The following is a 72,089-nucleotide window of genomic DNA, read 5'->3' on the forward strand; positions in this document are numbered from 1 at the left end:
TTCTACACATGCCCTCCATGATGCTCGGAGCAGAGGAAAGAGGACAGAGACATTTCTCTTTCTCAGATGGACCTTCAATCGTTTGTCCAAAGGACAGTACTTGGGAAGTAATTAGGGCTGGGGAGTGTTAGAGAGGTTCAAAGGACTTGTCTCCTGCTGATAGGAAAAAACTAACAGCTACAGGAGGTCCATAAGGTTGTTGTGTGCAAATCAGCACTGAGGGCAAACGTGCTATGCTGGATTACAACTACTGGGCAATTTTACTTGACATTTTTGGGAAATACTGAAATATGACTTGCCAAGAGAGCTATGAAGGGGAGGGGACTGCAAGGGAAGGAAGCACCAACAAAAATGGAAGAACAGAAAAGAAATACCAACAAAAGACTTTTGTAAGACAGGCTGGCAAAGTGATTGAAAATGATTAATTAAAATTAAAAGCCTGGAGATGTCAGAGTTTCTGGGAGCTGCCTACCAGATCTGAGTCTCCTTTATCTGATAGATTATTTTCCTTTACTATCAATGCTATCTATTGGCAAAACAATATTATTTTTTCAGGGATTTGTTCACAGTGACAAACCATGACCTGCGACGAGATGAAGACACAGGGAGCAGATGCAGTTCCTTTGAAATTAAGTTACTGACCTGGTCCAAGCTTTACTCTCAGCAACTGACATGTAACTGAGATTTCCTTTTACACCTTTAATTCAGGCTGTTGCATAAACTAAGGAATACAAACTGCAGGGTAGTTAAAACATAAAAAGTTGGGTTTTCATTGTCAATGGTCAGATTCTGGTGCACATTTACAAAAACAATCAGCTGTGTGTTGATAAATCAAACAACCAGCTTTCAAGTGATTTGGCTTGGTGGTTTGGGGGTTTGTTGTCGTCAGGGCAGAATAGCTAAATCCTTTAAAAAATTTCATTATATGTTCCTGTGTCAGCCTTCCCCTCTAAGCTGCCAGCAGCAGGAAACCCTTTATGAGCAGAAACACCTGTGGATGTTTCTCATTTTTATGTGCTTACTTCAACCTTTCAAAGGGAATTCCTCGGCTTGCAGCTCTTCATGCAAAGTCAGAGCTAACCCTTTTGTTCCCTGAGACCATGGGTTAAATATTTCGGCCTCTGGGCCCTGTCTGTGGGAATTCTCGCACACAGCAGCATTTAAACAGTTACCAAAAAAATGACTCTTGATGAAATACTTCAGAGAATGGTTCTGGCCAGCTTACGGAAAATTTTTAACACTGAACAGCATGGCCAGGCGTGTTCGGGGATTCTGGTGAGCAGCAGGGTCACGCTGTGGCTGCCCGCGGCAGCAGAGGCAGAGCCGGTGCTGGCACAGCGCGGCGGGCACCGGCAGCCGCACAGGGGGAGCTCCGGTTTTGCCGTCGTTCCAGCCACCAGCACGGCTGGCATCCCGCCTTCACCAGAGCGCACCCCGTCCCACACGCCGGTTCTGCTCTGGCGTTTACAAACAAATCAAGATTTTAATCCCACTTCACAAATTTTAATCGCAGCTGAAACCCCTTCGACTACAGCATCCGACCGGGGCAGCGGGAGGAGGGCGGGCGAAGCCTTTCACGCCCCTTCGGGGCTCTCCCCCCATCCCCGCGGGCCCGGGCCCGTCCGAGCGGGGTCCAGGCGGACAAAGGCGGCGGGAGGCGGGGAAGCTTGAGGGGCCGCACCGCGACGGGGCGGCCCCGCCGTCGCCACCCACGGCGCCACCGGGACAGCCCGGGGGCGGCCCCGGCGCGGCGAGGGGCAGCGGGCCCGGCCCGGCCCCGACGGCGCCGCCCGCCACCGCCATCCTCCCCACCTCGGCCCGCCTCCGCGCCGCGACGGGGCGGTCGGCGGCTCCGCGCCCGCCGCCGGCATGGAGGCAGCGGGGCGGCGCGGCTGGGCCGAGGGGCGTCCCGCCGTGAGGGTCCTGCGTCCCCCATTCCTCCTCCTCCTCCTCCTGGCAGGTCAGCGGGGCCGGGCGGGTGCGTGTTGGGGGGCGGCAGCCGCGAAGCCGCGGGGCTGGGAGTGCGGTGAGGGCCGGGGCCCGGCGGTGGCCCCCGCGCTGTCCCCTGCCGGCAGCCGCCGTGGACAGCGGGGCCGCGGCGGTTTGAGGCAGTCGCGGGGTCTTTGCCTGTTGTCGGTGACTGAGCTGGCAGCCGGACCTGAAAGAAGGGGCCGGGTAGTCCCAGCAGACGCCCCCTCGGGCAGGACGTGCTGTGTGCGGGTCCCTCTCGGGCTGCAGGGCGGTCACATCCGAGCCCTTCGGCAGAGGTGCCGTGAGGCGTCCCCACCCCCGGGCAGGACGAGGGCACCCCGGGTACCACCGGGTTTCGTGGGAAAGCAGGACTGAGAGCCAAGGGCGACTGTGGCTTCTGGTCGGGTAGCCGTGCCCGCCAGGCACGTTAGGGGCACAGCCAGAGACACATGTGCTGGTGCCAAAGAATGGGTAACGGCGCAAAACCCTGAAGCTGCTGAGTTGGGGAGTCCTGCACGGGTAACAGTGCTAAAGCTTCAGCATCAGGAGTCCTGTGTGCAGTCACCCTCCGTTGCTGCTCCTTCACAGCGGGGCCCACGCCTGGTGCTGGCCTCTCCTCTCCTTCTGGAGATTGCCCGCCTTCCACCAGCCCTGATTCATATGCTGGGGTCTTCAGACCGATGGGTCAGTTGTTCAACTTTTTTGTGCCTGTGAGTTTCTTTAATACAGAGGTGATTACACAGACCTGTCCTCACTCTCAGTTGGTGCTTGTTTTCAAGTCAAGATCAAGAATGAGCAGGTTCAGAGAGCTGACCCGCTAAAATCTAACTAGCAAGATTAAGGTTTTGGGATGGATCAGCAGCGAAAGCCATTCACTACGCAGTCAATGTGCAAAGGAGCCTGGGTGCAAGGTGGGAATTTGCAGCCAAAGGTGGGGAGGTAATGGAACTGTGGCAGCAGCTGTGATTAGGTGGGGTTGCCCAAATCCTGACACACCAAAAGTTGGGCCCACACAGATTTGAGGCAGTCATGGGAATGGGGGAGTGGGAACCCCTTAGCATGACCTGCTGCCTGAGGAACAGGAGCCACAGCATATTGGGAATGCAGAAGCATAGTTCATCATCTTTACTTTGAGGTCTTTACTGTGGCAGCGTGCATTTGTGTGACCAAAGAGGTGACCAAGGGTGATGGTGTGTGGGACAGGGAGTCCATTTAGGTCCATCCAGGCTGCACCTGAGGTCCTGGCAGTGGGGAAGGAAAGACTGGGATGAAATCTGGGAAGTGTGGAACTCATGAGGACACTCTTACAGCACATTGGCAGTACCTAGAGACAAGAGGTTTTACAGTAGCTTCTCACAGCAATAAAAGAGTGGGTGTTCTTCCATGTTTCTTACTTGTAAAGAGCTCTGTCACTGTTGTTTCACAATTTACATTGTTCCTCGGTCTGGCAGAACATCGCCACTGGAAACGTTTGGGTCCCCAGGTGGGCAGGACAGTCTATGGCCTGGTGATGGGGCAGAAAGGGCACGTCTGGCTCCCATGCCACACTGGCCATGGCCCTGGAGCTGGAGCAGGGCAAGGGGATGAGGGAGCTCCAGGCAGCTCCAATTTCCAGTGGGTCCTGGGGCTGGGTGGGGACTGGGGGTCGAAGCCAGTTCTCTGGCAGCTTCCTTCTCCTCTCCTGCAGCTCTGCAAGACAGGCAGCCCGGCCTCAGGTTTCTCTCTGGACTCCTTGCTGAAATGGAAGAACGGTGATCTGTGGCATCTTGATGTTTCAAAATGTCCTTTTTTTTTCATTTTAAGTGATTAAATATGAAAGGGAACTGATCCTGCCAGCTACAAAATACCCATACAAAGAGCACCTAACTCTGAACTTCCTCCTGAAATGCAGAATGAGTGGGAATGGGCTGCCATTTGGATTACAGGATCAGGTCGCGCCTCGAGTGAAGTCCTGTGATTGTATAAAACTGTTAGATTGCATTTTCTTTAAAGCTGTGCTGTACAGCATTTTGTTGTTGCTGCCATTTGACCGCATGTGTGTTATTTTTATTCAGCAGAAGATTGTCTGGCTCAGTGTGATAATGACTGCAAAGCTTACTGCTGTGATGGGACTGCTCCCTACTGCTGCTCATATTATGCCTACATTGGGAATGTCCTTTCGTAAGTATATTTGAGCTTCAGAAAAAAAATGACTTGCTGTGTTCATGGACTTGATGTAAAATCAGGTTTCAGGAAGCTGTGTTTTGGCAACAAACAGTGGCAGAGTTTATGGTTTTTCGGTTTTGTTTTGGTTTGTTTTTTCCTTGCTGTTAACAAACATCGGTATTCCTCTGAAGTCTCGTGTTGCATGTATTTTTGAAGCATACTAGAGAGCTTTCTAAAATTGAAGGTTATGTCCTTAGTTTGTGTACAATAATATAATTTGTGGGCATAAGCTTTAGAGGTGGTGAGAACTTTGTTTCAGGCTCTTCAGATGAAAAGGACTGTGAGTTTTGTGGGTTTGGTTGAAATGCTTTGTTAAAATACCTGAATCAAACCACTATTCAAATGACTTGGATTTGAGATTCTTTTTGCCTTGAGTAATCTTATTTTCCTTTTATTTTTATTGACTGGCTTGTTTTTGTCAAATGGTGTTTTTTGGCTTTTAGTGGATTGAATAGGTTCTAGGTGAGGGTAACCTGACCTTTTAATGTTGCAGTATGAATAGCATGTTTCACAGTGCTTAAAAAAACACAGCAGGTGAAATGGAGTAGATGTGAATGTTTCCCGTCCAGAGAAAAATGTAAGAGTAAACTGTTGATTAAAAACACAGGCTTCACTGCAGCTGTTACCTCCACCTTGGTGACAAAGAAGGGAAGCCCGTGTGCTAGTGGACCTGACTCTAGGCTCTGGGTTTAATTTAAGTGACAACCTGTAAGTATTACATTCATGTGCAAGGACAAACCTAAACAAAACGTGAAATGTTGTTCTTCAAGATAGGTCATCTTACCATCTGTTTCATCAACCCCACCAGTAATTTCCATAACGTTTAGCGTGCAATCTGTCATGTATTTTTGGTTTGTATTCTTGACTAAAACCAGAAAAGGAAAAAGAGGTGCATCATATGGACTGTGCGATGTTTGGGGATGAGCGAGTGGGAAGGCAGTAGTTGCTTTTTCTAAAAAGACTCTTCTCTTGCAGGTTTTATTTGAGCCATGGTACCTGCGGAGCACGGCAGTGTTCCCTTTAGCACATTTTATAGCACTTTGAAGGAGTAGGCAGAGTAATGGTATTTTAATACAGAACTGATCAGACACTTCCTGGGCTAAAGTAAATAAAACTATGATAGAGCACCAGAATCCTTCATTCCTCTGGAAATAAAAAAAGCATGTACTTAAGATTGATTACTGTTGCATAAGGACAAGTGATTTTTTTTTGGTCTTTTCTCATTGCAAAATTGTTTACCCATTTACATGTGTGGAAGGTGGTGCTGGTTTTGAATTCTTATTTCATTTCGCATGTGCTTAGGAATGATGGACTCAATAGCACGTGGTATCACATTATAAGAAGGAAGCTTCTCATAGAGCAACAAAGCAAGTGGATTTCATATCCCACTTTCATGTGAATATCACTGGCATTTATCTAGACTAATGCCAGAGCTCTACTTGGGAAAGATTTGGCCAGGGGATTCTTGAGAGTGACTGCTGAAATGTTCAAACTGTGCCTTCACGGCCAAGTTGATACCTAGTCTTTTTTGTATATTTATTTAACAAATGTAAACAGCTATTGAATTAGAGCTGAGTGTGAATGGCTCTGACACATGGGAAAGGTTTATCTGTGTCTGGATGGTTTTGAATACTGGAGAGGATCTTACAAGTGCTGTTTGCCTCAACATGTCTCGAAGGAGACATTTGATTCTTCTAATTTTTTATGGTTAAGTACTTCAATTCATAGACTCCAAGACCAGTCAGGAGTCATTATACTCCTCTGACCTGACGTTTAGCATGATTGAACCATACATTTATTTATTTATTTATTTATGCTTAAACGTTGTTTGAGGTGTGTCTTCTTTAAATGTATAATCTAATTTTAAAACTTCAGACATTAATGAGTTGACCATCTGTCCTGGTAAACTGCTCTATAGTTCATTTACTAACACTGCTGGGAAATTTTGCTGGGAAATCAAGGTTGAAATTCCTACAGCTAGCACTTAACTTATCTGTGAGTTTGCAGTGTGGCCCTAAATAGTCATCATGACAGCTCTCAACCTTATCGCTGAGCTGGGTGAACTCTGTCAGCCTCACATGTAAGATTTGCTTTGTTTTGCTTTGCCCTGCCCAGGGGTCAATTCTTTGGCCATCTTTTGAGCTCCCTCTAGTATTTTCCCTTAGTTCTTGAAGTGTGGCTAGCAGGGCTGAGCACAGGGTTTTGACAGAAGCCTTGCTAGGAGAATTTTTTCCTGTACTTTTCTTTGAGAACCCGTTTTGAAGCAGCTATCTGTGATCATCACAGAAGACAGAAATGAACGTAGCAATTTGTTCCAGCTCTGAGTCCTTAAGTCACGGTCTTCAAAGCATGTCTACTGCTTTAAGCCTGAAAACTGTTCTTTGCTAGGGTTACTACCTTGTATTTAGTTGCATTGCAAAAGATGTTATTGTGACTTTGACTATGCTCCATAAGAATAACCTTCCCTTTTCATTATTTTATACTATACTAGCCTTTTTTAATTTTTTTTTTTTATGTGCAAGGTTTTCCTGCAGAAGTTTCATGTTGCCTCACCCCCAAACGTCAAACGGGTGAAATTGTATTAGAAGACAAGATGCCTGAAATTTGGAAATGGCTGCTAGCAACCTATCTGCTTATGTCTTTCTGTTAACAACTGTGCATTGAAATCTTTTAAAGAACTATGTTTAATCCAACAAACAGTGTCCTGATAATTCCGTGTAGTGCTGTTATTTAAACATCCTTCTTTTCTCGTGTCATCGTTTTCGACCTTACTGTCTGCACCAAACAATGGCCTTGATCTGTGTGGGTGCTTTCAGAGTGTCTTCTTACTGTCTCCAACACCCTTAGTAGTCCTCAGGGTTGTATTGGCTCTTCTGCTTCTTTAGAGGTTGCTTCTTCATTTGTTTACACTAATTTCTCGGCTCTCTCCATTCTTTGTAAATCTGCATGTCTTTCTGAAGTGTCTGCTCTTTATCTTCTCTGGGATTTTTTTTTTTAACAAGCATAACTCTTGCAGTTTTGGAAGAGTCTTTGGCATGCACTAGGTTCTTTTTAAACAATTATCTGGGTTTTCTTATGCCTCTTCTCTTTCTAGCCCCATATGCCACCAATAGTGCAAACAGACTATACACACCAGGCAATAATGGATATACTGATTGTAAAACAAAGTCAGGGTGATTAGGTCATGATCATTGATACTTGAGTTGCTTGTAGCTTTTAGGTGATTAATGAAGTCTCTTCACTCATTAAAATGAGGTTCTACATTGAGATATTCCATGTAGGGTTTTAGAATTTTCTATTTTAAGAAATTGTCATCGTTTTAGGAGACCAGGGAATTTTTTTTTCTTTAGTCAGATGATGTTTTCAGCAAACATCCTCCAGGCTGTGTGCATCTGTGATTAGCCTGTTTTTCTTTCCACACATGAAGAACAGATGCAGAGTTATTGGCTCATGCTAGTGTTAGGATTTCAGGGCCTGCAAGAGATGTTCCAGAGACTTCATCTTTAGTTGGACTACAGGTATAATCTGTAAGCATTTGAGGTCTGTGGCTGAGTCGTCTGTAATCCCATAAGCATCTCTAATGTAAAGTAACACATCCTTCCTCCTCCTCCCCCCCTTCATGATGCCCTTTCAGAGCAAGTTGTTACAGCATTAATGTTCCAGCTATATTTCCCTTCCCACTAGTTTTCAATAGCTACAGCCTGTCATTATTTCCTCTGATGCATATGCATTTCCTCCTGTTTATTTGCTCAGCATCTAGTGCTTAATAGCACTTCTAAAAATGTTTTCTTTTTCTCGGACAAATTACAGATTTATGTTTGGACTTGTGCAACATAACAGAGCTGTGTCTGTGGGATGAAGGAAAAGGTGCAGGGATGCTTGAGTGCTCAGGCTTTTTCTCCTGCCCACCTTCTCACTCCTCACCAGAAGCGAGCTTGGAGGCACACTTCCCAGCCTTCAGCATCATCCCAGCCCTTTGCATCGAGAAGCTCAGAATCTAGTTTCTAAGCTGTTGAATCATTTGCGACTGACCTTTTATCAGTTTCCCTGTGCTGCATCTGCTTCTGCAGCTTGCTGCCAGGCTAGGGACTGAGGACTGTGAGAGATGCTCCAGGTTTGCCCACAACAACAGCATCTCCCCAACTAACCAACCCACAGCGTTTTGCCGTCTGTCGCTCCAAGGAGCTGGAGACATCAGGTTATTGCCTTCAGCTCCAGCCTCCAGAGCTCCTCAGAGGTGGGAGTTGGTGCAAAAGGGGTTTCTTCTGCAGAACCCAAGTTTTTATGTGTGTTTCTGACAGTGCTCTTTGTATTTGCTTCTGAGAGGCCCCAAATTGTCTGGACCTCAGGCTTATCCTGGTGGCTGTTGGATTTTCTGAGGGCTGATTTGCAGTTTAGTCTTCTTTAGCACGTTCTACATTGTGATTATAATTACCCACAGGTGATTTTTGAGCTGTGGGGAGTTCCCTGGGCAGAGATGTCAGTCATCAGGGCTGGTTCTGGATGCTGCCTTTGCTCTTTCACAGCACTTCACGACAAGCAGTTGTGAGTTGTTGTGAAATAATGCAAGAATCCAGGTAAATAATGAAACAAAGAGGACAAATAGTCCAGCTATTCTTTCAGATGAATACTGCTGGGCCAGTTTACTATTCAGTCAAAATTAAGGGACTTACACAGATTTGGCCCACAATATTTAAGAAAATTCATTGATAAAAAATTCAGCCTTGTGATTTGTCTGTATATTCCTGGGTAAGTCTCTAAGGGTAGTAAACTGCAATATTGGCTTAAGCAGAAGAAGAAAGCTAAAATACAGTGATGCTACATTATGTTGCAAAGTTTCTTGGTAAATGTGTTCAGAAAGAGGTACTCTAAGGCAACTTTTATTTAGAAAAACAAACCAAATCATGTGATTTCAAGGACTTCAAATGTGACTGGAGGAAAAAGCAAATAAAAACTCAAGAGAAATGTGATCTCATTATAGGTAGTGGATGGTGATGTGCAAGAGAGTAGGTGGAAAAAAAATCTTATCAGGGATAATGAGGAAGCAACAGCCTGTTCAGTGACTGCTGAAATATCAGGTGTTATTTACATGAACATGTATATTGGAAGGGGTGAGGTTTTTGGGTGTTTGTTTTGTTTCGTTCTAAGTCTAGAGGTTGTACAATGTGTCCAGGAAGGAAGGAAGGCAGGCAGAATGGGAGGAAAGAGGCAGAGAATACATTTCGCATAAAAATTGTGTGCATGCCTTGGCCTGCAAAACTGTAGAAAAAGCTGTGTGTAGTGTATCTAAGTGTGGCATTTGATGTGAAGTACTTTATATCCAGTAACACTTTTGAGAAAAGCAGCTGACCTCAGAGAATGCTGGTTTTGTTCATGAAATCAAGAATGTCCCTTAAGCTGATTTACTTGATATGAGAATATGGGATGGACAGAATGAACATTCTAAGAGTTAGGAATATAGAGGTGTAGCCTCTGGAGTTTATAGTGAATGCAGAAAAAAAAAACAAACAAAAAAAAACCACCACAGGAAGCCTGGCATTTGCTGAAGATTCCAAATAATTAAAATTAGACACTTTCAGGCATCCCACAGTAAATATGTGAAGCAGCATATGGGTTGGGGATGGTTCTGTGTCTGCACTACAGTTGTATGGTACTCTGCTTAAAATAAAATTGTGTTCCTCTTCGTCAATGTAATGTTAAAAATTCCCAAAGATTGAAGAGCTTTGGGACAAAATGTAAAATGGCAATTTACCTGGCAGTTGCCATTTCTTGTCTCTGGCTCTGTGACTTCTGATAGGATGCCAGAGGTACGCCGAAGGCCTGGTTCCATAAGTATTTTTTCCATTTGGTTTGAGTAGTGGCTTCTGATCAGGAGAGTCTTCCTGAATGAGCACGTGGAGCAGAGCCTGAGGATGCTTGTGCTGGGGGCTGGCTATAAACATGTCATCAGTAAGGGCAAGACTCTGATAATTAGACCAAAACCTTTCATTCTAAGAGGTGAATAGCAGTTCAGCCTTTTAATCCTTGGTCTTCAACATCTGGAGTACCTAAGGAAGCATGCTATTCGTGCCTGGGAACACCTCCGCAAGGGAGGCACCCTGCTCTCTCTGTGCAGGGGATTGATTAACCACAGCTTAGAGGAGCATCCAGGACCACCTTTTCATTGTCAGAGAGAGCTGATATTCAAAATGTGACCTTTGCAAAGTGTTTGAACTTCCAGGGTTTTTTTTGTTGCATGCCTATCGTCCCAGTTCATATCCTTCAGCAGAGAATGTGTGATCAGATTTACAACCAGAGCAGTATCTGCTCCTGATGATGGCTGCAGAGGAAACCCTTGTCAGTGCCAGAATTAAAACACAGGGAGCCTCTTCTTTAGTCCTTTCCTTTTCATTTCTGACTTGCATTGTGACAAGCAGCTCAAAATGGGCAAAAACTGTTTTGCTTTCCAAACACAGGCTTTCAAAAGGTAGTTCCCACTTCAAGTCTCCCACTTTTTTTTTTTTTTTTGGGGGGGGGGGTCTGACTGACTGTTTTGAAATTTTTGGGACTTAAGGGACAAGATTCTTTTGTTTGATTGATTGTTTTTGAAAGTTTCGGGTTCTTTAATTTAGAAGTTAGCCATAAGAACCAGAATACTTTTTTTTTTCAGAGAAAACTGGAAGTATTTGTAAACATGCAGGTTCAGTTGTTCATAAATAGAAAGGATAGCACAATTTTGTGCTAAACCTTGAGTTGTTGACATCCCTGTGGATCATCTGGTTTTCATCATTTGGAAGATTGTTAGAATTTGGCCTGAAAATGGAAGCATTAAAGTATAAATCACTAAAATACTCTCTCTGGCTCACAGAAAACTCACTAAGGGGAAAAAAAAAAAAAACACATTCATAAGGATTTCAGTGAAATTGGGTTCCTTATACTGCACCATTTATTTTGAAAAGAGTTTTCAGTGAAAAGGAGAGAGAATTTTGTGTTTATCACTTGCAGTGGTCTGTTTTGGAAGCCTGTAGGATTTTCATGTAAGGTTTGGTCATGTAAAAGGTAAATGTTTTCTTAACACTTAGTAAGAGTGATGTAAAGACTGGGCCTGGGGATTATGTTGATCACAAGAGGACTGTCCTTTCTTCATAAGAATTTTACCTTCTGTCTGTTATTTTATACCACCTCATCTTTTGCTTTTTCAAGTGGAGGAAATGTCTACCTATTGATCTAATTCTGTTCAGTCATCTGCACTTCCACTGCTTTTGAGAGAATTCAGATAGGCTGCTAGGCATCAGTGCAGCAAAGGAGTTAAAGGCATTTGTAACGTCAAGGTGGTAAGTAGGTGCAATGGATAGAGTCCTCCTTCTGTCGAAATCAATAAGCTAATTACTTCAGTGGGGATTTCATGCACTGGTTGTAACGGGACAAGTTGTAAGCTCAAGTACCTTGTTGAACCCAAGTGTCAGGAAAAAACCTCTTTTTTTTTTAATCACCATAGTACCTTCCACATTTACTGCCACTTCATGCTCCCTTGCTCCCAGTTCAAGCACTGCTTAATGAGATGTGTCGCTCCTGGAGAATCAGGAGATCCACAGGATGGTCCCACCTCAGCGGACTCATCCTCTCCTTCCACATCAATGCATACAGGGCTCCTCGACCCCCAGCTGAAGAACTTCTGTTTAATTGGCTAATTCTGAGATTTCATTGGGCTTGCGGGATTCTGAAAGGGTTAGTCTGTTGCATTTTGTACTGGTTGATCTGTAGCAGGTAATATCGCACCAACTCAGAGCAGGATTATTAATGAAGATACTTCTGGGTCAAAAGCTGAGCCAGAGGTCCATTTGATGGACAGCGTAATTGCAGCCAATCCAAATAAAACCTGTAGCACTAATTCAATATTGGCACAATATTGTCCTAGAAAGAGGAACTCTCATTCTAATCTTAATGTGCCTCTTTAAGGGCCAGAAACAAAGTCTGGTGTATACAAATGAGTTCTTAAAAAATAAAGGAAATGAACTATTAATTCACAGGGCAGACACATGTTCCTTCAAGATTTATAACCACAATTAGATAGAAATTCCACAGTTAATATAATCTTTAGAAAATCAGTAAAATTTTCTGAATTCTTTTTCCAAAAAAGGAAAAAGTCGTGACGTTTACTTTCAGAGTCACTTCTTCTGAAGAAAAAACCTTTTTTCCTTACTGTAATGAATTATTTTTGTTAAATACAAGGTTTCTCCTGGGGCTTATTCCGTATGTAAGTATCTAGTATGGGATGGAGAGGCACTAATACCACAAATGGCGCAGGCTTTTTTCATCATTGTCTCTCCCTCTGTTGGCTCATCTGCACAGATAAGAGATTTTTACTGCTATCATTAAATGGAGTCATTCCTTTTGCTCACAAGGGAGGCTTGGCTTAATGCTGAATGTTCCAGCTTCTCTCTCTTTATTGAGGCCTGTGGCACAGTTTGTCACAAGCACAAGAGGTACCAAGGATATGCAGCTGTTGTTGAAATGTCTGTTCATCAGCCAAGACACAGTGAGCCTTATTTTTAGATGCCTTGTGGACTTGCTACACTGCTATTGAAGCATAAAGGGGCTTTACAGGCTTTCTCTACTCCAGTCCTTCATGCAGTCCATGGTCAAGATGGTCTAATGAAGGCATAATGAGGGTACTGCAGCCCTGTAACTATTTCCAGCTACTGAGCAGCCCATAGGGCACCAGTGTTCATAAACTAAGAATGACATAAAATGCAGGCCCAAATGTGTGTCCTTATGCTATCACATTATTTTGGTCTCTGATACTATATATCGCTATACTATATACTTCTTATTGGTGTTGTGCCCATGCATTTGACTTTTCCATTAGCGGGGTAGGAGAAGGCCCAGGGTGCAAGCAGTGCCCCTTCCTTCCTTCCTTTCCCTCCCTTCACCACTGGTGCTTCCTCTTCCCTCTCAGTAAAAGGAACAGAATAGAAATAATCATTTGGTACAGGAGGGAAACAGCCTTGGGGAGCAGCATGTCCCACCATGGAGGGGAAGGCAGCAGCTTCACCAGTAGGTGCCTTGCACTGCGGAGGACAGAGCCCCCAGGAGTAGTTTGCAGCCCACTGGGTACAGCAGCATAAACTGGGGAGAACAGGAAGGTTGTCAAGGAGAGGACAGGGGATTGCAGCTGCTGCCTGTTATCTTTTCTACACCATGTGTGTTCGTATATACATGAGGAGGAAATTTTTTACACTGAGGGAGGTGAAACACTGGCACAGGTTTCCCAGAGAGATGGTAGATGCCCCATCCCATTCCAGGCCAGGCTGGACGGGGCTCTGAGCAACCTGATCTAGTTGAACATGTCCCTGCTCATTGCAGGGGGGTTGGACTAGATGGGCTTTGAAGGTCCCTTCCAACCCAAACTATTCTATGATTCTATGTGTATATATGTATCTGTATACACACAATTATTAACTTATAAACAATTTTCTTCTGAAATTCTACTTTCTTGTTTTCTTACAACACTAAAATAATCTAGAGAATCATCCTGTTCTGCTGTCTGTATTGTGCTGTCTGAGTGCCTGTTGGCAGCACTTGGCATTTGGACTTCAAGGTGCCGTGTGGAGCCCACGAGACCCCTATGCCAGGAGCATTCCGGGCCGGCCTCTGTGGCTTTGGCTGGGGTGGTGACGGGGGGAAGGAAGGGCGGTGCAGAGCTCTTGTTCCCGTATCATGATGCCTCTGCAATAGACCCCTAAGCATGGAGAAAGAGAAGTATTCCAACAGCAGAAATAGCAGACACGTATTGGAGAGGCCCAAAATTAATTACCTATAAGTAGCACTTATAATATGATGGTGTTTAAATGGTACATGACAGCAGCTCTTAATTCTTTTGTTTGGGTCAAATCCTTCAAGTCCCTGAGCTTTAGGGCCTCTCCTTGTCTGCTGCTTTGGAAATATAAACCAAGAGAAGAGAAAATAAGCAGCCAGCATAAATTTAACACTGACATTTTCATTGTTGGGACTAAACCCACTCTTAGTAGTTTTTTGTACAAGACCTTGTTGAAATACATCTCTTGGAATCTTTGAGATTTTCCTGGAAGAGTAACAAGAATTTTGTTAGTGAAGGATTTTGTATAAAGAATACTGCTGCTTTTTCTTTGTAATCATCTTTGCTTTCCACTTGTGTAGCATATTATCTTTGGAGGGTTTCAAAACACTTAACGCTTGTCAGTCATTTCAGTCTTATGCTAACAAAATCCTGTCAGGCAAGGCAGCAGTGTCTGGGCATTGCCTGTCTGCCATCCACATGGAGTTTGCTCCTGCTGTTGATGGGCTCCTCGGTTCTAAAATCAGTATTAACTGCCACAAATGAAGATTAATTATTTGGGTTATGGGCAGAATTTCAGTTACTTGGAGCCAAAGTTTGATCTCTCAATATAGACATTAAATATACCATGGATAAGCATATTCAGATGAAAACCTCTTGGGATGGAGAATGGCATTGCATGTGAGGAGTCCCTCTGTGCCACATACAGCACAAAAGCTGTCTCAGTTGTCAGTGAGATGCCTCGGTGTTAATCTGATCTAAGTAATTAGTAACCTTCCAACAAAACTCTCCTGTCAGAATGTCTCATACGCAAACGTTGCATTCTTTTAAGACAACAGTTATTTTTGTCTGCCTTTGTGTTTGCTGACACCTCTACTCTGGGGCACGGCTTCTCCTGCACTGCAGTGCGTACCGACCACTTGCTATGCCGCGTGGTCCTGGTCCCCAAAGACCTCAGTGAGGCTGAGTCTGATGATAGCTAATATATTTGCATGGCTGAAAGCTAATATTATTTCTTCAGTCCATGGAGGTAACCCTGTGTTTGGCTTGGAAATAGATGGCCTGTTTACATAAACCGAAATTATGAAAATGGATGACAGGATTGCCAACCTGCTTACCTCGCATTGCTTTTCTCCAGTGGCTCCTTGCAGGGATAATTAGATATTAAATTCCAGTGGAGAGTGAAAGAATAGAGCTTCAAGGGGATGAGGGATGGATGAAAAGTTATGGCCCTCGTTCTCCATTTCAATAACATTTAAAATTTTCTGAAATAAAGCACAATACGTCTTTGTTCCTGAGCCTTCAAGACTGTTGAACGAAACTTAATGATTGAATTAGCATGTTTCCAGAAATGTAATAAAATGTCAGCTTGACAATAATGTTTTCAAAATTGCTATATGACAGGGGTGCTGTAAACAAAGTGGCATGTCAGCTGTATGTTTCAAATATACTACATTAAGATAATGTGCTGAGATTAGGAGAGGAGCGATGGTATTTAACATCTGCATTTGGTAAACTTACATTGTTAGTGTCTTCTAACATAATTTATTTTGCATTAAAATTCCATATTCTCCTTCAGGAGCAGAAATTTTTCCTGCTTGCTCCTCATACCCCTCCTTAGTCATTCCCTTCTGCTGAAGTAGGTGTGTGATGAAGTGCGATCAGCTCATGGCCTCTGTGACACAGCTACCTGTGCTAGCAGGGGGTGGATTTGATGACCAAGTTAGGTCCTTTCACATTAGCCACAGAAGTAAGAATTTGTTCTATTTGGGTCTGGGTCATTCAAACATTTTGAAGCTTTTGGCAAGCTGCTCTGTACGGGATCTCTCTCCCATATTCCTCTGCAGTCACAGACTGACAGCAGGTACTTATAAGCCCACCTCCAGGTTGGCATTTGCACAGCAGACAGTGGTCAGTGTTGTTTACCCAGTGGAGGCAGTCAACTCTGCATGTGAACTGGCCCCCACACTGCTGGGGAGACAGCCCTGGTTTACAGCACTCCAGTTTAGCAAGTTACAAAGCAACTTGGGTTGGGTTTTTGAGCCGTGCATCCTTGTTTAAAGGAGGGAGGGTTTTTCACCTCCTGTAAGACAGGTTTTGTTCTGCATGTCTGTGAGTAGTTACCCAAAAGGATGCCCTGGTAAGCACCTGAGGAGCCCTGTGATCCCCTCTGAAGGGCTGGGAAGACGTGTCAGGGCATCCCACTTGGGCAACTGGGCAGTGGGAGGCTGCAGGGAGGCCACTGTGGTTGCCAGCCCTGGGCTTCTCCCTGGGCTCTGTGCCGAGTGTCTGATAGATCATCAGGTATTTTTAAGAGTTCAGAAAACTGACTCCTGCAGTTATTCTCCATGTCACTTGAAATCTCTCAGGTACAGGTACAGTCAGGTGCCGTTGAGACAGCGTCAGTTAAGTTTCTGCATACTTATGGTTTATTTGCCTTGCAGGGATTTGTTGTCATCACAGAGCTTCTTGCAATCCTAAATTACCGCAGGAACTTGCAATGACTAGGTTATTCTCTCATTAAAGGTTGACTCATCTCTTCCATGAAGACGCTGGAAGTTCTTATTGCTTAAAAGGTGGGGAGGTTACTCCCTGGGGAGGCTTGCTGGCTCATCCAGAAAATTACTGGGAGTCCTGAGGAGCTTCCAGCTGCCTGGACTGCGTGGGGGTGAGCAGGGCTGTGTCAAAGATGGAAAACTGCTGCTTGGTACTCTCTTGCTATGCCTTGTCATATACTGGGGTTTAAAGAAGAATTGTTCGTGATATTTGTGCTCCATAATTGAAGGAAAAGGGCAGGCTGCCCTCAGTAGTTGAGGGAAAATGCAGTTCCTCTTTTACCTAATATGAAAGCAATTACTACTCCATGAGACCGGTACCTGGAAAGCAAGTTACCACTTAGCAGATGTTGTTTAAACCTGAAGGAGCTACCCCTCAAATAAGGGTTTTCACTTTGGCTTTGTTATGTGTCAATAATTTAATGTATGTTGCAGTTGTTGCTAGGGCTTTGTAATAAGATGCTGTTGTTTTTCCAGGCTGAATGCTTGCTGTGCTTGCTCACAGAAACACTGGACGTGTGGACAGGTGAAACAAGTCCACTGATTTATTATTGTTATCTGTCACTTGCATTGAATTGTTTTAATAACTGCCAGATCTAACAGCTCCTTCATAACCACTAGTAGCACTGCTATAGGTCTTGCTATATTTTTATCACTCTATGTTTTTTTCTAACTTGTGTCACGAGATACAAACTGTCAATTAATTGGGTAAAATCCTCAAGTCACTTGATTTATACTGACATGCACTGGCTGAAAATATGGTCCAGCAAGAGAAAAGCTATGGTATTTTCCTCCAAAACTGGCAAATGAAATATTTAGAGCTGTCTCTGGCCTGGCCAGAAGATCATTACAGCAGCTCTGCCACCGTAAGCATTCCCTCTGCTCCTGTGGCCATGTTCAAGTGTGAGAAGTGCCTCTTTTCTTGGTATTGTTAACAAAATCCTTATATTGGCTTTGCAGGCACAACACAGACCTTTCTGTCCAGGTGCCTGTGCCATAAAACAGGGACTGGAGGTTTCTCTCACTGTGAATTCAAACCTTCAGCTTTATCTTTTGTGCTCTGACCTACTTAAGAAGTTGCTTGAGGCTGAGCTTCAAACTGGCCCCTGTTTTTTAGCCAAGGGTTTCCAGTCCTGTTTTATTCTTTTGGTTTTTAGCTGCTTCTTCCTCAGAAAACAGCCAGCTGATTTTACTTGTTGTCTGTCCCCCACCTGCCTGTGGAGCCCTCACAGTGGCTGCAGCAACACAAAAGCCTCGGCCACGAGCACGTCGCTTGGCAGCGCTCCCCTCGCCGGGCGCTTGCTCTTCCACTGTTGCACCTCCAAACAGGCACAGCAGCCAAAATAAAAACAGTTTGGGGTAGAAAGTGCCCACGACAGGACTAGTTTGGACAAAAAAGCTCTCTTTTCTTGTCTTCGCAGAGGCTCAGTGTCATCACTGCTGTTCCCGGGGGGACGATGCTGTGCCTTTCGTGCTGTGGGGATGCATGTGGGCTCGGATCAGCCCTCCCAAGGGAGGTCAGGCTGCAGCCCCAGGCTGGGAGCTGTCGCTGCCCAGGGAGCTGAGCTGCAAGCAGGACATCTCTTCAGAATAAAGGTTTGGAGAAAAAACTTCTTAGCAAGGCCTGGTGCAATAGAGAAACGGATCATTGTTTTGAACTAAAGGAGGGGAGACTGAGGTTAGACACAAGGAAGACATTTTTTAAAATGAGAGAGGTGAAACACTTGCACAAGTTGCCTGGAGAGGTGGTAGATGCCCCATCCCTGGAGACATTCGAGGCCAGGCTGGACAGGGCTCTGAGCAACCTGATCTAGTTGCAGATGTACCTGCTCAGTGCAGGGGGTTGGACTAGATGAGCTTTGAAGGTCCCTTCCATCCCGAACTGTTCTGTGATTCTAAGATTATCTGAAATTATGCATTGCCGGGGTGTTACTCCGCAGCCCGAAAGGCCTGCTGCTGCTTCTCCCAGGCTGGGAGCCCCATCCCCCCAGAAGGTGTGTGTCCCAGAGTTGTCCGTCCCCATGGGTGGGATCCCAGCCCTGTGTCCGTACCATGTGCCACACAAGTGCTCTCGTGAGACATATTGGAGACCTTCCTTGGCTGTTGTGGAACTGCTCTTTCATTAAGAATTTAAAAGGATTAAGAAGTGGCTGATATGTCAAAAAGTGGAGGCAGCAAAAAATTATTGCGTAATGAGGGTTGTTTGCAGGGAGGTTCCTCGGGGATTAGTACTAGCACTGAAAATTTTCCAGTGCCAGTCAAGACCTAGGATGTAAATGCAAAATCCCTCGTCGTAGACATATGTGTGAGAAAGATACATTTGCAATGAATGCACTTTGGAAGTTCTCAGATGACAGATGTAAGGGTATTTCTGTGACCTTAATTTGTTCCTCTTTTGTGCGCTTTGTGGTGCAGCCTTCAATTACATGGTTTTCACAGAGCAGTGGGATTGTAATATTTGTATATGTCTTCCATGGCAATGTTTTCAATGCATATGGGCATGTACATCTCCATACTGATTTCAACTTGGCCCCTTAATTCCTATTGCATGTAGTAGTGCAAAAGCCCCTCTCTGGTCTTGAGATGGGAGATTTCAGACCTGTAGGTGGCTCAGGCCTTTGACGGCCAAAAACCTTTACCAGCTCATGTGAAATATGTTGCTGGCCTCATTCCAGCTGTTGCCGATTACAACCAAAATTCATCACAGCTGGTGCAAGGTGAAATTTTAGCTGGATAGCTCAAACCAGAAGCACAAGGGCCAGAGAACTGGGTGTCTCCTCTTGTTGGGTAGGCCGCACCTCCTGGCCAGGACAAACAACAGTAGCAAGGCAGTGCAGGGATGCTTTTTTTTCTTGTTTTCTGTGGCATAACTTATCTGAACACAAACAAGCTGTGTTCTACTGTGATGTTAGCACATTAAGAAAACACAATAAAAATTTCAGCATGCTAATTGTCATTTTTATTGTGGTGTTTCAGGAATTCAGTGACAATACAATGAGAAATGATCTATGCAACCTAATTAAAAACATAATAAAGTGTTTTCCAGCCCCATTTTCATGGGAATCCCATTTTCATGTATCCAGCAAGAGGCTTATTTCCAGAGGGAAGGTTCTGGGAGGCCGCAAAAGACTCAGACTTTCTACAGATGCTCTATTATGTCATCCCTGGCTTTTGGGACACTTTGGGATACATGACCAAAATTTTACCTCCTGTATTGGAAAACTGCTTGTATTTGTGTACACTGACTTCAGTGCACTTTTCCTGGGTTTTTGTTTGTTGTTTGGGATTTTTGTGTGTGTGTGTGTGTGTGTGTGTGTATTTTTGTGGGGTTTTTCTGTTTGTTTGGTTTTGTTTTTTCATTCTTGGCACTATGGCTCTTTCCTGTCCCTTTAAAAAAAAAAAAAAAAGAAAAAGAAAACACACGTACACCTCAAAAATCTCTTGCGTTCTCTGCTTGCTCAATTACTCCGATTCTTGATCCTTCACACTTTCCACTAACATCTTTACATTATTTCTGATAAACCATGAAATATAATAAATAGATTCTTAATCAGATGTGCCTGCATTCCAATTTTTGAAAGCTGTCCAAGATGGTGAATTAAATGGTGGAGGAAGGGGGGCTTTGGGTTCTGCTGTGATCTCTGATAGTTTAATATAGGTTGAAAACTCCTTTGAATTAGTGCCATCAGATGTAATACAAAATACCTAGAATTTCAGGGCATCTTCTCAAATAAAGGTCAAGAAAAGAGTGAAAATAAGCTCTATCCCATTTGAAATAGATTTCAGTAACAATTCTCTTAAGCTACTTAGCATATTTTTCATAACAGTGTTGTATTTAATCTATGAAACAGGATTTTTTTTAGTTGTATTTTTAGCAAGATATTTTCAAGACTGTCTTAAAAAAATTAAATCTACCTTTATATGTCTGTCTGAGGCTTAATTTCTGCAGTCTGAAAACAGATTTCCAATGCTTATGAAAATTCCAGTGTGATTTATCTTGAAGTCAATCAGAATCTTGACGAGGCTGTAGAAGTGAACTGGTAATAAGTGGCTCTGGTCCATATGCACAGCAATGGTCGATGTATCATTCATGTGTGCCACTTTAATCTCTGAGATAAAAGATGGAAGTAATATCTGGAGCCCAATCATCATGGCAATGCATTATCAGTGTAGAATCTTTGTGGCATTATTCTGTCACTCCATGAACCAGGATGTCATACTATCCAACTTCGTACAGTAAATGGGATCAAGAATTTTGTCCAGCAACTATCTGCTGAAGGGGCCCACCTTTTGTGTGATTTATTGCATGGATTTAGCAACTTTAAGAAGACATTCCTTTGATTTAAAGCCTCTCCCACCCAAAGTCAAGGTGAATTTACTGTTTTCACAGAATCACAGAATGTTAGGGATTGGAAGGGACCTCGAAAGCTCATCTAGTCCAATCCCCCTGCTGGAGCAGGAACACCCAGATGAGGTTACACAGGAAGGTGTCCAGGCGGGTTTTGAATGTCTCCAGAGTAGGAGACTCCACAACCCCCCTGGGCAGCCTGTTCCAGTGTCTGTCAACCTCACTGTGAAGAAGTTTCTTCTCATATTAAAGTGGAACCTCCTGTGTTCCAGTTTGAACCCATTTCCCCTTGTCCTGTCATTGGTTGTCACCGAGAAGAGCCTGGCTCCATCCTCATGACACTCACCCTTTACATATTTATAAACATTAATGAGGTCACCCCTCGGTCTCTTTCAGGCTAAAGAGCCCCAGCTCCCTCATTTTTTCCTCATAAGGGAGATGCTCCACTCCCTTAATCATCTTTGTTGCCCTGTGCTGGACTCTCTCCAGCAGTTCCTTGTCCTTCTTGAACTGAGGGGCCCAGAACTGGACACAATATTCCAGGTGTGGTCTCACCAGGGCAGAGTAGAGGTGAAGGAGAACCTCTCTCGACCTACTGACCACACCCCTTCTTTTTAAGTTCCAAAGTGATTATTCCCTGGCAAATCAGTTGTTGCTGACATCTTTCCATTTAATAGCTCAACATGTCAAGTGATAGGTATGGTTTACTTTACATAATTGTATTAGTTCGTGGTAAGCTGTCTGTCTGGAGGAGCTCACAAAGGTGGCAGGAGGGTTCAGCAGGCAAGTATGAGAAATGAGAGGTGATGGTGGAACATATCTGCCCCTTCCAGGGGTGGCGCTTCGTATTCGAGGAAAGGCAGGAAAGGGGTGGCAGAGGTTGTCATCCTCCAGATATAAGCGCCAGTTCCCAGGGATGTTTCTTCTGTCTTGCAGAGCAACCTGAGGAATGTGGGAGCTGAAAGGGGTTGTGAAGGAACATCATCCACCTAACAATCCCTCTCCTGGAAGCCTAGCCTGTTTTCAGGGCAGGAGAAACTGGCCGCAGCTGTTCCATGAATCTCCTCCTCCTTTTGGGGGGTTGCTGGTGCTCTGGCTGCATCAGCAGCACATGGAAAGGCCACTCGCTCCTCGCATGCCTGGCTCAACCATGCCCACCTATGGAGGTAACCACCCATCCCCAAGGTTTCCCTTCCCACCTCACCAGGGCAGCAAGGAGGAAGAGGAGGAGAAGTTGAAGGCATTTTACGCTGGTGGGGTCAGCAAGACAGGAGGACATGTGTTTTCAGATAGCCCACTGGGCGGATTCTCACAAGGAATGGGGCATAAGAAAGAAGCCTCTGCTGCCAAATATGTGATGATATCTTAACCTAAGTGACCTTTCCAACAGTGGTACAAGTTCCTGAAAGCATTGGTATTTAGTGGGAATCAGAACATCATCCCATTTTATGAGAGCCAAATTGTTGCTTAAAATACTGTTTATTTTGTAAGTACGAATCATTGTGCTGAGAGTGCGTGGATTGACTGTAACCCATGTAGATGGGTTTCTCTTTTTGTTTGTTTGTTTCATTTGTAATGAATCTCTTAAAATCTGCTTGCTTTGTAACCTGGGTCTCAGTTCAGCTCACAGGGAATCAGCAGAAAATTTCATGTTGTGTTTCATGGGCTGTGGTGGTGGAGACTGGAGGACAGTCGCCTTCCTAGCGGTAATACTGTCCTCTCCTCCTCCCTCAGAGCAGAAATGGCATTTGCTTTTCAGTCCTACTGCTGACTCAAGCAGTCAGCATCATGGCTGGTGTTGGTTATGGAGGCTTAATAGCCAGTGACGGTCATAGGGAGCTGGATCCCTTTCAGTTCAAATAGTGGGCCAAAGCTATCAAATCATTTCGCTGCTGATCTTACAGCAGTATTTCTGAACTGATCACATGGAAGTAAATTTTATTACAGCTCCTTTGCATGGCTCAAACTCTCAAGCAGCACATTTAAAAATCAGTGTAATCTCCATTTAGAACCTGAAGCAATGTTGTGTACTAAACACGAGATTGCAGAATTTGGTTTCAAGAGAGGTGCTTTGATGTAAAGCTGATACATTTTGAATCTATTCACTTAATGCCAGGAAGCAAGGCAGTGAATATGGCAGTGTATAATCCATGTCTGGCAGTTTCCAGTGAATTAGTTACATTGCCACAAAGAAGGTGGTGTGTAGCAGAGCCAATGCCTGCAAAAATAGCTAATGTGCTGTCAGCTTCAGGGCTCCATTTAAAAGGCAGGGTGATAATGGAAGCACATAATGTTGCTCAGACGTGAGTATCTACTGCTGTGGTCTGCAGGTCATGCTGTAACTCCTCTCTAAATTTAAAGAGGTACTTACTGTGTGCGCCTGCACCAGATGGCATAGGTTTAGTACAGCCTGTGCTGCACTGAGTGAAATGGAGCCTCTTGTTGATGGCACTAAGGGTACGTCCAGCAAGATAGAAACAGATTAAATACAGAGTTTTGTTCCCCACATAATACCTTTCACTGCACTGTCTGACAGTGATGGAGATGACAGTGTGAGCTTAACAGTTGGACTCGATGATCTTAAAGGTCTTTTCCAACCAAAACGATTCTATGATGCTCTGTAGGAATGAATGACCAAAGGGGAGTCATGACCTCAGATAGGAAAAAAATGATCAGCTTGAGCAAATGGTTGATTTCCTGGAAGATTCCTTGTAGTGAGATAAGTGGTTGAAGCCAGACCAGCTACCTTTTATAAAGTAAAAGCATAATCTTTTTAGCAACTCACTTTAGTACCCTTCTATTATCACTTTAGTAAGGGGATGCAAATGTCTTGTTTCAGAGGATTTGTATCTGCTAATTTAGCTGTGAAGCATCTGTCCTGATGTTTAAACTGTGCAGTTCCCAAACCAGGAATTTAGAATTCCACAGATGATGCAAGTTATAAATAATTTTTAGTCTTCTGTCACTTGACTTAAGCCTTTTTTTTGTGGTCTGTTTAAATCAGAATGCTTAGGAATTGCCCATTCTCTCTGAAAGCTGTGTTCCCCTTAGCCTGTGGAGGCTGTGCAGTGTTCTTGGTTGCTCAGCTCCACACACATCTCTTGGCTCCCTGGGCTGGAGTCACAGTAGTCCTGGCATTTATAAGGATCTCTTATGTACTACCTCTGTGGAAGTCTATTTATATTGCAGGCTTGAAAGAAATGCAAATTAAGGTACGCACCAGCAGGTGACAAAGATAGGACATGTTTTAGAGCTGAGTGGGAGGCAGGTCAGTTAAACTTTGTTTTGCCAAGTAGGATATATGAAAAATATATATGAAATCGTTCCATGTTTCATGAAAAATAAAAGTAATTAGTTATTCTGTAATCAAATTACTTCAGAAATGCTAGGTAGTAGCAACTGCTGTATTCCTGCTTGTGGAGTGGTATGCATTTGGAATTATTTTTCTGATGTTTCAAAGGAAGTAAAATTAGGTTTGTTCTCCTGAGAGTCAATTAGTTCTCTGGTGGTAAATATTTCTAAATCTGCAGGTAAAAAAAAAAAAGCAAAGCTTCATCAGTGCTACAAAGAACAGGTCAATTGTGTAACTGCTTCTGCAAAATTCGTTAGCAGAGTAACACGTCAAAGTGGAAGCTTAATTTATAGAGATTTGTGCTCTTCAGCCCCAAGTCCTCCAAGCTGTTAGACTGCTGCACTTGCTGAGGACCCCGCTGCCCACAGGGGACCAATTTATCTGAAGTTTTTTTTAAGGTTCCAACTAAAAGGTTCCAGGTTTCCAACTAAAAGAGGAGGTGTGTTTTGCAGGTGTAATCTGGTAGAGCAAGGGCATCTACCTGTCGGTGGCTTTTTCCACCAACTGCTTTGTATTATGGGAATACTGGTTTGGCCCTTAATTTGTCTGCCTTGCCACTCTCTGTCCCGTATGGCTTTCCAAGGACCAGTTTTGTGATTGTGTCAGTGTATACCATGTAGATCGTGTTTTAATTTCAGAATACAAACTGCTGCCGCGGGAAAGATAGTTATGATACAAATGCTGTTATTCTTTCTATTTTACAAAAAAAGTATATAGGTGTGCTGTTGACAGCTAAGTCAAGAAAAGCAAAATTAGCCCTGAGATATAAAAATACCTGCTTTGTCTAAGTTCAATTTTTAAAGATAAATCTGTTACAAGGTGAAATCTCGGCTCCTTTTATATGGTTGAGGAGTGGGGTCTGGGCTGTTAAACCCAAGATGTGAAACAAGTTTGAGATTATTACAAGTTGCGCTCATATATTTAATAAAAATTCATCACACTTTTTAAAGAAGGAGCTTGCCCCTGTTCTCCAGTTTATAAATATTTCATGCTGAAATAATGCATGAGGCAGCAGAGCTCACACCATGCTGCAGGGCTGGAATTGCTCTTTTCAGATTCTGATTGAAGTGGATCACTGGGGAACTGGGCGTATGCTGAAGCCAGCATACCCAAATCTGCCACTGCAGGGTTTGCTTCTCAGCAGAAGGGTATGAGGGGAACAATTTGGCTAGCAGGGACTGAGTGTTGTCTGTGTTGCTCACTCTCTAGGTTGGTACAGAAGTTGAGCTTTAAGAAAACAGGAAAAAAAATGTTATGTCTTATGTTATTCTGTAATGCAATTACAAATGCATTGCCCTTTTCACCAGGTAGCAAGTAAGTGAAATCAGTGCATGACGCATTAAGAAAAAAAGCTGCCTTTTTTCTCCCTTTCTTTTTTTTTTCTCCTTTTCTGGCCCAGAGGTTGGTTTTGGGCTGCTGGTGCTTAAGTAGGGTAATTAAAGAAGTAGTCTCAGGAGACAGTTATGGGAAAGAAGGAGAAAACCTCCTTTCCTTTTTGTGGCTTTGGGTTGGAAAGGTAGATTCCCTGAGCATCGAGTCGGGAGTGCTTCGCGGAAATGGAGTTTGGCTGCTGCAGCGTGTGGCCGTGGAAACCACAGGGGGGTGCGCTGCCCCCACCCCAATCATGGAGGTGGTAGCGAGCCTGGTGGCTTCCGCTGCCCTTGCAGGGCTGTCCCCAGACCCCTGGGAAGTGGCAGCTGGCGGCCTCTAAGCATAGAATCACAGAATCATAGAACAGTTTGGGTTGGAAGGAACCTTCGAAGGCCATCAAGTCCAACCCTCTGCACTGAGCAGAGACATCTTCAACTAGATCAGGTTGCTCAGAGCCCCATCCAGCCTGGCCTGAAATGTCTCCAGGGATGGGGCATCTACCACCTCTCTGGGCAACCTGGGCCAGTGTCAGCAGGATGTGGGGAGAGGCAAAATGAAGTTCTGGGGATGCCATGCCAGGAATGCCTGAACGCCCATTACAGCTCATCATTTTTCACGGAAATTAGGTGTACAGGGCAGACTATATAGTGTAATGTGGTACTATTTGTATTCCTCAAGTCAGCTCATTTTATGTACATAAAAAACTTAATTTCCTGTGCTCCGTCTCTCTTAATACTCAGTTTTGTCATGAGCCTCACAGAATATGGGGATTCCTGGAGGTCATCTGTTTCTAGTTATGAGAGGGAAGATGTAAAAGAACTGGAGCTGAAATAAACACTCCGTCAATTAAAATATTATATGCTTCCTTTTCGGAATCACTAGTAATTTGCATGATATAGTGAGAACTACTGGGAAAAGGCCCTTGGAGACGTATTACAAAATGCCCAGATGATTTGCATATTTAAACTATTTATTCAGCAATCTGTTAAATCTTACATGATCTGTTGAAACAGAAAATATAAATCACCTGATATTTTAGTACAAATGAGGTTTCTTCGTCAGAAGATAAACCCTAATTGTACGTTGTGCTGTTCTGTTAGCAGGATTTTTTATCCTGTTAAACCTTTATTAGGTCAGAAATTAATTGTTTTACCAAGCCAGTGGTTTGTTGGGGATTATCTGCATCATGCCTGTTTCTAATGCGTGGGAGAGAAACACATGTTCCAGCCGTACTATAGTTTTTGTGATTCATCAGAATTACTTCAGCTAATAATGGGATTTCCTCCTCCTTAGTTCATTTTGTAAAAGTATCAAGGAGAGAATTCAGGTTGCAGTGTTGGATTAGGACAAGTGAAAGTCACAGGTAAATTCTTGGCTCTGGCACTGACGTCCTGGGCAGCCTTGGGCAAGCTGTCATCAGCTCAGCCAGTTAATGCATTGAAGGAATTAAGTTGTGCCAAATCTGCGTGTGTGTGTGTGTACAGTCTTTTTTATTTGCTTTTTGTCCTGGCTGAGTAGGTTCATAGTTTTGGTTGAAACCCTGTGGTGCTGTTAGTCATAATAAAGAATATTCCCTGTTTGATGCATGCACTTTGACAGAATTTAAGAGTGACATTAAATCAGAATTACCTCCACATTTTATACTGCCCGCATTCCCAAAGCTGCTAGGAACCAGATACTGCCTTACAGCTCCGTTGGAAGTAGCAGAAAATCATTTCTTCCTCCCCCACCCTGTGTTTGCAGTGAGGCACCATGAGATGAAGTAAGTTGTCTAAAATATTTTAAATGGGTGAGAGATGGAATTATGTCACCACTCACAAGCCATTTCTCCTGATATCTGGTCTCTTGCTCCACTTACTGCATCTCTATGCGAGTCTTTACCAGATGCAGATCGGCAGGGTCTGGCTTAGCTAATGGAATCGGTCCCTGATCTTGCCCTGCAGACAGTTGGCCCTAACATTGGAATTTGGTTTCTTTCAAAGTAGTTTTCATTGTTTGAAAAAAAACCCAGGCAGTTCTGGCTGCTGACACAGGAGACTTAGAAACAGATTGGCAAATTTGAATGCAGAAAACAGACTCTGCTTAAAATCCAATTGCATATGTGATACTGGTTGTTTTTAACATTACTGTAATCAAGTAGTTTCTTGTGGATAATTAAGCACTTGGAACTCTTTTGTCTTGCATTAGCTGTTTCAAACATCAGGAACAGGGTGGTTGTTGTTTCTTTCTAAGATATTAAGTCGTAATTAGGTTAACAAGTAAAAATACTTACGGACTGGCAAGGAAGAATTGTGAGATGTGAAACTTTAGCCATGGAAAAGGATAGCACGGGTGCTGCTACCTCAGCAGCCTGAATTGTGCCAACATCTCCTGTGTTTCTGTGGTGGGTTGACCTTGGCCGGCTGCCAGACACCCACCCAGCCGCTCTCACTCCCTCTCTTCAGCAGGTGGACAGGCAGAAGAAAATAAGATGAAGAAGCTTGTGGATTGGCATGAGGACAGGGAGGTAGATCCCTTACTAATTGCTGCCATGGGCAAAACAGACTCAGCCTGTGGAATATTAATTTAATTTATTGCCAGTTAGAGTAGAGTTGGATGGTGATAAACAATGACAAAAACTAAAACACTTTACTCCCACCACCCCTTTTCCCAGGCTCAACTTCACTCCTTCATCCCCAGCTTCTGTGCCTCTCTCCTCTGAGCAGTGCAGGAGGCTTTTGGGGAACGGAAAGTTTCAGTCCATCCATAACAGCTCCTCTCTGCCACTCTTCTCTGCACACTTTTGCCCTGCTCCAGTGTGGCCTCTCCATGGGCTGCAGTCCTGCAGGACGAACCTGCTCCAGCATGGGTCTTTCACATGGGCTGCAGCTTCCTTCAGGATGTGTTTTGCTGCAGCATGGGCTCCTCCATGGCTGCAGTCTGGATACCTGCTCCAGCCTGGTCTCTGCAGGGGCTGCAGGGTATCCCTGCTCAGGTGTCCAGAGGACCTCCTCCTCTCCTCCTTCTCTCTCCCCTCAGGGCTCACAGGGCTGTTTCTCACATTTCCCCCTCACCTTCAGGCAGCATTTTTCCCTTCCTTACACAGACTGTCCCTGAGGAGCCGCCATGGTGGCTGTGGGGCTCAGCCGTGCCCTGCAGTGGGTGGGTTGGAGCTACTGGAATCAGGTGTGTCCAGCACAGGGCAGCCCCAGCCACTCCTCACAGAGGCCCCTGCAGCACCTGGGCATCTAAGTCCAGTAGAGTTTCAAACCCTGAATCTATTTGGGATCTGAATTAGTTTAGGTCCTCAAAATAAGCCCTGCAAAGATGATGCCATGTACCTCCTCCACTTGGGAAGGCTGGTGTTTTAAGGATTAGCAGTGTCTGGGTCTTGGTCTCTGAGGTAGCAGTAAGCTTGATGGTAGCATCCTTAATGAAGCACGAGCCTCCCTGGTGTGAAGATGTACCAGTGGGAAGCCGTCCTATGGATGCTGTGAGCTCAGCTGGCACTCTGCATGTTTGGTGCTCTGACCCAGGCAGGGATAGATGCAGAAGAGAAATCCACCAGGTGTCAGGAGATATCATCAGGTTCATCAGCCTGGAGATTGCCATGCTCTGCTGACAGCTGTCTCAGACTTTGGGTTGATCACCCACCAGGTCCTTTCCTTAACTTATATGGGTGAGCTGGAAGAGGGGACAGAGCTGGATCTGAAGGAGGAGGTGGTCTCTTGTCCCCTTCTCTGGGGCTGAGAGCCCCTGCTGTTTCCCTGCTGTGGTTCATGACAGGTTGTGATGGGCAAGCTAAGAAGGTGCTGAGAAAAAAGTTGAAGACCTCTGTGCCATCAGTGTTTCTTCTCCATCACCCGTCTGGCTGGAAACCATGCTCTTTGTCACCCCTGTCTCCATGGTAGGCAGCTGAGGCTTTTCCAGACAACCTGACTCAATGGCAGGACACCCTCACTATTCCAGTGTCTCTCACTGATGAAGATGTGACATGGTTCTAAATTTGGGGGGCAGGGTTGCCTGATCTTTAATCATAACATTAAAATTACATTAATTGGATTTACCACATAAAAATCCTCAAAAGCTTTTATAAGTGAGAAATTAGATTTACAAATCCTTCCATGCCTTTACAGGACAAATCCTGCCAATAAATCCTAAATACGCTTTCAAATATAAATCCTGTCTTTACCCTTGGGATGGAAATCACTGATTTATGAATCAGAACAGTAAAAATCCTGAGGTTGTATCAGGTTTACAAATCCGAGCACAATTTTTAAATGGAAAATTCTGGTCTTGAATTTCTGAGGTTTGTGCCACTTTATCCCTGGAAGAACAATGCATGGTTTGCATCTGCTTCTACTTCTGCATGCTCTGGCATAGGTTCTGGTGTTTTATTTCAGCCTGGGTCGTCAGTAAGAAGTGTCCTGCCGGACGTGGTAGGCAGGAGGGGTTTTTCCTTTCTCTGTAGACTGTAAACGGTTGCATGTGAGAGGCAATGGAGTGTGATTTATTGCTGACCCTTCTTGGCAGTGGTGTGGCTCCATTTGTCCGGTGCGTTTAGAGGTCGGCTTCTCCCAGGGCTGATGGCCCAGGCCACCCTCTTGCTTCTGATTCTGGGATGAGAGGCATGAGTGGTGGAGGTCCTGTGAGGATCAGAGGGGTGGGGAGCTCAGCAGCAGCCCTTGGCAGGAGATCAGCCTGGCTGCATGCAGAAACCAACAGGATGAAAATAATCCTGAAAGGCTGCTCAGAAGGAAAAGTCACTTTTTCCAAAACAGTAGGGGAGACACTCACGTATTTAAAGTGATACAAGATTAAATGTACTTCTGAATAGAATGAAAAATAACTTTTGCATGTAAGAGAAGCTCTTTTCTCCTTTGCTGGCAATCATGTTTCTGTCTTCCTGTGAACTGCCCTGGTCTCCATCTTCTCCACTGTTTTCCTTCGTCCTTGCTCCCCAAGGCAGGTTGTTTAGGTCCTGATGAAGAGAAAAGAAAACATAACTGTGCCAGAGAGCTACCACTGCATGTTCACTCTGCACTGATGCACGCTGTTGTTCGGGGTTGCATGGACAGCCTTCTCCACACATCTATTGCACTTGACTTTTCTTTTGGAAAGTTTGCTCCCCACAGCCAAGGGCACAGCCACAGCTTGGGTAACGTGACTGGGGGGCATTGGTTTTGCAGGAGCAGCGCTTGCTTTGTTGCTTTGCGCTTTTGAAAACTGAGTAACTTTCTGGAACAGCTCCAGGGGCTCTGCACGAAGCTGCTGCCTTTTCAGAGGCATCGCAGAGGTGGCAGGCACCTCAGTCAGCAGTGGCTTTTATTGCAGCCCATCCCTGTACGGGAACAGATGCATTCAGATGCTGACTCCCTTCCTGTCTTGTTTCACCCCATTGCCCCAGGACCCTCACAAAACTGAGCACAGGCGCTTCCAGGTCATGCAACGCTGCTGCAGCCTGCAAACTTACTTTATGTGGTGCTGCTCTGGTGCAGGCACAGCCCTCCACAGCTGCGGTGCACAGGCTTACTGTGAAATAGCTGTATCATCTTTCTGTCTTAGGCTTTAACTAAGCAAACACCTGTACACAGAGTTATAAACCAGGAGGAAGGAGGTGTAGTGAAAGAAATGAGAACTTAAACAAAGCAACAAGATAATCTTTGAGTCCTTGTCATTTGAGATTCTGAAGTGAAAGCAGACTGGAATTTGAGAATTACTCAGTTTAAAAAAAATCACAATGGTGAGATGAGAAAACCAAATACTTCCCTTCATCAGTGGACTTACGGTCACTAATGGAAAGCTACCAAAAAGACCTCTTTGCTCTATTTCCTTATTTTGAAACTGCCAAGAAATTGTCACCTGATATTTTGCATAATTTGCTAGTACAAATGTTGTCATTGTATTCCTTCCACATAATCCTTGAAAGAAGTAATTGACTCAGATATGATTAACGGTGGGGAGAGAACCTGATACACCTGAGTCAGAGGCTGGAATGTTTGTCCATGCCAACAGCCATTGCCAGCTTGACTTCTGCTCCACAATTTAATTCTACATATTTGTTATGCTCACCGCTGTATTTTCTAGTACAAAGCCAAGAGTGTAAATCATACTGACTTCCTCAGAAACACCTTATTGGAAACACCTTAAAAATAACTTTGATCAGGTGAATAGTCACACACACAAGTGGCCACTGGGACAGCTTGGAAGAACATGGTTACAAGCTGTCTTTAAGTATCCAAAACACCGACTTTCTTTTACATTTGACCAACTGCTAGCCTCTAGAAATTATTTGAATGATCTTAAACTAAAAGAGGGTAGATTCAGACTAGATATAAGAAAGAGTTTTTTACAATGAGGGAGGTGAAACACTGGCACAGGTTGGCCAGAGAGCTGGTAGTAGCCCCATTCCTGGAGACATTCCAGGCCAGGCCGGATGGGGCTCTGAGCAACCTGATCTAGTTGAAGATGTTCCTGCTAATTGCATGGGGGTTGGACTAGATGGGCTTTGAAGGTCCCTTCCAACACAAACCATTCTATGATTCTCTGATTCTGTGATCTATAAAAGCCATCTTTGGCCATTCTTCTGTCATGCTTATGGAGATGAGAGGTAGGGATGAGTGACCTCAGTGTAGACCTGATGCCGGGTCCCGGGACCTCCCATGACCAGGAGGATTTCCACTGCAAACACCCCATGGGTCAGACACTGATCATCTCTGCCCAGAGATAAGAACTGCACACAGCAAGGCCAAAATTTCCATGGTCTGCAAACCTCATGAGCAGACACTATTGCCATTGACACAGAGAGTTAGCCTGGCATGGTTTGAAGTTGTTTTTCCTGAGTATCTGTAGCCCTGTTGCATCCAGGATGCACTACCCTTACCACATCTGTGTTACACAGCACATATGCATATATTTCTTCCTGGGAACAAATGCTTGTTTTCAAGAGGGTTAATGAGAAGCTCAGGTTTGAAAAGATAACAAAGCAAAGCTCAAATATGAAACTATTGCCTTGTAAAAGTGCAAAGAATATTAGCAGAATGCAGACTTACGGCTTTCAGGGGAAAATTACAGGCTTACCTCAGAGTTGCTTCATTTTTTATTTTGTTACAGCTAGAATTACCCCAAGAATGACTGATACATACCTTCTTTATAACACATGCCGTTACTTGTACTGTGGTTGTGCTTGTTTTAAAGTATGCTCTCTCTTCATGTCATTTTGAAGGTCGTTTACGAACAATGCAAACAAATTCAAAACTTTATGAAAAGGAAGAATGGGAGTAATTCTTATACTGATGCCAAACTTTGAGTCAATACTCAGAAAAGGTAAATAAAAACATAGTTGAGACGTCTTTCTTTATGAGGGATGTAAGACTTTTTTTCTTTTTGCCAGGAATGAAGAGCTTCCATGACAAAGGAAATAGGGAGTAAAATAATGTCAGTAATCTTGTGTCCAACTCCAAGATATGTATTATGCATGAATAGTTTTGCCTGGCAGGCAATGAATTTCAAAAAAGGTTGGATTTACACTGCATTGATGACACTGAAAGAATTATGTTTGCCAATGCCATAGTGGCTTCCAAAGCATTTTATGTTCACGCAGACTCAATGCTGAGGCAAAATAGCTGTTTCCAGTCACCAAGTCCTGAGCCAAGAGCCTGCCTGGTTCTTGAAATGAAAGAAAATGCATTAATGGTTCCTGGTTTATTTGAAACACAGGAAATTGACACAAAGATTAAAAGAAGTGAAATGTTGAAGGGGCGGAAACACATTGGCGGGGATTTTGATCAGACTTGTTCTACAAAAGCTCACTTATATTTTATTACATACCTACTTGACTTTTCTGCCTGGTTCACAGGGGCATAGCAGCACCGTTGAGATTCTCCGAGGAGTGGGTACTGTCTTCTTGGACTACATTTGTGCCACCATTTCACTCCTGGTTTCTAACACCTGAGCATGTAATAATGATCTGAGAAATGCATGTTATTTGTCAGATAACTCACCCTCTGCTACAGCACCAGTCTTGTGAAAGAAGGAGCACCACGGAGACTGAGGGGAGCTCAGAGCCATGCATGGCCCATAGGGCATGACAGGGTCCCAGCACAGCCAGGCCTCAGTGTTGTGCTTAAAAGGCTTCTCTACAATCTGCCATGAGGATTTAATGGAAGCATTACAATGTCATTTCTCCTACTTCTTCTACCATCCATGCCCAAATTAGTTTCGCCCCCAACCCCCCTCCACTGTTTTGCATTTTGCATGTTTATAAGGGAGCAACGCAGGTGTAAACTCCTACCTTTCTAATTTGCAGGCTTTTCCCTCTAATTTCGCATGAATGTAAATGGCCACACTGAAGCACAGAACACTATGAAGAGTGGGATGCGCTACCAGATTTTTTTCCTGTTTCCTAACAGATAGGTGAGAAGACCTATGTCTTCTGCCAGGGACTGACTCCATTCCACCCAGTTTCTTGCCCCATGATTTAGTGCCAAGTAAAGGAAGTATTCTGTGTTTACCTGGACCTCAGGAAAGTTGGAGGCCTTTCCTTCCCTTCTGCACAACAAGCAAGCCTACAAAACTTTTTGTCTTGGATTCACTCATTCCATTCATCCTCCCGCCAAAGGGGCAGAAAAGTTCTAAAGAAGGGTTACTGTACAAAAAGGGGGAAAATGCCTGAAATTTCCTACTTCCATCAGTTGTGCTCAGCTTATCTGCAGCCTTCACTGCTTACCTATTGAGCACATCCAGGATTAGTGTTTCGGGTGAGCATCCTGTGTGCCACAGTGCCTGAGGCAGGAGAAGCACCCAATAAAGCCCAAGTCTGATTTTAACTCAAGATGCCTGGATGAGATCGAAACTATCTGTAGCAGTTTCTGATGCTGATTTTCTCCGTTTATTGCCAACCTTGCTTGTACATCAGTGCCCTGACCTGTAACTTCTTTGGCTTTGGTTCATATTTAGCCCAAATCCAAACTAACGCATCATGGAAATTTGCTGGTAGCCACAAACTGCTGTACATTTATTTATGACTGCCAGCCTCTTTGGGTGAGAAGTCTTTGCGAATAGAGAAGGAAATTCAAGCCTGGAGTCAGACTGAATCACTGGAGGGCTCTTCATCTCGGCAGCCATTTCTGGAGCATGTTCTTTATGTGTTAGACCCTTCGAATGCGTATGCTAAGGGAGAGGAAAGGACCCTACAGCCTGCATCGAACTCGGCATTTCTCCACAGATCTTTGTGCTCTGACTGTTGAGGAAGCCTCTAGCGCTGCTTTTCAGTATCTGCACATCAGTGCAGTAAAATACTTGGAAACGATAAAGCTTTATTTTGCAGCAGGGAGATGTATGCCAGTGGGAAGCAGCTAATATGTATGAGGACTGGAAATCCTGGGTTCTTTTTCAAGAACTCCTGCAGTTAAACCTTTTTGTGCCTCTTCTTCTTTCGTGAAGTGGTCGGGGTGGTTGTTTACTTGTCTTACAGGAGTGCTTTTATAAAGCTAATTTTCTGTCCTAAATAAGGTTTTAAAAACTCAGTTAGGTACACCAGCATCAACCTCCACAACTTAAAAAATGTGATTTCTAGTGTTTATCTTGACAAAGCAATCATGCTACACAGGAGTGAATGTATAAAGAACCCATTTGTCTTTTCAGATAGTGAAGAGAAGGCAGGCAGCAGAGGCAAAATCCAGCCTGTGACCTCTATTTCGTCCAGCCATGCTATGCCTTCCAGCATGACGACTCTATTTTATTTGATCACTTCAGTGAAACTTACTCAGATCCTGACCCCAGGAGTGGAGACTAGTAGCATGAGAAGGGACTAAATAACATCCAGTTCTCCCCATTAGCCCCAGGACAGCAGCAAATCTTCTTTCTGCCACCACTGTAACTTCTAGGCTATGATTTTCTTGGCTGAGTTTCCCAGCTTTGCCATTCTAGCACTGACTAATTTCTTCACAGCTCCACGTAATAGGATGCTGCATGGCTGCACACATCCTAAAAAAAGCACCTAAGATTTCTCTGTGGAAGGTTAGTAGAGTGGGCACAGGTATTTGTGAGAGGTGTGACATAGCTTTATCTTCATAAATTTAGATGATACACAGGTGTTTGATGAGTTTATCCTTAGGGAATGTGTTACCTTTTGTAGTACTGGGATTGTCTTTGTTTTTGTATTTCCGCATTAAATCATTGAGATTTTTGTTTTTCTGGAAATGGTGGTTAACCAGCTACTATCAAGTCTTTTAAAATGTTATTAGATTGCTAAATAGGGATTTTTTCCCGTCATTCTATTTTGCTTTATATTTCAACTGTCGTCACTTATCTCCAGTTTTTCAGTATGACATTTTAATGAATGGCCTGTTCCCTCAGCTTGGTTCACAAAAGCTGTTCTACCTCTGATTTTATGTCATGTCAGCTTGAGACCAGAATAGGCGAGCTTAACCTCTGAGCACCTGTGCGTTGCATTTTTAAATACAATGTATCCTTGCTGGTTTGTGCCAGTTCTGATATCTCTTTATATTAGCTCTCACCAAGCAGAAAATTTTGGAAAAGGCAGAACTTTTTACTGCCCTGATTCAGAGGTCACATTAACATTACCAAAACAACAACAACGAAAAGCCCAGACATTCAGTGAAAAACTATGCCCCTGCCCTAAAATGCCCATCAAGCTTTATGCAGCTAAGCTAAACTTGCTCTAGTTTTGTCTTTTCTTAATACATCAGACTGCAATTTGTGGTAGTTGAGTAAGTAATTAGCAGAAACCCGAATGGTACCTGCACTGTGGCTGGGAATCTCTGGGAGAATGTGGAGTGGGCAGCTAAGGACCAGTCCAGAGGGTTTCTAAGGTAGATCCTCCCTTCTAATTCAGCTAAAAATCTGACTCCTCCTGCTGTAGGCATGGGGCTCTTGAATACCATGGAACATTACTCTCTGAGAGCTGGATTCATTGAAGAAAATTAGATTTAGGGCTCTAGATCATTTGTCTGCTTGTGGTGGTTTGACCTTGGATGGCTTCCAGATGCCTACCCAGCTGCTTTCTCACTCTCTTCAATACGACAGGGGGGGAAATAAGATGAAAAACCTTGTGGGTTGAGATAAGGACAGGGAGATCACTTACTCATTACTATAATGGGCAAAACAGACTCAACCAAGGGAAAAATAATTTTTTTTTTGCCAAGTAAATATAGAGTTGGTTGGTGAGAAACAAAGACATAAACTAGAATACCTTCGTCTTACCTCGTGCCCCAGGCTTCATCCAGGTTCAGCTTCATCCCCAGTTCCTCTGCCTCCCTATCCTGAGTGGCACAGGTGGATGGGGAATGGGGTGTCTGATTTGCCCCTAAGAGCTCCTCTCTGCTGCTCCTTCCTCCTCACACCTTTCCTCTGCTCCAGCGTGCGCTCCTTGGTGGGCTGCAGTGTGGGTACCTGCTCGGTGCGGTGCTGTAGGGGTTGGAGAAACTATTTCTTCTGTCACTGACCATTGTTTTACATGGAGGAAGTAAAGTTAGGGTCATTTGAATGCTACTCAGGAGAAATTATTCTAAAACCCTCTGAGCTAAGTCCTTGGCTGGTGAATATCTGCATTAATATTTGTCAGCTTTCGTAGAGCTACGTCCTCTCAAGCCAGCTGGGGAGCTGAAACAACTTTTTTTGTCCTCTGCAAAGGAAGGAGAAGCTAGTTTCCATATTGTGAATATTGCCACACGTGCATGGTGTCGATTAATTAAAACTAGGTGAGAGATCTCTCTCCCCGCCTCCTGCTTCCCCTCTGCTTGAGTTGGCTGGTTCACCTGAGGCTGAAGGTGGGACGAGAAGCACAGTGCAAAATGCCAAAAGCAGTCAAAACCCCTGTCTTGGTGGTGCATCTCTGGAAATTCATCACTGCTGTAAGGCTAGGAAAAGCAGAGTATTTGATCATGGCTTCTGTATCGGATATGCGTTTAAACTCTCTCTTACTTCAAATCAGACCGAACTGCTTCCTGGTAGTCTAAACTGTCACTGATTGAGCATGATTTACATTTTGTTTCTGTAGAGTTTAATTCTGTAAGGAATAAGCTAAATTAAACAGATTTCTGTGCAATTAGTAAATGAGGAAAAGACAAAATTAAAATATGGCTGTTCCCTTTGACAATTAAATAGGAAGAAAGGAACATCATGGTTTTGATCATATGAGCTTTCAGCTAAGCCTTTCATTAGTGGTGAAAACCTTTCTCTCTGAAATCTCCCAAACCCTGTTTTGGAGGGGGGGAAAAAGCACTTTATCAAATTGCTGTTTTGAAATGGAAGAATTTCATTTATCTATTTCTCTGCTTCCCAAAAGTTAGTGTTTACAACAGGGTCCCCAAACGACTCATAATCTGGTGATGGGTCTCGCATAACCTTGGGTCACTAAACAGATTGTTTATCTGAGCATTATCAGATTCTCTTGTGGTGAGAGGGTCTGTTCATAATCCCCAAATCCATTAAAGAAATGAGGGAGTTGTAAAAACATTTTTAAATAGATGAAACACCTTTCAAGATAACTTGCTGATAAAGGAAAGCAAAAGCACAGTGGGACTGAAATGATTCCTTGGATACTTTGTGCTGCTTCTTTGGCAGCTGCAATATTTGTATCTTGCTCTGGTGACTGTACTACGAGGCATGTACTGAACAGTAGTTCCAAAATAAATATCTTAGATGTTATAAATACCAAGACTACTTTTTACTTTACTTTCTTACATTCACTTTAAAAAGAGCAAATTGCTTCTTAAAAATGATGGTGGTTTGTCATTGACACAGTCCTATTAGAAGCTTTGTTGTCTTTGGTGAGTGCAGGACATGAAGGCTGAAAATCAAGTGATATCCTGGTGTTTGAAATAAAGGTATTATAAAACATGCCAGCATGTATGTTACTTTATCCATATGAGCTCTCTGATCAGAAAAAAAGAAGCTGTACATCTCTTTCTTGTGATTGTCTATGTGATAACACAGGGTAGAAACACAATGTGGAAGAAAAAAAGATTATTAAATAATTCCGAAGCAAAAGCAAACTACAGAAACATTATAATAATTAAGTAGCTAGAAGATCACATACTTCATTACTCACAAGCTGGCAGGTCATAGGAGAGGCATGAGTGCATTTTTATGTCAGGAAATAGGTCCATTATGTTACACCATTAAGCCATATACACCAGTTATATTCTCTTGCTTGATGTGTTTCGTATCGACTTTACCTTCTATTCAGTGCTGTAGACAAGAGGGTAGTATTAAAGACAGGCAGATAAAAATACATTTACCTGATTGCTACGTCATGTATTTTGTTCAGGCAAACATAAATAGCTGAAGTTTGAGATAGTTGAACTGCAAAAAAGCCACTCAGAGTGTAAGCTATCCATTGCAAAAGCCTGAAAAGGAGAACTGCATGATAAAGCACCTTCGTATTTTCACCTGTTTTTTTCCAGTTCCTTCATTATACCCACTGATGTTTTGCTTTCCTCCTTTTTTTTAAGTCTTAAATTTTTTTCTTTAGTGTTCCTGATGATGCTTTGCTTTTGCACAGTGATTAAATTCCCTCAAAAACAAGAGTGGCTGATGTTCTAATTAATGCAGCTGACACATTGCCCAGCTGCTGTTCTCTTTCTCCATGGCCCTGTCTGCAGTTTGTGCCTGGATGTATCTTCATCATGTGGCCAAAACGTTGTGGCATCTCAGTTCTGTGATGGGAGTCTGTATGTGCCATGGCTTTCTGGTGCATTTCTCATACTTCTTGATGCACTCGTGTCAAGCAACCAGAATTCAGGCCCTCCCATCGCCACCACTTTTGCTCGGTCCCATGATCTGTGTGTGCCATTGCTGTCCCATTCCTAAAGCGTGCCTGTCCCAAACCTTCGGTGTGGTTGAAATGTTCACCGTTCATGTGCAGGGTGAGAGACAGCAATGCCATGGTTTGAAAAGCAAGGCACAATACAAAGGCAGATCACCAGTGCTTGTAAAACTCTGATCCGTGTTAGGGAAATCAGTGTGTGTCATTAGCTTCCCTTCAGGATCAGACCTTCTCAGCCATTATGTCATCTTGGCTGTCGGTACTTAAAACTCTGTCAATTCTTAACTCTCTTCCCAGCCTCCTTCCATTTCAGCTCATGTCACGTATTAGATGCAGTGTGTTCTGCAGCTTCTGCCAAGTCCAACATACTGCCACTTATTTTTCTGTTCCTGCTTTCCCGTTCCCCTCAAGCACTGGTGTCCCAGTGCAAGAAAGCATTTAAACGTGTGCTCAGCCCTAAGTGATGAAGTGTTCTTTTGAGTCAGGACCTTTGCTCTGAGTGTGATCAGCCTTTGAAATTTGAAAGGCACAAAGAGACATCCTCAGTGACGTGGAGAGGACTAGTTAATTCTTTCATTTATTAGTCTTTTTGGTTCTTCAATATAAATGCTCTTAGATTCCCATTTTTTACTTTCGCTGCCTTATTGTACCATCCGCCTTTTTGCTTCATATCACTCTGTTCTTCTTTCATTTACCACTTCTTCCCCATAGCTGGGAAGCATAATTCTACTTCGCACCTCAGCAAATTTGTTGTACAGTACAATCATTAGTTTAATTGAGTTGGCAGTTCAGATTGACTAGTCCGTGACATGCTTCTGGTACCTTTGGCAGTAGACCAAGGATCTCACTCCAATGCCATGAGAAGACCTGTCTGAGGGTATTATCTCACCTCTATTTGTTCCGACACGATAAAAATGCCTCTGCTGGACTAAATGTTTGCTTAATACAAGAATTTTCCTGTGTTTTGTTTGGAAATAGTTGATGCATGCAGCTGCTTCAGATAGAAAATAATTGAAAGTTTGGAATGGAGGCTGCTAATTAGATGCTTCTCTCAATCTCTGAGCCCAGAGCTTTTCCAGAGCTTTGGTGACTTAGCACTGACTCAGAGATGTGAGTCCTTTTGATGTCTTTGCATATTTTTCTTTTTTAAACCTACTGCAGCTTAGCTTTGAATTCAGAACTTATGCTTGCGTTGCACTCCCGGGTCACTGCGACCGGGCTCCCGCTATCACAGGCAACCCATCATGTGATTGCTTTTATAAACGTGCCAAGCTCAATATTCACACCTCTCAAGCAACTAACCCTTGCTGCATCTCCTGGAAAGCTGTTCAGAGACATACTCCTCGAATGGTTGAGAATCTTTTCTTTTGCAAGCTTCCTCTACAAGTGTGTTTCTAGTGATGTGTTTCTAAAATGACCTTGCATATTCCATTTTGATATAAAAGTGTGAAGTAGCTTTTCAATCCCTTCTTAAGTGATGGTGTTTCCAGACTGGAATTGTTTTGGAGAGATGCTGTGTGGCAGAGTATACATCCTTGCATGTATGACAGCGTTCTTGTCAGCTGTGTAAGCTGAAGTGCATTTCTTGATTCAAGAGCGTAACTCTTGTTTAATCGATGAGATGCATGGTTTGCTTATGCCAAGGGACAGAATTCCATTGCTTTTCCTGGGGAAACATTTTTCTCTGTTATTTCACTGTGCTGTTGACCAACCTGTCTGCTCTTTCCAACAGTTTCACATACATCTGAAGTGACTGTGATGGACTCTGACACTGGGGGAGAAAATTCACCCCACAAGCACGTGTCTTAATGAAAACTGTATTAGTATGTGGTTTAGTGGTTGTGGATAATTTTGATGTTAAATATTTTGCAGGTGATATAATGGCGTTCAGTCACTTCCGTCACACTGTTGCAAACCGGTGTAAAGTTTAGATTAGTAACAGGTCGTGACATAACAGCAGTACTTAAAGCCTCAAGGAAAACTTCGCAAAATGCGATATTTACAGACTGTTCTGTCAAAATTACTGAGATTGTCACTACGTCTTTATTTTTGCTGCCGGAGATATTTGCATGGATACGAGCGCTTCTGGCTTGCGGATGCTCCGTTGTTCCACGGAGCTGTGATGAACGCTCAGCCCTGTGACAGAGCAGGGCCGTACCGGTGCGTGCGGTATGGCAAAGGACACCTGAAGGTTGGCTGCGCTTTGGTGTTCCCACTTGTGTTTAACCACCATCAAATGTGATAATCACAGCATGGGAGAGCCTTCTGCCAGGCTTCCTCGCGTTTCCGAGGGGAGGGAGCAGAGCGTTTCTTTTCAAATAGTCGAGTGAGCATCAAAGCTGTTACCTTAGGCAAAACTAAAATGGAAGGATAAGGTTTTAATTGCCTGAAAGACAGTGGATTTACGCTTTTATTCGACAAAGCACATGGAGTCTGTTGACTTCATTTGGAGTGTGGTATTTAAATCTAAGCATATGTTTAAGGTCTTTCTTGGGGTTTCCAAACAAGGCCCTTGGGAAGAGGGGTTCTTAACCTTCCCTGCATGGGAGGGGAAAAGGCACTGGGCTCTGTGCCTAAAGAAATCAAAGCACTTTATTTGCTACACCTCATTAGCGTAAAAAGTGACACTGAAACTGTGAGGAAGGGACCAGGACAAAGGGGTGTCTCTTCTGCACATCTCTACAGGAATAAGCAATGTCCCACTGTCTGGGAAAGGGGAGAAGGGGACTGTGTCCCAGGTCTGCTCTCCCCCACTGCTCGGTGGGGTGTCCTGCCCTTTGTCTGGGTCATGCAGGCAGACCAGCAAGGATTTCCTGCATTGAGGAGGGAAATTATTGCTGATTCATCAGTAACTGGCTCTTCTCCAGCCCCCAAATAGCTCCTGAGGTGGAAGAGGTCAAATCTAGCTCAACGTTACTTAATGTAGTGTGTGCACACGTTTTTATCGTGCGGTGACTTCTGCATCCTCAGCACAGCTGCCTTCAGATACAGCAACTTTCCTCATTTTATGGAACCTGTAAGAGCCACAGCACGGTTTTGTAACTGCAGTTTAATTTTCAGGTTTTTTTAGTTTTCTGACTCATAGTCCTTTTCTCCAGAAACATAAAATGATTCATATACCCAACCACTTAACTCCTTTTACATTTGTAAATGGCATTCATGCATGCTTAACGAGGGTGTTCCAAACCACTAAAACCATAATTTGCTTATGCTACATAATAACGTTTGAATCCCTCAAAGACTTACGTAAATACTTTCAAGTTCATTGTAGGTTTTTGCAAATGGTGACTTAGAGCCAGAATGTCCACTGGCTTAGACTCAGTGGATCTTTGTGGTCACCATAGGCTCTGACACAGCACCTGGGAAGAGACAATGAGAAAGAAAAATGGAATTGCTGCTATAAATCTGAGAAGAAAATAATGCAGAAGAGGCTCTTTTATTGCTTTCACAAGGGTAAGAGTTGAATATTAAAGTACATTAGAAAAAGAAGATGGAAAGAGAAGATGAAAAACATTTTTTTTTTTCTTTCACTCTACTCCAGAATTTCTAAAATTAAACTCTCAGTGTCTTATTATTTTTATTGGAAAATATGAGGTAGAGATCTCTATACTGGATAATTCAAAGCCTAGATAGATTTACTGATACTCAAAATATACAGTACTAGCTAGCACTGCCTTTTTAAAAGCTATTGCACTGTTACTCTGGCAATGCACATAATTTATTATTTTATTTTCAAAATGGAATAAAATAATTTATGATGCTGGGGTTTTAATCTCTTAATCCAGATATTTTCTTCCACATCTTCCAGGAACCACTTCAGATTATTCAATGTCAAAAAAAAAACCCTACATCTTTTTCATTTGTCTGTCTAACAGACAGAATTCTAAAAGCAGTAAAATCTTCCAATTTGAGATGAAATCTAATGAATCATGAATGCTTTTTGGAGCCACAGTTTCTGTTCTGAGAATCAGATTTCTGAAGAAGTCAAAAACCTTTTTTTCATATCCATAAAGTAGTGTTGCTTGCAGGCATCTGTTCATTTTCAGATATGTTATTGCTTTGTCATATTCTGTGTTCTTTTCACTTTGTTGTTGTTGTTGTGAAACAGGATTTTTGGTTCCAATCTTCCTCTTCTTTGTTGCATAGAAAGGCAAAATTCCCTTCTTCCTCTGTCAATTTCCAAGAAGAGAAAAAAAAATAAAATAAGAGTTAATAAGATTCTGCTCTGGCAGTAATTTATAGCTCGCTAATGTCAGTGAAAGAGTACAAATAAAACAATGCTGTTAGTTAGGAAAGGACCATGAACTGCCTGTCACGTGCATTGAGCTTTGCAGGAGCTGGAAGGCATTTGGCTTTTTATCATCTGAGCTGTTTTCTAGTCGCGGATGTAGTCGCTGGGTAACTGGCACCAGCCCTGACACAGCTTCAGCAAGTGGGTCCCGATGCTCCCTCCCTCATGGTGCTGGTGTTCACACCACATTCCAGTAAAAGGAGCAGGAGCATTGCTGGCCTTTCCAGAAGGTATAGCAGGGAGCCAGAGCTTCTTCAGATGCTTTTCCAGTGGTGGTGTGGATAAATATGGTTTGTACTCTTGGCGTTGCTGTGTTCAGGTGTCTGCTGATCTCTCCCAAGACAGTACTTATTTCAGAGAGAAGCAATTGATGAAGAATCAGTGTGCTCATGAAAGAAGTTACTATGGATGATCTGAGCTCCCATTCAACTTCTAAACAGGTGATGAGGATATATCCTAGGCTGTCAGAGGAAGATCTGTCATCCCCCTTAGAGGAGAATGATGGACTCCTGCAAAATGGCCTGAATGAGCAGGGAGCATGTCAGGGATGAGGCTCTCTATGATGCTCTTCCAGTTCAGTTTGCACAAGAAGGAGCTTCAATTGGTTTTGTAATATCTGGTCTGTGGTGGTTGCTTGTTGGCTTCTCTACTCTGTAGTCTTCATTCCTCTGAAAGCTCATATGTTGCTTTACTTAGGGGCTACATTGCATCTAGGAGGAAATCTTTCAATATCAAAAGTATGTCTGTCTTGGCAATTTACATGAGCTGCTAGATTGGCATCTAGGTTACTTTCATCTTCAGAGCTGACCACCAAGAAGGAAAAAAATGTTTCTGTTGGCCTCAACTTTTCCATAATTGGGAAGGAGATCTTGAGTCAGCAACATGCAATTTTGTTTTGAGACCGAGTGCTTGAACCATGGCCTTCTTTGGGAGCCCCTCAGGGGAACCTATAAAGTCCATGATTGCAGCCTAGAAGAGCCACGTTTACATAATACAAACAGATTTCTCATTAGCAAACCAAATAGTAACATTGTCTTAGAGTTACTTTAAGCGGCGTTTTGCATCTTGAAGACAACCCTGTCATGGAAGGGATTTAACTGGCAGGGAAATAACGTGTTTTTACCTCGATTTGCTCAGTCATTGAATTTCAGCCTGAGATACACGGTCAGTTGAGTTTGGTATGAGTTTGCTCCCTGCCAGCGGGAACAGGCAGGAGAAGACTTCTCCAGCGCTGCCCTCCTGAGGCCCCCGGCCCTGGTCTCTGCTGGAGGATGCCTTGCCTAGGAATCAGGTCCCAGCTCGTAACAGCAGAGGAGGGTCACCCTGATGCCACCCAAATGAAACACAACGAGAAAAGTGCTGCTGCCATCTTTTTGTCATCGTTTTTGTTGTTGTTTTTCAGAAACTTCAATAAAAAGGTGTTGTTGTTATGTTAAGGAGTTGATTTTATGCCAACAACCAGTTCATTTTCTGTCACTGGCTTCTTTGTTCCAGCCAAAGAAGATGTGGCAGCAGAGGATGGTTATTGATTAGCTCATCCAGCACCTCCAGCTTGTGCCGCAGCGCTCTGGGCAGCGGCTAGGTGGCACGCACAAGGCTGCTGAGAAGGTGACAGTCTTATGCGTAGAAAATCATTAATAAATACAGTAAGGACCAGCCTTCACTGTGCACAGCTTTGCAAGTGAAGTTGACTGGAATGGGCAGAGTGGCATGAAACTATGAAGACAGACATCAAGGCCAGCACAAGAAAATAAAGAGAAGTCAAGGAAGACATCCTGCAGTGTGGCAGCGCTCTCCTTTGGTTTCCATATGTAGCGTTTGTTTCTCTGTTTAGCACATTGCCTTGGAAATCATGAGGAACTGTTGCTTTTAATTACAGCTATCACTGTTATTTCTCTTTTAAAGTTAATCTGTGGATCTCCTTCATTCTGCCTTGGTGCTCCTGTGCCTCACAGAGCAAGAGTTAAGAGCTCTGTCTCTGGGCCCTTTCCCATAGCGCCTGCTCCCTTGTTTCACTGACCAAAAAACAGTTAGCCCTGTGCAGGATCTTCCCTGGCACATCAAAATCACATCACACACAGCTGGGTTTGGGGTTTATTACAGGTGCAAAGCAGGCATGCAAAGAGATGCCAAACTATCAACCTTTCTGGCAACCGTGACTTTACAGGCTTAGCTTCAGGCTGGGTAAAAATACACTCTAGATGCTTGCCTGGGTAAAACTAGGCAGGTTTGACTGTCTACTGCTCAGAGATTTCAGGATCTGACAGGCAAGATGTCCAGAAGTCAGAATAGTAAGTCAGGCTCCTATGGCACGCGTTTCCCAGGAGGGAGACTGTGGGATTCTCCCGCACTGAGCTGATGAAGCATGCAAAGTTAAGCATTTGCAGAAATTGGTATAAATAAAATGACTGTCAGAAAGAGTATGTTAAGAATTACCAGAAAAGTAATATTTCTGGGATTCTCTCAAGTGTTTATACCCAGTAACGCAACTGCCAGAAGTGAACTATTACTGGGGGTTACTAATTTTGTGGTATTCTTGGAAGCCCACCACATCGTCCTTACCTCACACGCTCTGATACTCAAAAGGCTGGAAGTTGGGCAGGAATTTCAGCCTCTCCTGTTGCTGTTGATTCAGAAAGCATTTTAAATTGCAGACTCATCCAGCAATGCAAACTACAGACATAAAAAAGGATAAAATCTCTGAGTTAAAGTGAAGGCTATATGAGGTACAATTGTGCCGTAATTTTCTGTTTAAGTCAACGTCGTGTTGGGCTTTGGATTCATGAGCACAATGAGGAACGTTTTGGAAAGTGGAAATTGCATTATGACTTCTGTTTCCTTTCCAGAGAAGCATGTGAAGCACATTACAGAGCAAGGGAAGGTCATGGCTGCAGGGAACAGGACAGGATGTCTGAGAGGGAAAGGTGGGGTGAGAGGAGGTGCTGCAAAACAAGGACAGAGAAGCAGCAGGAGAGCACAAGGTTGCAAAGTGGTAACTGGAAACCTTGCAATATCTTAGTCAGAATTCCTTCATATAAAAGGTCAAAAAAAAGCTTCCACTTACCCACTTCCTCCTCCCGAGTTAGTTCTGTATTTCTGACTTAGTGTTTTGGAACCAGCATCTGCATTAGCATGTATTAGTCTGATGAAAATGCTGGACAGGACGGGACTAATCAAAATGTATCTGCTTAGCCCCGATCAGTTAATAACACCACTGTGTATTACGTATTGTGCTCGCTATACTGCAGCACGCACCTCCAGGCTATATATCGTGCATCATTCTCTCTGTTCATAAAACTGAGTTTCTGAGGCAGACCTGCACTGAGTCTGAAGCAAGGTGGATGCAGTGCCATCCCTCCCTCCACCCCTTCTGTCTGGGGCAACAGGAGGCTCTCAGGGCTGTTGCACACAAGCAGGGAAAGCAGTTTGGGATCCAGCTAGAGGAAGAGCCCACTTTCTCTACTGTAGCAACTCCATTGGCCTTCCCAGCATTGCTTATTTGAAACACTTTGCAGCACTGCTGGCCAAGCAGCACTTCCAGCAGTGTGCTGGGGAGAAAAGCATATGGTTTGGCATAAAGGAAGTAAGCATAAAACGTCTACATATTTCTCAAAAGGCGAATTGTCTAAAAAGTCTGTCCAATGATAGCCCAAACCAGAACAAGCTGTAATTATGTATCCTTTTGGTTTGCAGTTTATATGATTTTCTCTCTGATTTTGCAAGTGTGCTACAGTTACGCTTCAGTGGCTCAGCAGCATTTGAATAAGCTGTAGGAGATACCCTATTGCTCAGGCACTGGCAATACCAAAAGAAAGAACATATGATCCTTTAACTCTTTGCAAGATTATGTAGCTTAACAACATGGAGGAGTCTAAAAGTGATGAACTGTCCTCAAGGAGCTGGGAAGAGGGAGGTCATGAACTGGGATGATTACTCACTACCTTTTCATTGTACATCTGCTACTCAGGGTATTTTGGTGCTTGAGTTAATAGCCTTTCAAAAATAACAAGGTAGAGAGGGAATGGCACAGAGGAAACTATTTGGAAGGAATTAAACATTAACAGCTCACCTTGAATACAACCAAGTAGGAGCAAAAGGAGGGAAGTACTGTCGAAGTACCGTCGGTACCCAGTTCCAACAGGCAGGCGGGATTTGTTTACAGAAACAGAATCATCTCCATCCTCCCTGTGGTAAATCATGTATTTAAAGGAAGTACTAGTAGGAATTTTGTCTAAGTGCAACTTGCCAAGTAAAACCTCAAACTCAAGCCTGGTCCATTTGAGTTGCCACTCTGTAAACCAATTATTTAATTTAAACCAGGAGGCAGCAGCTAGCTGACTGTTTAACTGATTCCCTAGTTGGATGGCTTTTCAGTTAACACTACCCTGATGTCTGCATTCCACGACTGTAAAACTCTGTGGTGAGAGGGCTGCTGGTTCAGCCATGGGGCACCCTAGCTAATTCAGTCTTTCCTCCATCAGCTTTTGCCATGGATTACCCCAGCTGTCAAGCCAAAATGCCCTGGGATGGCAATGCCAGTCTCTTAGTGGATCACTTGCTGTGTGTTTTTGTCCTTATGAAAATAAAAGGACAACTGTAGAGAGGTGTGAATGCCCCAGAATGAGTCTGCCTGCCTTGGCAGTGGCAGGAGAAAATGGGGCACAACCCCGCTGCACTCCTGCTGATGGTCCAAGTAACCCAGGGTTTGCCAATCAAATTACATAAATAGCCCAACACTCCCTCCCTCCAAGTAACATCAAGTCTGATTAAGAGTCCAAAGAGCACATTTTTCAAAATGTCAGTGGCTGGATCAGAAGATCAAAGACCATTGATTTTTTTAAATTTTATTTTATCTCAGAGAATGAGTTTTAAAAAATCCCTTATCAGCTTCTTTTTGAATGCCTGAAAGGGGAAAAAATTAAAGGGTGTTTATTAGTATTAGGAGTAGTATTCCAAAATGCATTGCATGCTTTATTATTAATATTATTCCAGAGATGCAGAGCCAGCAAATCATAGATACAGAGACTCGGCAATAAATTAATTGGAGAACTAAAAAAGTACTGGAAATTAGGAAAGATGATGAGGTGGAAGAGATCAGCTGAGCAGAGTGAAGACTGAGAGCGGCACGTCTTTCTTGCACTAATATGGTAATGAAATATAGCGAAGGCAGAGTGGGAATACTGATCTTCACATGCTCTTAATGACTTCTTGCCATACTCGGTCAAATTTCTGTAAAATTGCTAATGTGAGCTATTACAGGATGAAAAGACCTTTATGCCAATATAAATGCCTCTCTGGTGCGGAGCTCTGCGGCTTCTTCAATGATAGTTTCTAAATTGATACAGCGTTATGGAGTGAGCTGGGTTTTGGAAAAACCAGCGGCTGCAGTTCCCCTGTGCTAGAGCTTTCGCTTCTGTCCTCAGTGGAGAACATGGGTCCAGGCAGGAGATCCTGGGCCTGTAAATGCTATGTGATGTGTACAGGGAAATACAATCCAAACTCCCACATGAATTGATGGTTTCTGGGCTGACATGACCTGCCAGAGGACACAGTTCTTCAGATTCACTGCTTCAGTGGGGTTGGACTAGATGATCTTTCAAGGTCCAGTCCCTAACATTCTGTGATTCTGTGATATGTAACTAAGCTGGGGAGCTGTTTGCCGTGAAGCTGTGGATGCTAAAATTTGCATGAGCTCAGGATGAGGCTGAGCAGGTTTGCAGAGAAGTCAACTGTGTGATACATTTAAGAAACAAACCAACCTCTCTGAGTCACAAAGCTGCTGAGCTGCGAAATGCTGAAGAAGGTCAGGAGAGAAAGTTTTCTCTCTTACGGTTTTCTGGAGGTATCTTTTTGGCTACGTGCCCCTAGTAGCTGCTCCAGTCAAAGAAAGCCTCTAAAGGTGTTCCAGGGAGGAAAATGGGAATCAAGAGAAACCATCTGCTTGTAAAGGACAACAAATGCAAAATGGGCAGGAGTGTGAGGGTCACAAGACCCAAAGCTGAAAAGTTGGGGGTATGGGGTGAGCCAGCAGAGCGCCAGGCAGCACCCACTCCCTCCAAGGCACCCAGGGGGCAAGGAGTGCTGCCAGGTGGGGACTTGCAAATGGAAACTGTCCCCATAGCATCCTTGGAGGAGAACGTCACCAGGAGCTGGGGCTTTCTCGGCACACTGAGTAGGTGCAGGTGTGGAGGCATGAGTACAAACGTGAGGGGAGGAGGGCAACCCATGCCTCAGCAGGAGAGTTTTGGGGAGAGGCCGAAGCAGCACTGGGATGCAAGGACGTGGCTGGAGGTCTCTGGTGCAGCAAGGCCAGGCTGGTGTGCATCTCTTCCCCTCTGCATCGCCTGGTTTGCCCTGACCCTTCCCTGGAGCCAGACCCATGTGTGTCCCTGTGCTGAGGACGCCTCAGAGGCAGGAGGAGGGCAGGGGGACACGCTGCACAGCATCCCTCAACCACAGTGGTGCAGGAACTTTTTGGGACGTGCACTTCACTGGAGATGGGATCCCTGGGTTGGAAGCAGGGGCAGAGGCGGCAGAATCAGGAGGGACTGTCTTGGTGGTGGTGGGATTAAGACAGTTTGCTTTACTTTATGTGGGCTTTCTGGAAAAGCTGACTGAAAGGTTTTTTTCTTTTCTTTGCAGTTTTGTACTAATAAACCAGGCTCCCCAGCAAAGTTTTATGCACCTCACCATACCACATGTGAAGTTAGAACAGATCCCAAGAAGGAAAAACAAAGGCAAACGGACTACAAAGTCCCTGCCACAGACCCATGAAGGTCATATATATACCTGGCTCCCAAATTTTGGCAATGCATTTAAAAATTGGTGCCTATTCAGTAATCATTCTTCCTACAGGAAACACTGACCTATTGAAACAGAAGATTTTTAGACCTCTGAAATCCAGTGACTCTGAAGTGGAAATGACTGCAGAGGCCATATTCATCTTGAGCAAATTTGGCATCCATTTTACTTGCCTAAATCCCAAATTAGTAACCTTCTGGAAGAGGAAGAGGGTCTGAATGAAGTCCATTCCCACTCATTAAGACCCGAAGGAGCAGGGCTGCTCTTCAGTCTCTCTCCTTTTCTCCAGTCATCCCAACCCTAGCCATCACAGACTGGAGCAAACGCTGGTGGCGCCTCTGCCACTCGTGTAAAACACCCAAGTTACCAGTTCCCCGAAGGACAATTCCTCTGACCCTGGGCACCTCAGCTGTGCCAGCTTAAAGAGCAATTAGAGCCCTGCCTGGCTCCAGTATCACCAAGGCCTCAGTGCCACCCAGCAAAGGACCTGATCCCCTGCACAGGCCGCTGCTGGGCCAGAAATGTTAAGCTGTGAGTGGGATTTATATTCTTTCCAGGGGAATGTTGCTAAAAGCAGGTGGAAAGCTGCTTCTTCAAATATCTGATTTTTACCCTGACAAAGTCTCTTGACATTTCCGCAGCTTTAAAATTACTTTTCTCCATCTTTACTTTTCTGTGCATTGCTATTCTGTGGCAGTCTTTGTCTCTTCATTGGCTTTGCTTCTGTAAAGGACTTTGCATCATGTTTTCCTTTCAATTGTTCCATTTCAAAATTTTAACTTTATTTCAGACTTCCTAGTTGCTATGTGACTCTGCTGTGTGGTTTCTAGGTCTTCTTTTGCTTTACAGTACCCTTTTTCTCTTAGGTATTTTCCCTTGAGCAGCTCTACAATGGCAATAGCATGAAAAATCGCTCTATCCTTCTGTGTCTCTATACAGAAGTCTAAAATATCAGTGAGAGAGAGAGAAAGCAAGCATATTTTTTTTAATATAAAATAAGGAATATCTACTTACCGGATATTTGTTTTCAGAAATTCCATAGTAGCACAAAGAGAAACTCTGCCATATTTTACAAAAAAGTACATGCTTGTTTTTCTTTGTAAGTTCTAGTCATACCACAAGCTTTCCACAAAAAGAACAAGTATTTATTTTTGTGCTGTGTGCCCAGAACAGCTACTGCATGACTGTCGTCCTGCCGGGATTTGGTGCTGAGGAGGTGCAGCTCAATGTTCAGAGGCAGAGCACTCCTCGTTTTACTGGGGGCTGTTGTGAGTGGCAGGGGCTACAGGTCTCTGAATTGGATGGGTTTAAGCTTTAACTCACCGTCAGAGAGTGGTATAACATAACATATGTCCTGTTATATATATTTGGCAAGATGCATCTCCTGAAGTCCTCTCAAACGGATCCTTTTCAACTCAAACACTTGATTCCTGGAACAGTTTCACATACGTATCACTGGGTCTGGTCTGAAGCCCACTGAGGCGAGCAAGCACTTTTCTGCTGGTATTCGGTCAGGCTGCAACTGGATTTAAAGAATGACCTACATCTTTTGCTCCATATCTCAGGCTTGCTTTGTGTAACCATCCATAGGTGGCCTAAATTTATCACTGCAGTGTGAAAACCTGAATCCCTGAGCAGCGGTGGGTCTAGCTATTTAAATCGCTTTTTGTCCTTGCTTGCACTTACCAATTTTGTCAGCAAAACTAAAGTTGGTGAATATTTTTGTTGGTGACCATTTTTGCTTCTGGTTCATGGCTATAGCAGCAGGAGCTATGGTGGGGACCAGCAAATGAGTGCTTTAGTAGATATTTGTTATTTTGCTTGGTGACCTAGGTTTGCTAGTCTGGCTGAAGTGGTTTTTGCTTTCTAGTACAGTTGTGTTTAAAGTGTGAGGCCTTTTCCAACTTGGAAGTTTTGCCAGTCGAAGTCAGCTCTTTTTGAATTTCAGATGCAAACAGACGCAGAGGGGCTTTTTATAGCTGTGTATTGCCCTGCTGCTGTTCCTTTGCAGAGGTAAGACAGCGCCAATCAGACAACACCTCCAAAGGGTCACTAGGTAAAACTATAGGACTGCAGGTAAGTCCTCAGATCTCAGCTCTGTCACCCAAAGCAGGCTGACGGGTGTGTAAGGATCTGCTTAATACCTGAGGAAAGATTGAAACTGCTCTTGAAGATGGTGTCAGACCTTTTGTCATCTTTTTCCCTTGTGAACAAACCGTCTTCCTTCATAGGCCAAATATCACAGAATCAACATTTAAATTAGTGGAGGGGTGTTGCTTTGGAGCAGTTCCTGTTAATGCAGAAGGGGAAGATGGGCTTTGGGTGTGAGGCTGGGGTGTCTGGCAGGCACTGGTGCATGAAGAGTGCAACCCATCACTCAGGGCAGATGACCAAATGGCATCTGACTGCCCGCTTCTGGAACCAATGACTCTGGAGACAGCTGAGACAAACACTATTTAAACTGTGTTTGAAATGGGCTTTTTAAATAAAAGAACTTGTAATTTAGCACTGGGAAAGTAACATGTGCTGTGTGTTACCCACTTCTATCAGCCTCTAGGATGGAGGGTGGGTGTTCCTCAGGGTGCAGCTGGTTAGAAGTACAGGAAACTGTTGTGGTTTCTGGGATTTGAGCTGATCAGCCAGGCAGAGCGTACCCAGGATGCAGGAGCTGGGCAGCAGTGGGCCGTGTACAAAGCAGAAATGCAATGCTGGACCCGAGGCCAGCGGTCAGCAGCGGCTGGTTCTGCTTCTTCTACCTGGGAGAGGGATTGTTTCAGCGAAACAGAGTTCCCCATGACTCTGCGATGCAGTGCTCCCAGCGAAGGGCACAGCAATTCATCCACTAAATGGCTGGAGCAAAAGCAGTAGCAGTTCACTGTTGTTTATATTTGGGCTATGTTATGCCTGATTTTTTAATTGTGGTATTATAAGGAAACTTTCTGGAATGAAGAGAGTATCATGTCAAAGTGTCTGCTAAATCAAACTGTTTTCCCATACGGTAGTTTCTCTCAAGGTAGTGATAATGTTCCCAGAGAGAGCAAGATGGCAAAACTGGACGTCTCTTGGTCACATCTTCCAAGAGCATCAGACTATCTTTTTTTTAGATCCAAACTATTGGGAATGCAGCAGCGTGGGGAGGTTGTTTCTCCATTACTCATGGTGGTTAATACTGAAGCACTTGATCACATCAGTGTTTAGAGTTACTGGCTTTATGGCCAGGTGCTTGCTGCCATGAGTTAAGGTTTCATAAATTAGGCCTTTATATATTTTGCAAAATATTAACAGGTTTACTCTCCCTGCACACTCTTCACTCATTGCTGCATAACAGCAGACAGCAATTTAGCTCCCTGGCAGTGTATTTTAGTAAGACAGCAAATTGTCTCTGTTTACTTATGCTATATAATTCTGTAATTGTACTGCAAATCTTGACCAAGCTGCTGAATAGTTGGAGTCTAAAAACAAGCTCTTAAATTCATGTTTAGGTTCCTAAATAGAAGATCTGATTTTTCAAGTATTGAGTCCATCCTGACTCTTGCTGGCACTTTGGAAGCCAGGACACTAATAGCATTTTGAAAACCAGGCCTCCTGCTTATTCCCACGCCTGTGTGGGGAAGCCAAACTATGTTTTAGATACCTTTTCATATTTGTCTTTGTAGTATTGCAGTGTCTGTTTTATTTTCCGCATTGCAATAATTCCTAGTGAAGCTTATTCTTGTTGACAAACTATCAGTTTGGATTGATTAAAATGTCCAGTAGAAAAGTTGCCAGCAAGGTTGCTATTTGAAATTTTTTCTGGAAGATGGAGAGATACACAGAGTAAGAATATTTCTGGCAAGTCACTGAGTTTTTTTCATAAAAGGGCAGGCTATAAATACCATCTTTCATATAACATATGCTGCACTGCCAATGCCTGACAGCAAACCTGAATGAGTTAGGGTTCATCAAAAAGGCTGATTTTGCCCTCAATATTATTGGGAGCTCTTCAGTGCCTTTTGGTAAGGTTGTTTTTATTTTCCTGTGTGTCAGGGTAATAAGGCTTCCTTTCCTTTCTCTATATGATTTCAAGGAAAGTCTGATTCATTACTTCAGAGGCCGAGCTAAATTCTTTCCTCTGGACCGTTTGAAAAGTAATCGTTTAAGCCTCAAATACTTATGCTGGCTGCAGCAGCAGATGTGTGAAAGAGTGGGCATTTGCTTTGCTTCTTGCTGCTCATCCTCAAGAAGAGGAGGCTCTCCTTAATCTGTGGGCTCAGAAGCACAGCAGAAGGACTTTTTGACCTAAGATAAAACAATGACAAAACCATTCCTGTGGAAGCACAGCATGCAGGCGCTTCGGGATGCTTCTGGAATATATTACTGGGGATAACTTAGTCTTTCTTTAGAAAAAAAAGTCATACCAGTGCCTTTAGGGGGGAAAAAAAATCTTGTGTGATGAGGGGAACAGGAATAAATTATTCTTGGTAATATTTAAAAATTGTTAAATTCTAAATGCCCTGGAATGGGAGGATTTAACATAGGGCAAATCAGCAGTGTGAACTGGCATGATTGCAAAGGCAACTTTGAAAGAGTTTCTCATTTTGGTCTCAGAGATCTTTCATTTCTTCTGTTCAGATGCCTTGATGGATCAAAATTTGCAGCATTTTCAGTAATCCACATGCACATTTTTGCTTAAATGGGAGCCACTCCTGAGAAAAGGATTTTGTTTTGTAAATACTGCTTGGCTGAGATTGACTTCATGTTTTCATTCCCCTTGCAGAGGCACAGCGATAGCTGGAATTGTTTTCGGTATAGTATTTATAATGGGAGTGATTGCTGGGATTGCCATCTGTATCTGCATGTGCATGAAGAACAACCGTGGGACTCGAGTAGGGGTCATCCGAACTACGCACATCAACACTATCAGCACGTACCCAGGTAAGCAAGCGAAATGACACCCCTGCAAGCGTGCCTGCAGTCATGAGAGGGGTGTATCTTTGGACTGTGATGGCTCCGCAGTGAATGGGGGCTGTGGATAGAGCAGGCAGCTCTTCTCAGTCCGGAGGGGATCAGCACGACTCCCTGCTGAGAAGCGCAAGGCAGCTCAGCGTGCGCAGCGTTCGTCAGTGCAGCAGTCTGCCTGGGTAATTGATTCATCTGCTCGGTGGGGTAATGAGGTCTGGCTGGGTGCCACACACACACAGCTGTATGACTGGTGGTGCCCACAGCAGCTCGTTGAGACCTCACTCGGGGCGATGCTGCATTGTGCAGGACAGACCTTCTCCCTGTGCCAGAGGCTGTCTGGCAGCAGATCAGTTGTTCTTCTTTTGTGTTCTGGTTCTTGTATTTGCTCTCGTTCATGTGCAGTCAGCTCCCTTTCATTGTCCAATACAATGGGGACCCGGCATACCACATCGAGGGGAAAACCTGGATAATAAGGTCTGTGGATTGTAGTGCAAAGGTTTTGAGTGGTGCCATGTGGAGTCTAATGCAGCCCAAGCTTACTGGTGCTCATCTGGAGCTCACAGGCACTGCTGGGTGCTGCAGGATCCCCAATGACTCCTACAAAGTCACAGAGGCATCTCTGCAGCGTGTTCGCTGCTGTGTGCCCCAGGAGGGACCGCTGGCTGACACTCGCCGCCAGACCCGAGCTAGCTCTCTGCATCTGCCTAGCACCATGCCTGGACTGACAGGAACGGTGCAGAGATGTCTGTTGTGCCTAGGTCAAAGTCAGCTGAGATCTGGCAGTGCTTGTTAGCTCTGGCTTAGTGTTGAACCTGCTCAATACAGGCCTGTCTGTAGGTTTACATTGTTTTGGTGTAATGTTTTTTTAGGTGCAGGGCAGCAGCAGGGGAGGCACAGAGCCTAAGTCAGATCTGGCACTGAGCTTATAAGCTGTCACAGGCTCTGGGGCATCCCAGGGGACAGTAGGGATCCCTGATGGGTCTGCTGCCGTGGAGTTATGTCCACAGTGAGTGGGAACTGGTACCTCAGGCTGTACCTGAGCTAGCTCTGTGCAGAGGCACTCCCTGTACCACACTTTTCGCAGAATCACAGAATGGTTGGGATTGGAAGGAACCTCTGGAGATCATCTAGTCCAACCCACCTGCTAAAGCAGGTTCACCCAGAGTAGATCACACACGAGTGTGTCCAGGTGGGTCTTGAATGTCTCCAGAGAAGGAGACTCCACAACCTCTCTGGGCAGCCTGTTCCAGTGCTCTGGCACCCTCACTGTGAAGAAGTTTCTCCTCATATTCAGATGGAACCTCCTGTGCTTCAGTCTGTGCCCATTGCCCCTCATCCTATCATTAAGCACCACTGAAAGGAGTCTGGTCCCATCCTCTTGACATCCATCCTTGAGATATTTATAAACATCGATGAGATTCCCTCTCAGCCTTCTCTTCTCCAGGCTGAACAGACCCAGCTTTCTCAGTCTCTCCTCATAGGAAAGGTGCTCTAGACCCCTAGTCATCTTCATAGCCCACCAATCATCCTGGGGTACAGGAGCCCTGAAGGTGGATCTGTATGGAGCCAGCTGGGATCTGCAAGGCTTACTTGTCTGGGCTCCCACCACATGAAAGTGACCACATTGTTGAAGAGCAAAGCTGACCGTGGAAGTATCATAACAGTTTTTATGCAATGCAGCTACATCTCTGCTTCCGTGATGCTTAATTACAAATACAGGAACAATTGTCTTCAGATAACTTGAGAGTTCTCTGTAATAGAGGGCAATGGTGTTCATGGATGAAGTGGCTGCATCCCACTCTCAGAGGTTCCCTGGCTTTGTATTCCTTCCTGTTTAAAACGTTGCAGCAAACCACGAGTGCATTATGTACACTTATAGGCAAGCTGTGCAATATTTATTATCTGTTCCTTTAACACATTCACTGCTCTGAGTATGTTTTCTCCCTCATGCTCTTACTTTCCAGTTAAACTAAAACCATCTATAATCATCCTTATCATTGCAACGTTGTTTTGCATAGAGAGATGAGTAATGAAAGCAAACTGCAGTATTCTCAACCATGAATTGCTGAAGAGCTACTTCAGAATCTAATAGTCACTGCAGGCTGTGAAAACAAGAGCAAAATGAAGACTTGGGGGCTGTAGCCTCTTCCTCCCCATGTCTGCTCCTGCAATGACTCACCCCTCTCTCTCCAGCTCCCGGCAGTTTGACTCTGCACACTCCCCGTTCCCGCAAACATCAATTTGAGCCGTTCTTCCTCCCAGCAGCAGCAGTTTTCTGGAGGTTGGGGAGGTTCTGAAATTACTTCTGTATTCTCTGCTGTCATGAACACTTCTGGAGTAACAACTGACTTGGCTTTGGCTACAGGGTTTATGACCAGCTCTCCCCCCACCATTACCTGTTTTGGACAGGAACAGTGAGCTCAGGGCTGCCCTTCCTTTGGCCTCAGCCACAGCAGCAGCTGGGTGTTCAGAGAGCAGGAAGTGCTTTTCATGGCACACTGGGATTTGACTCTGTGTGAACCAATGCAGGCATGTCGCAGGAAGAGCCAGAGGCCACGAATGCTTTTGCAAAGAGCAAATGTATTTGGGTTTCTCTACTGGAGGATCTCCGAAGCAGCACCTAACCTCCTGGGCAGAGGTGAGACAAGCGGAGATGCAGGCGCTGCAGAATTCAGCCCTGGTAGAAGATCACTGGGCCTGCTGCATTTGCCTGTATTTCAAGGCTTCAAGCAGGCACAGCCTTTCGCTCTTTCTCACAACAAAGCAGGAATCTCAGACATCATGATAAGGTGTCTTAGAGTTTCTCACAAGTCTATGTTACCTAACACAGAGGTTCTACTTGTCAAGCACAGAAGGTCAGTAAAACAATTAGTGTGATGTATGTGTGTGTTCTACACCCCAGCTGCAGTTGCTTGAGCCTATTTACAATGATCCTCCTTGCCATTCTTCCGCTACATTCCCATATAGATTCTCTTCCCCAACCCCCATCGCAAGTATTTGAGGTTTCTGTTTCCTCTCTATTCCACTGCCAGTCTGCTTGGAACATCTGGGGGAGGGATAGGAAAGCATCCATGACATGAAGAGAGACATGAGCAGACTCTGGACCTTAAAATTTGTAGACACTACTCTAATGGGGTCTTGATATGGAGCCTTCAGTTCCTACCATACCATCATTCTGCAGCATTTATTGTCTTTTTGATCACTTCTTCTCTAAAGTTAGTGGACGTAGATGAGAAAATGTTTTCAGATGTTTGTGCATATTTTTGTTGTTTCCTAAATGCCTGACCCAGTTTACAAACACTGGCCTCTCCTCAGATGTCTCCAGGGGAGAGAACAAGGCAAAAACTCTGTTCTTCCTCAGTCTGAGCCCTGGGAACATCCTGGGAAGATGTTCAGCATTTACCCTTGGGGCTCTGATGCTTCAGTGTTTGGCATGATGTGGCATGTCACACTTCTCCTGGGGACACAGAGGGTGTATGAGAGGTCTGTGAAGATCAGGGAAAGCCCTGGCTACCCCGTCATTTTGGACGGCATAAATCCGTGTTGCTGCTGAAGGAGGTGGAAGGGAATGGATCTGAGAAAAACCCAGTCTTCCTCTCCTGAAAAAGTTTAGCTCTGACACATCACCCTGGTATCATATGCCATATGGCCACTCAAACACGGCTCCCAGCACAACATGTCAGTGGGCACATGGCTAAGCAGTGAAGGAAAGGGCAAGAAGCAAGGACTTGCATTGACATAAAGTGATTGTATTATAACAGTTTGAAAAAAGAGCGACGACATTGCCAGGGAGACTTTACATCTGTTGTGTGGACGTCTGAATGTCAACTAGCAAATACCTGGGGCCCTGCATCTGAAAAAAAGGTTTTTAACTTTGTCTTCTTCTTTCTCCCATTACAGTGTCTCCACCACCATACAGTTACGAATACGAAATGGAGTACCCAGCTGACCTACCTCCACCTTATACTCCAACCCCACAGACTTCAATACAGTATCCCCCACCCCCTCCGTACCCTGGATATTCAGGGAAATAATTACATGGCTTCACACAGATATTAACTGCTTGTTGAAACAGCCAGCACCGTTGGGACAAATATTATCAGCTCAGGGACAAACAGGAAGGGGTCTGCATCCACACATGTGGCCAGGTGTTGAAATAACCTGGGAAGGTTGCCATGGCTCAGGATGAAGAAAAATCCTGTCTGCTCCAGATCATCACGTTTCAGGATTAAACAGCGCGTGACCAAAGAAACAGTTCTGTAACTCAGTGCCTGATGGGCAATGCTTAGCCTTGGTGCTTCGCTGCAGCTGCAGCCTGTTACAGCACCTGGGAGTGGGGGTCTTCCCATGTAAGAACGTGCCAGTGATGCAAGTGGTTCGAGAAGCTGTTTTGAAAGCACAAGAGGCAGCTGCTGGGGCTTATTCTGGGGAAAAACTAGAATTGTTGTCTTCAAGAATGTGTTACAGCTTTCCTTGAAATGAGGGGAAGACGGAGGAACAAGGAAGACTGAAGATGTTTTCAATTTCTACTTCAGGCTGATAATAGCCAATGATCAGCTGTGCATGTTGGTCTGACAAGCATATTACAAAGAGAAGAGCTGTCAGAGTTATTCAATAACCCAGAAATGATGGATATTGTTTTTGGCAAAGTGCAGGTTGTTTGAAGTGCCTACATTTAAACAGTTTGAGACTAGTTTGTGGCCTAAAATGTAAACATAAGGAGGATCTGTATATGTGAAATACACTAATTTATAGCTGATTTACCTGGACTTAAATACTATGTACGTTGGAAATATGCTACAATGCCTTTTTTATCAGCAAACGATACTTTGGTTTTTTTAAAAAAGTACTAAATTGGGAAAACTCACAAATGAGAGAACAAATATAAACCAAATATTATAACATAATAGATTTGTCTTCAGCTGGATTGTGTAAAGACTAAACAAACAAACAAAACACAACTTATTGTTTACCCGGAATAACGATATTTAGTCTAACCAAAGAGATGAGCATAAAGACTGCGAACATCAGGCTGCTTTTGAATGTTGTCTTTGGCAATTTTAAAACTGCAAGTCACCAAATAATACTTTTTTGCATTTGTCACGTGTAGTGTTCAAAATTGTTTAATCTCTACTCTGTGAAGTAAAGACCTTTATGATTTAAAATGTTCCGGATAAGTATGAGGCTAACTGTAATTCAGCAGCCACTGTTTGACTACAGAATAGAGTATTGCATGACCTAAAGCATCATCCTTCAATGGTGAGATTAGTTTTTTTCTCAGTTTTATTTGCGAACCACAAAGACAGTGTTTCTCTTTGGAGATTTAAAAGTGCTGAACACTCTTAGTTTCAGTTGGGTGGCTGGACAGTTTTAAGAATGCTACAGCAAAAACGGCAGAAGGTAACAAAAATGCAGCACAGGACAGCCTTGGCATCAGGTTCATTTCAGGGGGAGAGGCTGCAGGTTAATGCTGATTCCCGGAGATCAGATCACATTGAAATGTTTTCCAGTGTAGGCCTCATCTTCTGTTTAGGTTTTTCAGTGGATTAATGAATAAAAAAGCAAAAGGTGCTGCCACATCCCCATGAAGTCAACTGTCAACCTCTCAACACTCCCAAAGTCTGCTAGTTTATGGCATTCAGTCCTGGTTCAGGGAAGAAAAGCAACCTTTCACCTTTGAGCACACGAGTTATTCAGAGGCTTTCTTGTAAACAAGACCTCTGACTGTTCTTGCTCACATTTTGTAATTGTATTTGTCCTTTCCAGGCTGACTAAGCTTGTCCTCTTCAAACCGCACTTGAAAGTGCAAATGGCCTCAGTTCTTGCCGCTGTAAGTTCAGAAGATGTGTGTTGTGGCCCTTGGCCAAACTGAGCCTGAAGTCACAGGCCCATTAGCTCCACCCAGGCATTTGTAACCCAGTCAGAGGAAAACTGAGCTGCATCACAGGTTTTGCTTGCTGCTGATTCCATAAAGTCTACTCTGAAGAAACTGTATTCTCATTTCTGTCCTGAACATGTTATCTTTACAATTACTTTGGCTCTGGGCTGTGCCCTGCGATGTTTCAGCTGGTACCATGACCTCTCAAGAGCGAGATGTTCCTCAGCTGAAATCCTCCCCTGAAGGGCGTCCTTCTGCATGCAGTGATTTGGCAGTCCCTTCTCAAAACCATCTGCTGGAGTATTGACGTGCTTGACAACGTGGTGGCCAGTACAAAACCAGAATAAGCAGAGTTTGCTCTGTGGGAAATCCTGTTCCTTCTACATCATTCTATGCTAGTACCTCAGCACTTTTCAGTTGATCACAGCGGATGATATTTCTGTGCCAAAAAGTTACCTATAGATAAAGAGGATTGTCATTTTTCCCATTCTTGTATTTCATTTCTTTGTGCTGAACATGCAGACACACAAATCAAAGTGCAGTTTGTATTTGATGAATCCAGCCTCCTGAAAAGTACAGAGAAAGAAAACTATCCTATAGATCGTAAAGCTTCCCTTAGAGGAAGAATTTCTCCAGCTGTGACATTTGTCAGAACAAGTTATAAAGAAGATTTCTTAAATAAAAAGGCATTTCTGGAAAACAAAAGTCTTTGATCACAGATTCGTCTGTATTTCAGCTTTGCGATTGCATGTTGCTTCTGATGATACTGCATAAAGGTCATAGTGACCAAAGTACCTACAAAGTATATGCGGCTTATTCCAGGGGAAAATTGTGGAAATAGCAAGTTGAGAATTTCATAGTGAGAGAAAGCTATTTGTTTGCTATGAAAACACTGGTGAGGATGTTGTTTTGGTATGTTAATTAATGTTCTGCAGATCCATGTATATTGGGCCATAGCAGACAGTAATTTTTATCCCAAAGGACACCACATCTCTTGTCCTTGCAAAAGGCATAGAACATGAAGCTGTGGCCCTTCCAGCAAACCAGGTAAAATTAGTAAAGAGTAGCCTCTTTTCAGAAAGAGGTGATAATAGCATTGAAAATAAATGAGCGAACTGAAAAGAGCCAAACAGGAGGAGAGAGTCAAAAAGACCTGTAGAAGTAAAAGAATAGAACAAAGGTCGCTGCATAAACAAATGGGAGCATTCGCTAGTACTAAAGTTTTATTAGTCTAATTTAGTTGAAAAAGTTAAAGTGTTGTTATACCTTAATTGTTATTTTCTTTGTGGGGAAACATGTAATTGGTTCAACACCTCCATATTCAAAGTTCCTGCAGTGCAGATGCTGCCGGCCAACAGTCATTTATTCTGTTTCCCATGAATAGCTTGCAGATGAGTGGGTTAGTACAAAGAGTTTTTACTTAGTCACACTGGCTTATTTCAGTCTCATGCCCTACATCGTTCTGTAAAGTAAGAGAAAAAATATGAAAATGTAATCTGTGGCTGGAAAAGACCATATGATCTTTTGCTTTTCTGGCTTGGCAGTGGACGTTACCACTAATTTGGTTGGTGAATGTAGCGTTGCCCTGTGCGGTTCATATTCTTGGACCAAATGCTACTGATTTTCTTGTGGTCTGAGGTTGCTCTGCCTTTGGCTCATGATTTCAGGGCTGAGCTGGGGAGGCAGAGTGGGAAGGTGAGAGCACAGGAGCTGGTCCTGTACGCCTTTCTGCTGGGTTTCCTAGTTTAGCACATTAGCTGACTGCCTGGCTGCACCAGGGCTGCTACAGGTCAGGAGCAGCAGGAGTTTCAGGTGCTTGCAGGGGCACATATGCTTGCAGATGCTCTGATGCCAGTCCTCTTTTGTGGAAAAAAAGCAATTCTGTGTGATGTCTTAGTTAATCGTGTATCAGGGATATTTCGAGCTATGATTCATTTCGCAAACTTAATTTCATCTGGCATTTCTTGAACTTTTTTTCCCCCAGAAGGAGCTACTTCCAAACGAGTTATCTCTCTGACAGCCTACTGTTTCTCGGGTATACACCAAACAGCAGGAGAAATATATTTAAGAGCTAATGACCCATTTGGGAGACTTTACAAATTAGGTAATAATCAGTCGGAGGAGTTAAAAGGCCAAGGCAAAGCCAAGGGAAGTTAATGCGCTAGGCTGCCATTACCTAAATGATGCAAGGATCTCTGATGCAAGGATCATTAATGCTATTATAAGCCTTTTTTAAGTAATGAAAAATGTAATGATTTGCTTTTTTAATGTTGGTAACTTTGAATGATGCCATTTTACCAGTGTACTAGACCAGATTTTCAATAGTGTCACAATGAAAAGATTAGATTGCTCCATAGAGCACCTGGATCGATATTAACAATGTTCTTGGTATAGCAGAAATAGAGCCTTCAATTTAAAGCAAATGTTCTCAAGACTCTTTGTGAAACCACAATGATATTTTTTGGATGTAGTGGGATAGTTCATAAAGCACTGATGGCTATCTATTAGAATAGTAAATGTTTGGCATTTCTGTATTCACTTTCATCCTGGAAGCTCTCCAAATGCTTTAATAACTAGAAAAATAATTATTTTAGTCACCTTGGAATAAAATGCAACAGGCATTGAACAGCACACAGTAATACTATGTAACACCCTGAGGTAGAAGAATTAAGGGACACTGAATATATTTCTTCAGTTTCACAAAAATGCCAGTGCTTGGACAAAACACCTTGGGAAAATAACAACCAGGACCTATTGTCAAGTGGTCCCTATTAGTATTTTCTAATATGTACAGCCAGTCTAGCACTGGTTTTTAGATTGCAGTAATGTCTGAGATCCAGAAAGCAGATCCTCGGTCCGAGCCTGGATTGCAGTGCACCCTTTCCAAAAACACCCCTCCTGCTCTGTCATGGTTTTGGTTTGCAGCCAAAAGAGATGGACAAACAGAGGACTACAGAAAGGAGGAACGGTGGTCCCTTACTTTACAGAGGAAAACCAAAATGCTCAAGGCTGTCTGATTTTGCATGACCTACAGGGATGGTTTGCTGGTGCTTTTGCTGGTAGGACAAGGAAAAGGCGAGCATGGAGCATGCTGAAGAGCTGCTAAGGATTTGGGAGAACAGCCTAGGGAAGGATCCAGGGAGCTCTGAGTAAGGGATCATGGACGTCAAGGTGCTGAGGCAATAACTGGAGCAGAAATATTTGTCTGGTGTGCTGTGAAGATTAGATGGTTAATATTCACACAGCAGTGCAAGTAGAAAATGTTAATTATTTTTGTTAAGCTATGCACCATAAGTACTTTGCATCCTTAGTTGAAACTAGAAAAGGGCAGCGTTGAGACACCATTGCTATCACAGTGGTGACTAAGAGTGGTCTAAAGCCAACAGAAACAAAAGGAAAGCCAAAGACTTAGGTGTTTCTGAAGAAAGTGCGGGGGTTTTTTGCCAACATAGCATATGGAGCTGGTTCCTTCGCAGAGGCGAGCTGGCCTGCTGCCAGCGCAGGCAGCTGATTTTAAACAGCTGAAGCCTGCAGGAAGGAGGCTCAAGTGGGAACTGGATGATGCTGGTTGTCCCCAGGCCTGAGTCTTCACCTGAGCCCTCTGCTCACCCACCTGCCAGGAAGAAGGCTTCATGGCGGTTCCCCTTTCTTGCAGAAATGCCAGGCTGCCTATCTTGGTCCATAGCCTTCACAACACATCTATGATATGTTTGTTTTGAAGAACATGGGCAGAACCTTTTTTTCATGGCCACTAAGCAATTCCCAACTTTCTCTTGTTAGTTCCCATGTTGCATTGATGGGAAGTCCTCCATTACAGGAACTAGTGTGGAGACTGGTATAGCCTTTCGCCAGTTTATCCAAATTGCACTGTCTTTTTTATATCACAGCATATTTACTGGTGACTCATCTCATTGCCCTTATTTTACATGCTCCCTCAGGATCCCTCAGGGCTGCATCCTGATTTCACTGCTGCTTGCCAAAGAGCTTTTCCGAAGAGCGTCGATCACAAGAAAACATCTTCCAAGCAAACCCTTTTCCTGCCCCCCTGCGTCACCACTGCTGGGAGCTGCCAGAGGGGCTGAGCTCTGCAAGAGTCATCTCTGCGCTGCTTGTCAACGTCACCTCCTCTGCAGGGGATGGAGAGCAGCTGTTCGGCAGCTATCCTGAGATCACTCTCAGCCCAAGCTTTGCTTGTGATGGAACTCCATTCTTTCTCTGTTTACAAAAATCCAAATGTGGTCAGTAAGCTTAGAAAGAGGAAAGGGAAATGGAAAAAGAAGTCGTGCCCGCACTTGCTTTCTGGTTTAGCTCAGCTCTGAGGGACGTCTTTTTCCCTGTGTATTGCCAGTGATCCAGCTGATAGCTTGTCTCTTTTCTGTTTTCCTTTGCTCAGAGCACCATTAGCAGGAGGGGAGGGTGAGCTATGGGTATGTGTGCAACTGCAAAGCCCAAACGTTCCCTGGGGCTGCCTGGTGATTTTGGTACCTATAGCCACTTGCTTTGCATCAAGACCTTTATGAACAACCACTCAACTGGGAAATTCTTTTAACCCTTTTTGTTGAAGTATAATACACTTCCTGGCTTAATTTTTAGATATCTCTGGTCCCTTGGTCTTGCAATTTATGATGACTAGGCTGTGCTTAATCTGTGGCCCAGCATCCAGTGAACCCATGTAGTGGGCTTTAAACTCTTTCATTATACCGTGGAATGTGAACAATAACTCAACAACTACAGATTATATAGATTATATGGCAGGATATGCAGAACATGCATGTGGAGAAAATCTATATACTTGTGCCTGGCCTTTGTTTGAGTTTCATGATTATCATAGCAGTGAGCTGCTTTGTTATGATAATGGGCTTGGGGTGGCTGATTACTTACCAAGGCATAAAGGGATACCAGGGTACCTGCCATTTATTGACAGCTAGGAGACAAGGTTGCTTCTGTACGTGCTACCTCACATAACAAGAATTTATTAAATCAGCTGAGGCTGCCCTTGTCAATTACCATCATCATTATTTCTGTGTTTAAAAAACAAGGCAGAGCTCTTGTGGGGATTCATCAAAGAAGTGCTGTGGTAGTGCAGTCTCTGCTGCTGGGCCTCAGCTGAGATCTCATCAGGCAAATTCTTGAGATTAGGAACAACAAACAAAAAAAAGTATGTGCTGCATTGCTCTTCCTCATTTGGTGGTGCTCTTCCTCTGAGGTGGATTGTGAGGCATCAGCCATCTGATTCAGGATTGGAAAATCAGCTGATTCATGTGTGTGCACATAGTGATGAACTTGGAGATTAACCACCAGCTGGGTGATAGATGTGAGCTCCTTATAGACAATCTGTGGACCTATGTTTAAGAGGTCTGCCACAGCCCTTGCCATGCTTTTGCTGTATATCCATCTTCATAATCTACAAGAGACTATAGCAAGGTATAAATGGTCTCTGAGACATCTGAGAGACTGGTAGGGTAAAACAGAGGTTCCAGTAGCTCTCACTGTGTGATACAATCAAACTAGGGCACTTAGTCATCCTTCCCTGCTGGGGAGGGCTCCCTCTCCCCAGCCATGAGTCCAAAACAAGTAGGGGACACAGCAGTAAGTCAGCTTGGCAAGAGCCCATACTCAATTTCATTGAAAAAAAATAAAAATCATTAAAATCCTTCTGGTTGCTGGTGTTTATTGCTGATTATAATTTCTGGTCAGCTTCAGTGAGTGAGATTGAGAACAAGCTGTGACTAGTGATGTGATGCAGAGAGGGGATGCTGTATGTCTGAAGGGTTGAAGTCCTGCAGAAAGGTAAGATTGACCTGATAATCAAGAAGCCTGGGAAGAGTCACAACATTAACATGTAAGTTTATTGATGCTTGTCTTTAAAGAGTAGCATCCTGATGTTCTTATGCTTTCCACATATTCATTTAACAACAACAACAACAACAACAACAACAACAAAGATCAGGAGCCCAACATATGTTCTTTCTCTAGCTGATGAGTGCAGAGAATTTCTTTTTTAAGCCTTATCTGCTCAGTGATATGCATGGACAGTGATCTGACACCAGTTAGGATAATAAAAGGGAATGATTCAGACCTTAGTTGTGGGAAGTGAGGGGAAACAAAGCATCCCACTAGTTGGAGCTCAAGGTTCACTGAAGTTTTAAAGCATCTCTCCATCCATGGATAATAGACTTATTTTGATTATGATAGTGAAGGTACCTGATGAGTTTTCATAAATAAAGCAGGACAACAGCGATCAGTTCTGTCTGTGATGGAAGAATAATTCTGGTCTAGACAGAACAAAGTGTGTGCTTCACCTGGTGCCCCATTCCCCATGACCCTCACATAAGATGTGCATGATGAAGTTGGATTAAGCAAAGTGAGATCTTCAACCAGATACTCTCACTCATTTTATGTCAATTTGGTGAGCTGGTAATTCTGATCTTTGCAGTTGAAAAGGACAATTAAATCTTTGCCATTTGCTTCTGCCGTGCCCCAAAAGTAAATGGAGTTCAGGTCTCTGCAGGTCCTTGCCCTCCTGTGGACCCCAGTGACAGCACGGATGGAGGGAACAGGCACAGCTCTGAGCATCTGCATCCAGCCTTGGGAGCTGCTAGGTGATTATATGGCCAACTCTGCAATCTCTCGACTGTTAATTTTTGAGATGGTATAGCTACTTCGCATAAGTTGTCCATATCTGGGTTCCTATCCAAGAGTTGAGAATATTTTGTTTGACTTCCCAGCTTCTGGAAAAAAAAATCCTCCTTCCTGTATGAATGATATATTGCTATGAAAGGCAAATTCCACTGGAACTAAGGGCTAAACAAACAAAATGATAAATCTTTCCTGGGCTTCACCTGAAGACATCCTCACTTCAGGTAATTAGCTCCAGTCCACTCTGGGTGCAAGGGCTAGAAAATGACAGCCAAGGATTTCTGCTAAGGGGAATTGCTCACGCTGGACAGTGAGAGTGACTTCCTTGCTAGTTCTTTAAAATATGCATAATGCAATCTAATTTAGAAATATTTCATTTCTCCTGGTTATGAAATGGAAGCAAAACAACAGGAGGTAAAGGAAATTTCCAAGTGCAGATAAATCTTTCTATTCTTCATACCATGGAGGTCAGTGTTTAAAAGTAAGAAGCTGTAGATAAAGATCTTCAGCAATTTTCAGTCTTCTCTTGCCTATATATTCCCCAAGTGGCTGTCAAGTGTTATTTCTTCCTGGAGTTGTCAGCTTCTATTGCCTGGTACATGATATATATTTTAATTGGCAGCCAGTAACAGCCATTCCAATCACAGTGAAAACGGTATTTTATAGGCAGTGTGGATGGAAGTTGTAACTTGAGGATGTGTCAGTTACTTGTTGGAAATATGAATAATTGATACTGAGCATAATACCTTTTCACAGTCTCTATTTATTAGAGACAATGCCATCAGAAAGTAGCTTCTTTTTTTTTTTTTTTCTTTTTTTTTTAATGGTTTCCGTTATGTATGATTTGCTGGTCTCTGTGTAATTCAGGAAGAAAATTACTCAACATCTAGTTGGGGTCTGAGGGAAGACTTGAACTTCTAAATGTAATCAGGCTTGACAAAATATTCAGTTTTTCCCAGGGAAATATTGAATACAAGGTCGACAGTTAAAGTGTCTTGCTAGCCTCATTCATTGAAATGTGCTGGCAAGACTTCAGGACGGGTTTGTGTGGTGACATGGAAGTGTGATTGTCACCCATTGTAGCACACCTGGGAGGGCAGCAGAGAGGACACAATAGTCAGATCCACAATGGAGAGGTACAGAGGGGTCTGGAGAGGCTGCACCACACCCCAAGAACACTGCTCTAAGCCCTTTGCCTTCCCATCTTTGGTGCTGCCATTACTCATGTCATTCCTAGTAAATGTGAGTTGGGTGTGTTGAGGTGAGTTGACTGAAATCTGATATCCCATGAAGGCAGCATGAGAACAGAGTATGGTAGGAGACGCAACAACTTCTAAAGAAACCTTTTGGTCTGAGCATCCATTTACATGGAAGATGAAGCCCCCATGGTGTATTTGGCTCCACTGGTGATTCATCTGTTTTGCATCACCTGTGTGGTATTGCTGAGCTTCACTAAGGCTCATCATTGGCTTTCCTCACTGGTCTTGAAATTTAACATTTCTGGGGCTGAAGTGTGATACAAAGACTTAACAGCCTGAATTGTGGGTTTGTCATATGCAGGGACAGGAGTTGGACTCGATGGCCCTTGTGGGTCCCTTCCAATTCAGGACATTCTATGATTCTAAACTTTTTGCTGTGACCACGCCAGCGACATCAGCTCTTACGGTGACTGCAGGCCACCGCGCCTGCCCTCAGCCCCTTGGTGGAAGGAGGCGTCATTGACCCTTGTGTACACTGCAAGGAGCAATTTAAAACCTTCTCAAGGGGTTGGGAGGTGCCTCTTTTTTCAGCTTTGTACATGATGTTGTATGTTATAATTTACTTATGACAGGCATCCTAGAAGGTTATCATTTGATAAATGAGGGGTGAATATGAGTTGGATAGGATGGTTTTCTTCAATTTTGTTTGTTTAACCTGAAATGAGCAACTGGCATTTCTTTGGGAAAAGAAGGGACTTTTCCCCTGCTTTGTTTTTTGCACAGTTGTTGAATGCCAAATGAACCTTCACGACCCGGAGGCAAAAGCAATTAAATCACTCTAATATAGGAAAGTTTTCATCAACTCTGGTTTTGTAGCCTGCTTGGGTGAAGACAACCTCTTCTCCAAGTTTTCGTGGGTTTTTCCTCTGTCTTCCTTATACACCCAGATGGTTTTTCTTGGCAGATTTTAAAGACTTTCCAGGGGTTTGTTGGGGATATGCAGCAGGCCCATCAGAGCCACCACACAAGAGACCCGGGCAGGAAGGCTGCCACTTGTTGGGCAGAAACGCTGCGGCCTGTGGCATGGCCGCCCACACTCCATGACGGCCTGATGGGCCTGGAAAGGGGCAGAGGGGTCTTCAGCTCGGGTGCTGCCAATTGCCTGCTCCTTGTGGTAAATCGATTTTATCTTTGACATGTAATAGATTTACTGCATCTTCATAGAGCTTTCCAGAAAATTCAGATTTATTGTGCTTGCATTCATATTTCATAATCTCCAGGCTTAAATAAAGGTTACTGAAAGAAAAGGAGTTTAAAAGAAAATTAAAAAATAGAAATGTTTTACCACAGGCTAAGCTAAGAACCAGTCCTAGTTATCTTGTTGCAAAATCAAGTGGAAATAAAAGTCAGGGTTGTTTGTTTTAATATTGACAGCAACTTTCCTTTCCAACCATCCTCAGCCACACTCTGCAACCAACAGGAGTCACTCCTCCCCATACAATTTTTTCAGTGAGATAATTAGCTATCTCACAGCTTAAAAAAAAATAGGCAAATACCCATTTTCACACAGGGAAGATACAGTCTTAAAAATCTTAATGATTTTAAGAAAAGCTCCCTTGCCATTTAATCCCTAACTAAAGCCGTAAATTCAATATTTATGCACTAAACAGGATGGATCCCAATGGCTGCTTGGTTACAAAAAGGCACAGCGTGCCAGTGCCTTGCTCTCTGTGACAATCCCATCAGCATCTGCATGTGGTGGGGACCCTCTGGGGCAGGGGGACGTGGTGGAGCTGGTCTGTGCTGTTGTCACACAGCCATGGGGTGGGCTGGGTGCCCCTGCCGACCCCTTTCCTTGGGCTGCCTCCATCCCTGGCAACTGGCACATCGTATCCAGCTGGGATATGCCAGCTTCTTCATGAAACATTGCAGGAAATGTGAGTTTAATGAGACTGAAGTCAGCAGGTAGTTTGGTAAATTATGTTTTTATGTCTGTAGTTGGTTTTCACGCACCAGTTCCCTCTCCCTTCCCTCTGAAAGCTGCCTGTTGAGCAAAAGTATGACTGCAGGAGTAAAAGTCCCTCTGTCCCAACTCTTCTGGTCAGAATGTAATTCCTTCTCTCAGTAGGGTGAGCAGCAGCTTTGAGCCCTTTGTTTCACTTTTCTGAGAGAGAACGGTGAATGCGCTGACGGGTGAAATCCCAACACAAGATGACTGGGCCATCCACAGTTATGATCCTTCATTGTGTCACATCAAAGCAAGCACAAGAAAATACCAAAACAACCCTTGCAGTTGGAAATATTGTACACTGAGATCTGTGCTCATTTGCTGTCACCAGGCAGTCTCATGGGTGCCCAAGCCCAAATCATGGCAATCCCCAGAAGAAATGACAGCCAACACAGGTTTGCTCTAGCAAAGAGCTCTCGTCCTCTGTGGAGAAAGGACCACTGATCTGTGATTTGGGGGCTACCCATCATCCAGCATTTAGTTCTCCATGCCATCAAATATGTTCTTTCTGATTTCATGCTTCACCTTGAGCTGAAGCATTCCCATTTTATTTTAATAACTACTTAAGTAACTGAGATATTTTTCCCCGTTTCTCCACTCCCTGACATATAATTAGTTTCTATTGGCATGAGGATGCCCCATTTGGCTACATCACACTGTTCTTCGTGGGTGGGAATAACTATATGGGAATTAAGTACTCTATACCATAGTTACAACAAAGGAAAGTTGTACTGTTTCACATGTACTGACTACCATTTACTTGTATTAATAAATGCTGCTCAGAAAGGCAAGAAAACTGTGCATACCTCTTACATTATTCTCCAAGGCAGAGCCTTTTACCCTTTTGGGGGCCCTGAAGACACAAACCTAAAAAAACCCAAGTTAGCACAAAAGCCATGTCATTGCCTTAAAGGTTGTTTGACTCTTCTAGTGAAAACAGTGAAGAAACAGCTAGGAACTATG

General features: G+C 43.8%; 1 protein-coding gene across 2 annotated transcripts; it reads left to right on the forward strand.

The window, feature by feature from the left end:
* Positions 1 to 1,869: 1,869 nt before the first annotated feature.
* CYYR1 (cysteine and tyrosine rich 1) lies at positions 1,870 to 59,436 on the forward strand (the record flags this gene model as incomplete). 2 transcript variants are annotated; one of them, XM_080345336.1, is made up of 4 exons in its annotated part: positions 1,870 to 1,960; positions 4,026 to 4,131; positions 55,218 to 55,375; positions 59,303 to 59,436. In XM_080345336.1, the coding sequence occupies 4 exons, from the start codon at positions 1,870 to 1,872 to the stop codon at positions 59,434 to 59,436; spliced, it is 489 nt and encodes a 162-aa protein (XP_080201462.1). The 2 variants fall into 2 exon arrangements, with proteins under 2 accessions (XP_080201462.1, XP_080201463.1); XM_080345337.1 differs by having other exon boundaries at positions 4,029 to 4,131.
* Positions 59,437 to 72,089: the final 12,653 nt, after the last annotated feature.

Source organism: Nesoenas mayeri (genome assembly GCF_963082525.1).
Source record: "Nesoenas mayeri genome assembly, chromosome: 1".
Classification (NCBI taxonomy): domain Eukaryota; kingdom Metazoa; phylum Chordata; class Aves; order Columbiformes; family Columbidae; genus Nesoenas; species Nesoenas mayeri.